Genomic DNA, 72,089 nt, shown 5'->3' on the forward strand with positions numbered 1-72,089 from the left:
GTGTACACAGCTAGTGTGGTGATACATGCAGACACACCCATAGACTTGCACATACAATTTAATTTTCTGGCACTGTTCTCTCATTGTACTGTGTATATTCCAATCTCTAAAGAGTCACATTTTCTCACTGGCTATATGCAGAGGATCAAGAAAAACTTTTGGGTCATTTCTGGGGTTTTTTGTCCATGCCATGGGGCATGCAGGATCTCAGTTCCCTGACCAGAGATTGAACCCATGTCCCCTGCAGTGGAAGCTCAGAGTCTTAACCACTGGACTGCCAGGGAAGTCCCTTTGGGTCATTTCTAAGTTCAGAGTTGGGAATGGGGAATGTAACATATAGAAATGCATGGTTTCTTAACTGGAGATTATCGCAAATTGGGGGTAGGTGAAAGATTGATAAAGAGCCAGGAAGAACAAAGAAGAGACACAAGTTGAAGGAGTCATGGCTGCCCCTGAGTGCATATTTGCAAGTCTTCCAAGAACTTGACCAGCTCCCAAAATAATGGACATCTTTTTCAATTAAAAAAAGTTAGCTTTATCTTTTTCTTTGTTATTATCAATGCCATTATAGTCAATTGCTCTTGAAATATGGTTTCAGGTAGACTCAGCAGGAAAAGTCAAAAGCATTACCTAAAAACAAAACAAAACAAAACAAAAAAACAAATCTTAAATGTCATGATTTCAAGACTTACTGTAAAGTTACAATAAAGACAATGTAGTCTTGGCTTAAGTCTAGATAAATACATTTAAGAAATATATGGAGAATCCAGACATATATGGTCAGTTGATTTGCAACAAAGATGCCAAGGTAATTAAATAATGACAGGATACATGATGCTAAATAATGTAATATGCATATGGGAACACTAAAACTTGACCCTTACCTCATAAAAATTAGAGATCATAAACCTTAATAAAAAAGCAAAAACTATAAAACTTATAGGAGAATACATAGTAGAATATCTTTGTAAACCTCTAACTGGCAAAAGAGTTCCTCAAGAAGAAACAATTACAAAGAAAAAAAAATAAATTGAACTTCATTGAAATGAAAACATCTGCTCTTCAAAAAAGACTGTTATGAAAATAAAAATGCACACCACAGAATGAGAAGAAATATTTGTAGTAAGTAAATCTGAAAATACTTATCCAGAAGTCAATAATAATATCAACAATATGATTTTAAAAGAGGCAAAATACATGAGCAAAAGATATACCTATCATCAACAAGCATGTGAAAAACATGTTCAAAATCATAAATCACCAGAGAATCCTAAAGATGCTACCAGGAAACTACTAGAGCTAAGCAATGAATTCGGTAAATTTGCAGGATACAAAATTAATGCACAGAAATCTCTTGCATTCCTATACACTAATGATGGAAAATCTGAAAGAGAAATTAAGGAAACACTCCCATTTACCATTGCAACAAAAAGAATAAAATACCTAGGAATAGATCTACCTAAGGAGAAAAAAGACCTGTATGCAGAAAACTATAAGACATGGATGAAAGAAATTAAAGATGATACAAAAAGATGGAGAGATATACCATGTTCTTGGATTGGAAGAATCAACATTGTGAAAATGATTCTACTACCCAAAGCAATCTACAGATTTAATGCAATCCCTATCAAACTACCACAGGCATTTTTCACAGAACTAGAACAAAAAATTTCACAATTTGTATGGAAACACAAAAGACCTCGAATAGCCAAAGCAATCTTGAGAAAGAAAAATGGAGCTGGAGGATTCAGGCTCCCTGACTTCAGACTATACTACAAAGCTACAATAATCAAGACAGTATGGTACTGGCACAAAAACAGAAATATAGATCAATGGAACAGGATAGAAAGCCCAGAGATAAACCCATGCACCTATGGTCACCTTATCTTTGATAAAGTAGGCAAGAATATACAGTGGAGAAAAGACAGCCTCTTCAATAAGTGGTGCTGGGAAAACTGGACAGCTGCATGTAAAAGAATGAAATTAGAACACTCCCTAACACCATACACAAAAATAAACTCAAAATGGATTAAAGACCTAAATGTAAGGCCAGACACTATAAAACTCTTAGAGGAAAACATAGGCAGAACACTCTCTGACATAAATCACAGCAAGATCCTTTTGGACCCACCTCATAGAGAAATGGAAATAAAAACAAAAATAAATAAATGGGACCTAATGAAACTTAAAAGCTTTTGCACAACAAAGGAAACCATAAACAAGACCAAAAGACAACCCTCAGAATGGGAGAAAATATTTTCAAATGAAGCAACTGACAAAGGATTATTCTCCAAAATATACAAGCAGCTAATGCAGCTCATTATCAAAAAAACACACAACCCAATCCAAAAATGGGCTGAAGACCTAAATAGACATTTCTCCAAAGAAGATATACAGGTGGCCAACAAACACATGAAAGGATGCTCAACATCACTAATCATTAGAGAAATGCAAATCAGAACTACAACGAGGTATCACCTCACACAAGTCAGAATGGCCATCATCAAAAAATCTACAAACAATAAATGCTGGAAAGCGTGTGGAGAAAAGTGAACCCTCTTGCACTGTTGGTTGGAATGTAAGTTGATACAGCCACTATGGAGAACAGTATGGAGGTTTCTTAAGAAACTAAAAATGGAACTACCATACAAGCCAGCAATCCCGCCACTGGGCACATGCCCTGAGAAAACTGTAATTCAAAAAGAGTCATGTACCACAATGTTCACTGCAGCTCTGTTTACAATAGACTGGACATGGAAGCAATCTAAGTGTCCATCGACAATTGAATGGATAAAGAAGATGTGGCACATATATACAATAAACTATAACTGAACCATAAAACGGAACAAAACTGAGTTACTTGTAGTGAGGCAGATGGACCTGGAATCTGTCATACAGAGTGAAGTAAGTCAGAAAGAGAAAAACAAATACCGTGTGCTAACACATATATATGGAATCTAAAAAAAAGAACAAAAAAATGGTTCTGAAGAACCTAGGGGCTGGACAGATGTGGGTTGCAGAACCCTGTGCGTATACTAAAAGCCAATTGTACACTTTAAATGGGTGAATTGTATGACATGTGAATAATATCTCAATAAAGCAGTTTTTTTTAAAGAAGGTAGTTGGATAGGTGGGTAGGGGTTGGTTGAATGTAGCAGAATGTCACTGGAATAGGTAGAAAGAGCAATCATTGGAAGGTGGGTAGGACTCCAATATGAGTACATAGAGGCAACAACAGTTCAGGTGTCAAGTGCTTGTAACATTAATTTTTAATACGTGAGCATTAGCAATGGTTGTAAGGTGATCACGTGAGCATTTTAATGGGGAAAGAGAGTACTTATAGGGATATTCTGGTCAGTTCTGCTACTAGAAATCCATTTTAGTCTTAATGAATATTGGCTATCAGGAAGGTTTACTTCCTCAAGGTTTACACCAAGGTTTCTCAACCTCAAAACTATTGACATTTGGGGCTGGAAAATTCTCTGTTATGTAGGGTTCTATTAAGATGTTTAGCAGCATCGCTGGCTTCTACCCACTAGGTGACAGTAGCAACTCTCCCCTCCTCCCACTTATGACAATCAAAAATGTCTCCAGACATTGCCAAATGTCACCTGTGGGCAAAAATCACTCCTGGGTGAGAACCACTGATTTATATGTAGTTTGTTATAGGGTCGGGATAAATGGTATACTGGTAACTATTCAACAGCCAGCTCTCTTGAGGGAAAAGCCTTAGTTTGTACTGTTTGCCAATTTTCATTGTGTAAATACTACCTCAGTGGCTTATTTCAAGCTACAAATGTCATCAATCTGCTTGCAAAATTTCTAAAGATCATCAGCTTTAGGGAGCTGATAGAAGCCAGCTTTAGTACTTTACGGATAAGGATCTATAGTGCTTAAGTGAACAGAGTATTCCATCTCTATGAGACGGATGATGTCAATGAGATCCCTGGGGCCAGGGTCCTAGCAACCAGGAATAGGCCCAGAACTCCAACTTTTGTGGTCGCCTCCCCTTTCAGTGTGGATCTTGCCACCTATTCTCAATCTTCTAATCTTGATTAGGATCAAATTCTAATGAGGTTTACTTTCCTTGGAGAAGCTGCCAGAGCTGAAGTTTGAGGTAGAAAAGCCTTCCTTATTCAGGCAAGACTGAACGGATGAGACTGCTTATTTTTTCCTGGCCAGTCAAGCAGACATTTGTTTCAAGACCTCTAGAGAAAGCTGTTAATAATGTAGACTCAAGGTCTTGGCAGATTTATTGCATTGCTATTAGGTAATAAGTCAACCGGGCTGACTTTCTATAGCCTGAAATGGTCCAAAGAATGCCTCTAGGGTAGGGTATGTGCAGTAGGCTTGAGGTGGCTGTGTAGAAATTTACACAAGGCTCAATCAAATTTCTCTGTAGGGATAGGAAATATAGTAATTGATGTGTGAAGTCAGAGAGCAGAGTTTTTTTTAGAAATAATCCTGAAGATCAGTTTGTGTGCTGGTTTTCCCAGGTGGTTCTTTGAGAATCAGGCTAGATCCAGGCAAATTCTCAATTCTGAGTATAATGCCTTAGCCTTTACAACTGTGAAGACTGTTCATATGTGACACTTTATACTATTATTAGCCTATTTAAATATCTTGAATGAAAGGTATTGGACAGCATACAAATATTTTTTGATAAAATAGTACTCTAACTTTATCATTGATGACAAAATATTCATGAAAATGGCCATTAGTTTTACACTAAAATATCCATTCAAGTAGGAGAAAAAAATCACCTATAAAATTATATGTTTCTGGGGCTTCCCTGGTGGCGCAGTGGTTGAGAGTCTGCCTGCCAATGCAGGGGACTCGGGTTCGTGCCCCGGTCCGGGAAGATCCCACACGCCGCGGAGCGGCTGGGCCCGTGAGCCAAGGCCGCTGGGCCTGCATGTCCGGAGCCTGTGCTCCGCAACGGGAGGAGCCACAACAGTGAGAGGTCTGCGTACTGCAAAAAAAAAAAAAAAAAAATTATATGTTTCTATGACATATCTAAGTCATATAATAATAGTAAGAAACCATGACCGTGTAACCACAAATGGTTATGACAACGCAAGCTGAGATCTGGATCCTCTTGATTTCATTCTGATTTCCTGTATTTACCTTTACCTTTTATTTGTGTATATCCCACACCACCATATTCAATTCATACATAAACTTCTTTAAGACTTAAGGTTTCAACTGATCCCTTTAATGCTGGCTTTTTTATTTAACTGTTTTGCCAAGGAAAATAGAAAATATGTTTTGAGATAAATGTAAACACATTGCAGTATATGCCAATTTTCACCTTTTAAACTTTTCCTTTCTTCTTCTGTTCAATCATTTGTTTACATGAATGTTTGAGTATCTACTCTGGTACCCAGTTCTATGCTTGGTATTAAGGAGACAGAGGGTATGAATAAGATTTCATCCCCAACTATGCAAGACCACAATCTCATGCAATAGACAGACTGTAAATAATATCCTATTATATATATATAAATATATATAATATGTAATAATCAAGAAATGAGAACTATTTTGCAACACAAGGAAGTGGCAACAAACCCTCAGAGAGAAATCTGGAAACTCTATGAAGAAAGAGATACTTAATAGTCTGGCAGTTCCTCAGAGACTTAAACACAGAGTTAGTTACCATATGACCCAGCAATCCTACACTTCCAGGTATATCTAAGAGAATTAAAAACATATTGTTCACACAAAAACTTGTACACAAATGTTCATAGCAGCTTTATTCATAGAAACAAAAAGTGAGAAAAACCCAAATATACATCAACTGATATATGGATAAACTGGGTTACATTCATATAATGGAATATTATTTGGCAATAAAAAGGAATGAAGTATTGACTCATACTTCAACATGGCTTTACCTTGAAAATATTATGTTAAGTGAAGAAAGCTGGTCACAAAAACCACATATTATATGATTCCATATACATGAGATGTTTAGAATAGGTAAATCTATGGAGACAGAAAGTAATCTAGGGCTGGCTCTGGGTGAGGGTGGGGAGGGGAGTGACACCTAATGGGTACAGAGCTTCTTTGAGCATGATTAAAATGTTCTAAAATTGATTATGTTTACACAACTCTGAACATACTAAACACAATATAATTGTACAGCTTAAATGGATGTATTATATATGTGACATATCTTAAAAAAGCTACTGTAATATATTTGTAATATATGATATTAACTATTATACACAGCAAGTGCTATATGAGAGTTAGCTGATATTATTATTTTTTTATTTTATTTTTTATTTTTGGGCGTGCAGCATGGCTTGTGGGATCTGGGATGGAACCCATGCCCCCTGCAGTGGAAGTGAAATCTTAATCACTGGACTGCCAGGGAATTCCCGATTATTACTTTAAATGACAATTAAAACAAGACACCATTTTCCACTTTGTGGTTGGTAGAGATTAAATAGTTCAATAATGCACAGCAATGGCCAGAATGTCCCCAATCACCCAACTCTCCTACACTGTAGGTAGGAATGTAAATTTGTGCAATTTCATTAGAGAACAAGTATCTTTACTTATTAAAATAATAAATAGCCATACTTTTTGACTCAATATTTTCAAAGAATTTGTCTTTGTTCATTACAACCTGGTTTATATTTCCAAAAGACCTAAATAACTATTAATAGATGTCTGGTTTAATAAATGATGGTACAACTTACACAGCCATAAAAAGAAAAAAAAAAGGGGGGCCTTCATCTCTAAGTCACATTATTAGGTGAAAGAATAAATTGTAGAATAGTGCTTACAGTGTGTTGACATTACTGCAAAAAAGTAAGTTGTGCATGTGTGGATGAATATACACATACATGTACACACGTTTACAAACACATTTATGCAGGCAAACACATAGCCTTTTCTAGAAAGATACACATAAAAGGAAACTAGTTGCTCCTGGAGAGAGAGTAGAGGCTTGGAAGTCTGAGGTCAGAGAAAGACTTTTGTTTGACTGCACACACTTTCGTAGTGCTTGAAATTTTGTCTTTTGTGGTTTTACTTTGATCAAGAGTATATTACATTTTTAACTAAAGAGCTAATTAAAAGGAAGAAGAGAAATATATGAGGCCAGCAAAAAGTTCCAGTCAAATGAAGTTATCCTCCATTTCTCTAACCCAGATAGATTTGGCCTAACTAGATTATAGCAAGGAGGATGTGTGTGTGTGTGTGTGTGTGCGTGTGCGTGTGTGTGCACGTGCACAGTCAAGTTTCCTAATTACTAAATCTAGTGAAAATTCGAAATAAAAAAATATCCTGCTTTCTCCCCTATTTAGCACTAGATAATCTTTTACTCAGTGTTATTAATTCACCCAACAACTATTGACTAAGAGCTTCCTAACTTCACTGCACAGTTTGACGCTGTGGGAAGTACCACAGAGGTGAAAAGAGCAATAACTTCCTGCCCCTTACATATAATTTAACAAAAGAAACAAGAAAACCCCAAATAACAATATAAGAGCTTTAAGTTAACTCAAGTTAACTCAAGTCAATTCCAAGTCAAACCTCTTAAAATGGCTTTTCTGACACGTTACAGTATCACCAGGAAGTCAGCAGGGGGCACTTCAAACATGTCTACGCTAAGTCAAGCTCAGCTCATTTCCATCTAGGGCTTTGATGCTTTGTCTGAAGGTAAATGTGAAGCCCTCTGCATAAAACATTTGTGGTCTTCCATATTCAAGTCTCATAGAAAGTCTCCTTTGATTTCCTACATGGACTTAAGTTTTTAAGTTTTTTTTTTTTTTTTTTCGGAGAAGGGAAAAAAAAACTACTTATAAACAAATATGGATTATAAATCTGTGGGTTATGTATGTGACATTCTTTTTAGTTTTCATGAGCTGTCTTCTAGAAAAGGCCTATATCCTTCTCTGCACTCCCCTGACCTGTTGTAGTTCCTCTGTGACAGAATTTGTCTCTCTGTCATGTTCTGATGTGTCCCCCTCACTGTAAAGCCTTATTCTAGGACATGTCATTGCAATGCATTGTCTTTTTCTTTTTCATTTTAATCTCTCTTTTTAAAAAAATTGATGCTGTGGGAAGGACCACAGAGGTGAAAAGAGCAGTACCTTCCTTCACCTTATGTACAATTTACGTAATCTTTATTTTCTTTCTTATTCAATCTTTTATTTATCTTACGTATCTTTTATTTCTCTTATTAACTTTATTTAGACAAAACTTATTTTATTTATTTATTTTTAAAATAAATTTATATTTATTTATTTATTTTTGGCTGCATTGGGTCTTCATTGCTGCACATGGGCTTTCTCTAGTTGCAGCGAGCAGGGGCTACTCTGCATCGCGGTGCGTAGGCTTCTCATTGCAGTGGCTTCTCTTGTTGTGGAGCATGGGCTCTAGGCGATCAGGCTTCAGTAGTTGTAGCACACGGGCTCACTAGTTGTGGCTTGTGGGATCTAGAGCACAGGCTCAGTAGTTGTGGGGCACAGGCTTAGTTGCTCTGTAGCATGTGGAATCTTCCTGGACCAGGGCTAAAACCCATGTCCCCTGCATTGGCAGGCGGAATCTTAACCACTGAGCCACAGGGGAAGTCCCTAGACAAATCTTTTAATGTTGATATTATCACAAGATTTTTTAATTTCTCTTCATTTTTCTGGTTTGTTTTCTTGTGTGTTTGGAAGAGGGGAGGAGATGAATACCTCCAACTCAAGAAAACTAAAATCCTTAAAATGTATCTGGCTTATTTAACACCATAGTTTTTTCATCTGAAGGAGTTCCTCCCCCACCCCACAATTTCTTTGCCGCCGAAGCAAAGACCTGCTCCCTTTATTTAAACCTGGTGGAGGAAGGAGACAGTAGCAAATTGGCAAAATATAACATTTATTTGTACTTTAACTTTTTTAGAACGTAACACCTAACTTTACCAGTGGAGAACTATATTCTGTCTGAGTTTAATCTTCCCTTGAACTGCTACTTGGAATTTCTTCAACATAGCTTTGCTGGGTAATGAGTAAAAGAAGAGGTCTGCAAGACCAACATCTCCACTTATCAACTGCCTCAGTCCCCAGATTCCAGAGCTACAACCTCAACCTCATCCTCACCCTCACTGTCATATCATCTCTGTTCAGATTCAGATTGGGCTCCTCCCTCGTTTTAATGCTGGGATACAGGTGGGTAGCAGCAGAAAAGACTTCTGTGGCAATATTTAGTAAACATCTTGGTTTTTGCTTTTATTAAGGTCAATAGATTTAAATTTTTTATAATTATGATTTTGTATTTATAAATTTTATTTGTATTAGCCATGCTTTTTTCTACATTAAATATAATTTTTTCGATAGAGACCATATTCACTTCAGTACAGATGCTCTTTTAGAGCCCACTTAGACATTTCATCATACTAATTTAGCAAAACAGCCACAAAATAAAATCTGCACTAAACTATGCATATAGAAAAAATATCTGCTTCCCAGCCTTTTCTGGTTTGCAATTACAGCAACATTAAAATATCACACATAAAATACATTTTTTGTTCTTCCTTTGGATCTCCAAAAAAAAAAAAACACATATGATTTGTGGTTACCTTTGTTTAATCTTCCTTGAGTTTCATATTCCCTCATCTGTACAGTGGGAATATCGTTAAGTTTTGAAATGATTAAATGCAAAAAGGGATGGAAAGCGCCCAGCCTGTGCAAATAGCAGATGACAAAAGATAGACAAGAAAGAAAGAAAGGAAGGAAGGAAGGAAGGAAGGAAGAAACTTCCTTACATGTGGAGTTCTGGAGTTTCTGGTCGTTTCTTCAGGTATGCCCATTTAACTTTTTACTTACAGTTTTAAGCTTATAACAGGAGCAAATGTCCTACCATAAGAGTACTTGTTTGTTAAACGTTTATACAAAGCTTAGTATCTTTTAACCTGAAGCTTTTTAAGTCTGTTACAAGGGAAGTGTCAATCATGGAAAAAGTCAAGGCTCACACTATCCGTGATCAAATAACCTTGCTGAAGTTTGGGCGAGGCACTTCTCTAACGCACATGCAAGTCAGTACTTGGAGATCATGTGAGCCTCTGCAAGAGAACACAGGCATCTGATGCTCTCAGAGCAGCCAATCAAGAGAGTGCCTTGCCGCCACACCCACCTGCCCACTGCTTGTCCCCGGGATTGGAGCCAATCTGTCTGCTTTTCTACCACGCTGAGCTGCTATAAGTGAATTCTTCCTGGAAATCTCTACAACTCTGATGGACATGCAGTGTAACAGTACAGACCACTGCAAAATCTGTTTCATATTTAAAATAAAAATTACTCTAACTCTTGACTGCTCTGATAACTGTTAACCCGGAAAATCATTTTAAACATATAAGCATCACACTTCCCTTTAGCAATTACGTAAAATCTTCTTGCAGTTCTCTGAAAGGCACAGCTGTGCAGATTGGTTTGGTTCTCTTAACAAATGATATTTATGTGTGAAAATAGACTGCTTGTGTATTCTATATAAGATAGTAGACATTTTTGCACTTTTGTTTATGTGTTATTTATACCTTGAGCACAGGCAATGCAAATGTACTCATCTTGTGTCATTTTTTAAAATTAGAATTTACTATAGAATTTTTGGAGGACTGCCACATCATAATTATTCATCTGCTGCTTGGTCTGTTCTGCTACTTCTGAAACTCTTCTGAGGGTTTAATTCTTGGCACATTTCAACATTCCTTTACATGTATTGTAGTATAGACTGCATGTGCGCGATGTATTGTTTAATATTTGCAATACAAGACAAATTGTGCTGTGACGTTTAACACAGTAGCTTAAAGATAGAACTCTATTCTGTAGAATAGCAAACTGAATTATTTGGGCATTATCAGGTATTTTGTTTTTGAGAAAAACTGAAAATATGAGCCTAGTTTAAATTGTATGGCCTTTCATCTTTCTAACATACAAATGTAGATTGTGTGTGTGTCTGTGAGGGAGGAGAGGCAGAGAGAGAGGGAAGGAAGGAGGGATGAGTAGAAGGAAGCATTAAAGGTATTCAGAGAAATAATCCAATATAGACAGTGAATTGGAGGTTTTGGTTTATGAGCCCATTACTCAGATGTAAAGTGGAGAGTATAGAGTTAATTATCCCTCCTGGCTAATTCTAATTCTTTACATTTAAAAAGATATTTGAAAGTATTCTCAGCATTTTGGCAAAAAAATGCAATATCCAAAGTGATTTTATTATTCTTAGCATTTTACTTGCATACCTCAATACATCTTTTTAATAGCTTTATTAAGATATAATTTACATACCATAAAGTTTGCCCATTTAAAATGTCCAAGTCAGGCTTCCCTGGTGGCGCAGTGGTTGGGAGTCCGCCTGCTGATGCAGGGGATATGGGTTCGTGCCCCGGGAAGATCCCACATGCCGCGGAGCGGCTGGGCCCGTGAGCCGTGGCCGCTGAGCCTGCGCGTCCAGAGCCTGTGCTCCGCAATGGGAGAGGCCACAGCAGTGAGAGGCCCGCATACCGCAAAAAATAAATAAATAAAGTGTACAAGTCAATTTTCTTCGTTTATCTACCCAGTTGTATAAACATCACCATAATGTAATTTTAGACATTTTCGTCACCATCTCCCCGAAAACATCTCCATTCTCCTCCCTCCCCTATTCCCCTGCACTAGGCAACCACTAATCTACTCTCTAAGATTTGCCTACTGGTGGATATTTTATATCAATGGAATCATAGGATATGTGTCTTTTGTGACTGGCTTCTTCCATTTAGCATAACAATATAGTTTTAGACTATGTGGCCTCAATATTCTGCCTCTGAGGATAAAATGTAATCTTTGCATTCCTTGATGAGTTTGAGGACTGGGTATAATTTTCGTGAGGCAGAAATTAGAAACTAGTTAGGGCAAGAGGACTTTCCACAGCCACTTGCCATTTTGCCGATGTTAAAATACCAGACTGTGCAAGTTCAAGCTGCAGAACAACGTGCGTTCATGGGTCCTTAGACTGACATTGTCCAGGAGAATTTGGGGGGTGGGGAGATAAACCAAAAACAAAACAAACAAACAAAAAACACTGCAAGTTACAAAAAGGATCCATCAAAAGAGGAGTGGGATTCAGTGTTGACCGAAGGTAGTTTAACAACTTAACTTCCTTTCCTTGGAAAACTGGTGATTCCAGATTATTTCACATAAACCTGTGTTTGGTGCTTGTGCCAGGCACCCAGGAGAGCCAGACCCCTTAGGAAAAGCAAATAGGCCTCATAGAGAAAGTAAAATTTCCTTTCTGCCCTTTCCCCCTCTTCTTGCTGGCAGGGTTGATCCTCATTACAATTTGCTCAACTATTTGGAAGTGAATTTAGGACCCTCCCCCCAGCTTATGATTTTATAGCCAATAGGTGATGAGGTTTATTTGCATATTTCCAATCACATAAGCAGCCGTGGAGTGGAAACAGTGTCAGACTCAATTTCTCCTCCTCCTCTTCCTCCTCCTTCTCCGAGGAAACCTGCCACTTCTAGCTGTCCTGCCTCCTCTTTAAAGGGTGACTTGCCCTGCGCCAGACCGCTCCTCCAGCCTGCTCCCGCCTCAGACTCAGCCGGTCCATCCGTCTGTCCCCGCTCCAGCCGGGTGCCCTGTAACTCCCACAGAGGGACGCGCCCCGAGATGGAGAGCAAAGCCCTGCTTCTGGTGGCTCTGAGCGTGTGGCTTCAGAGTCTGACCGTCTCCCGCGGAGGGGTGGCCACCGCTGACAGTAAGTTTTGCGCGCAGACTCCCCTCCACTTGCAGAATCTGCTCAGCGGCCACTTGCACACGTTGTGAAGATGGGAAGGAGGAAGTAGGAAGGAGTTGCGATGCGCGCCGGGGACTCTCCTAGCCCGAGCGCTTGCCCCAGAAAGGGTCACCGGGGTGGGATCTGGAAGGGCCACGGAGGGAATTTTTCCTCCGATCTCTCTGGGGCGGCTCCCACTTCTCCTTTCTCTCTTTCCCGCGTTCCCGCGCTGTCCCCTCCACTCTGGCTGAGGCTGAGTTCCCGGCCGCCTGGGCTCAGCAGGGAAGGGAGCGGGGGGAGAGTGTGAGGGACGGGACCAAGGGGGCGGGAGGAAGGGCTCAGATGGCGGTGACCTGCAGCAACCTTTTCGCTCGGGGTGGGGGGGGGCCTGGAATGAAAGGCAAGGGAGCCAAGGTGACCCTGGCTTGGCCTTGGCCGCGGCTCAGTCCCCGTCATTGAGAGCGCGGTTAGAAAGTGGCCCCTTCTCCTGGAGAAGCTGGCCCGTGGCCGCGGGTCGCGGGGGGAGGTGTTGGCCGCCACTTAGGAGTACAGGACATTCTTGCTCTGCACGTGGAGGTGGGAGGAGAGGACGCGGGACGCGGAGTCCTGGGGACGCAGCGTCCTGCAAGAGTTGGGGCGCCGGGGAAGCTGTTTAACTTCGACTCTTGCACGCTCGGCTTTTCTTAGCGGCCAGCAAACCTAGCGAAGGGTTGACCCTCCTGAAAAACGTGGCAGAGCGACCAGCAGTCTGTGGCCGCTGACTTGGGGGTTGCCAGGTTTGCACTTGGCTACCCTTACCGTCCTGCGAGCTGAGCTCGGCTCCGGGCGCCCTGCCCCGCGGTGCGGTCGCGAGCACTTGGGGTTTCTTGGGCGCCGCCGGGAGGCCACTGGCTGAACCCCAGTTACCTCTCACCAGGGTTGAGGCTTCGAGGCCGGATGTGCATTTCTTTATTGCAGGGAAGGTGAGCGCCCAGCCCGAGACCTGCCACAGTAGAGGCAGCCTGTGTAACTTGAACCTTGGTTCAGTTAACACACAGCAGCAACTGAAAAGGCAACTGAAGCAAGTCATGCAAGGAGGCAACATTTTCTTTTCTCTTCCTTGGTGGACTTGCAGTTAGGGCGGTGTCCTTTGGCTGTGCTTTCAGGCGGCGCGGTCTGCAGTGGTTCACGTTATGGCCGAGTTTGTCTCTGACTTTGGTTGCTGCTAAACGCTTGTTTTATTTCAGCACTAAGTTGTTCAATTAGAAAGTCTTAAACATCTCATGAAGTAGCATGTGCCGCTGGATAGTGTTTTACACGATCCAAGAAAAAGGTTGGAACAAACTCCAAATTCTTATTTCAGAAAGTACACTACAGAGTAATGTTACTTAGACTAAAAAACACACACAAATAAGTGTCATCCACAGATTGAGTTTTTTCTAGACTCCCTGAGAGATTCAGGACCCTAAATTTCCGGGCTAGTCAGTGGTCACCTGTCTGGGTTTTGCTTCCTCAACTCTAAAATGAGGAGTTTGGACCAGACTCAAAATTCTCTTAGACCCCTCCAGATGTAGAGAACAAACATGGATACCAAGGGGGGAAGTGGGGATGGGATGAATTGGGAGATTGGAATTGACATATATACACTACTATGTATAAAATAGATAACCGATGAGAACCTACTGTATAGCACAAGGAAGTCTGCTCAATGCTCTGTGGCAACCTAGATGGAAGAGAAATCTAAAAAAGGGGGTATATGTATACGTATAACTGATTGACTTTGCTGTACAGCAGAAACTAACACAACAGTGTAAAGCAATTATACTCAAATAAAAAATTCTAAAAAGCGTTCTCTTAGACCCCTCTAATTCTTTACTCTTTGATGTAAATGGATACAAGTGATTAATGAATTAAATTGGATTTTAATCAACACATGCTTTTCATGGCTGTAAATGCTTTGTAAGGGAGGAATCATTTTGAAGTGGACTTGAAATTAATCCTTCTCATCCTTCCCTCCCACTCTCACTCTACTGCCCCCTCCCCCCCCTCCCCTTTATATTGTGCCTCTCCCAACACAGCAAATTTCTGCCCCCTTTATCCTCCAAATGAATTTAGGTAGGAATGTAAGAAATTCAGAGTAGAAAGGTACAAGTGTGAGGGAATGGCAAGCAGCACCCCCTCTGGGCTCTGACTTTACTTATTCATTCTCGATTTCTAGGAAGAATATGAGGATACAGGCACTGCCCTCAGCTCTTTGCTCTTGGAGGCACCACAGTCTCTGCGTGGCCCCATTAGGAAATTTGAATAGTTCAGTAGCTGCAGTTCTATTTGACTGGCCATAGTGAATTTCTAGGCTAACATCTGAGTTAAACATGTTGGGTGATGACAGCAAAGTAGCAGGTACCACCTCAAGGGGAGCAGAGCTCAGCAAGAGAGTGATTGATGAATAGCTGTATGGAAAGGTGGGAGTCAGGCACTGGGGAAGACTGACAATGGGAAATTTTCACTTTCTTTCAGGCAGTGTATTTTTAGCTCAGCCCTCCTTTTTTGCTTTATTCTGGGAAGAGAAATTGGGCTGCACATTTTACGGCCACTATTTTAGCAAACACTTTTTTCTATAAAAATGAAAAGTAAATCAGCTTGTTAGGTAAGTCAGGCACATTGTTTACATTGGAATATCTGAAAACCTCAATTAATTCAGTCAGATAACATCACTGATTACCTCCCCACCCCACCCCCATTGGTTTTTTTTCACTTGTTTTTTGGCATTCTACAGAAGCTGCCAATGACTGTGACCATCAGCCTCAGAGAGGAGGTGAATTACTGATGAAGTTCTTTAGGAGTGTGTGTTTTTGTGTGTGAGAGAGAGAGGAAAGAAAAAGAAAGAAAGGAAGTAGAAACTTCTAAGAGAATTGCATTATAATTGAGCTCTTGTATCTCATGTCTTCATATAAATGTTAATCTTATTTACCTGATAACTGTGAACTGCCTTTAGAGTCTCTTTCCTGGGATGCTCAGTGTTCCTCCTATAATGTACCCTCTATAAATGTACCCTTAAAGTGCTTTGACTTCTCAGCCTAATTTCATTCCTGTGAGTTATTATCCATATTAAGATAACTCCTTGTCTTTGTTTATACACATAGATTTTTAGCTATCTATTTAGGAATTTAGGGATAAAGATAATATCAAGAAATGCGTTAACTTGTAACTTTCCTGGTGCCCCAAAATCTCTCCCCTTAGTGTTTGATAAGAACAGGTCTGATGGTGTGATGTTACTGATATGAGAAGCCAAATTCAGAATAGGGGCCCTTATAAACGATTAAACCTATGCACCTCTCCCCTGACACACACTATTCTAAGATGGCTTTAATTTCTAAGGGGATCTGGTGAAAGGTCCTTCTCCCCTTAAAGGGCTAAGGGCAGAGTCACTAATATCATTTCCATGTATGAAAAACAATAATTTTTTTAGCAGCAGTTGAGCCAAATCAGTTCATCTGCCAGCCAGGATCAATCCCAGTGTATATATTAGGTCAACTAAACATACTCATAATGACCCATAATGAATTGATGACCCATAAATCAGGGTCCATCCTTCTCCCTAACTCTTCCTGGCCTAAGTCAGTTGTGTGAGGGCTGGTGGATGTTTGGAAAGCACACTCATCTTTAGAATGCCAAGACATCCTTGAGGGGTTGGAAACACCAGTAGCGTGGAAATACCTGTCAGAACGCCAAAGAGAGGGAAAGACTGACTAAACACCAGTAACATTTATGATTTCATATAAAGAACAAACATAGAATTGAAAACATCACGTGGCATATAGAGTGGTATTATTTTCTTGTCAAAGGCTTCATTATGTTTTCTGTAACTTAAAATGAAAAAAAAAAATTCCATGAAAAGTGAAACAAAAGTTTCCAAATACAAATTTGCTTGAGAATGTATGAATTTCCTATCATTTTTCTTTACAAGTGACGTACCCAACAGAAAAGGTTGGTTGTGGGAAACTGGAATCCTGCCTTAATAATTTCAAAGAATATTCTTAGTGATTTCAAAACCACCAGCAATACCAGAGCCACAGTGTTGCACAATTCTAGGAAAAAATAGAATAAAAGTGACTGGTATCCTCTGGAGTTATGCAAGGCAATAATCTTAAATATCAGTTTGGCAAATAGGTAGTGGGCAAGATCTGTCTGCCAGATTGTTCAGAGTATTTCTGCTTTAAAAAGCTTGCTGATCGAACGTGTTAAAATAAGACTGTTATGAGAGGAAACATGAGTTATTTGATATAGAGCAAATATATAGAGGGTAAAGTTAATTTAGTTTTCAATTTTCTAAAGCACTTTCTAACAGTAAAAGAACTTCTTGGGCAGAATCTGAAAGTGGAATCAGATTAAAAATCTATAATTGTTTTCGACCATCAGATAAATTATTAGGCCACCAGAGTGCTTTCTGGTTAGGAAGGAAAAGGAAAACCCACATCTTCAAATGAGTTGAGAGGCAGAGAATATTCTTGATTAATGAATGGATTTCAAGTGAAATTTTACTATATGGAAATGAAAAAAAAGCTTTAAATATCAATAGTCTATCACAGTCTTTTATTTGAATAAATCTTCTTAGTATGTTTAGGTGCTAGAGGTGTGTGTGTGTGTGTGTGTGTGTGTGTGTGTGTGAGAGAGAGAGAGAGAGAGAGAGAGGCAGAGATCAATTTGTTACATATAATGAATCACTTGCAAACAACCACACTATTGTTTAAGGAATTTGGGGAAATAATTAAAAAGGAGAATGCTGGTCAGTCCTCAGAAAGTTATATGATAAGTTTGATTCAAATGCCTGTACTTTCACTGTATTATATCATTCTTATTTTAATTTTTGGTCTGACTTTTGCAAGGTTATTTGAAATTATGGATTTTCAACTTTTGTGAAAAGGAAGAAGGTTTAGATTAAGAAATTAGAAGTATTTCTAAGCAACCTTAGTTATTTACCTTTTGAAACTTTTAAATAGCCAAATCTAAAATGTATAAGTTACTACCTTCTTGTAGTGAATGGATAGGTTTTTTGACTTCTTTTTTACTTGACCAGAAATTAGATAACTTCTTAATATAACTTCCCTTTGGTGTGCTTGTTTTATAAAAGAGTTTGATTTTATTTGCAATACAATTTACTTAAAGTGTTCACTGTGATATTATATGTACTACCTACAAATACCCTGTGAACATTTATCAACATTCAGAAGTATTGTCCAGAGAGTCAAAAAATAGGCCAAAGTTCTCTTTCTCTCCTGACTCACTTTGAGATTAACCATGAAGAACGAAAGTGGATTCTTTCCAAAACCACCTTTGCTACAGTGCTTTAGGCAAGGACTTTGTGTGGAAGACTGTAGAGACAAAATTGAGAAAAGAAATACTGGGGGGAAGAATTAACCATAACTCACACATAGCACAGATATTTCTGAACAACCCGCTAAAGGATTTTTAAAAACATTTTAAAGTGATGCATCTTGCCATGCTGGTGGGAATGATTCCATACAAAAACTTCCCCATGTTTCCAACTTTTCTTCTTTCTAAAATTAAAAAAAATAATGCTAGTGAAAAGGAAACAACCTTCCTTCAAACAAACCTTATTGTATCGTATTTTGCAGGAAGACAATCTTTTGATGTAATCAGAGATTTAAAGAGGGTGAAATCATATATGAAGTAAGTGGAGCTACACAACACAAGCGCCCTGAGCCAGTGTTCTCTAGAAGAACTACAACCAAGAGACCTGGGTTCTGGTCCCTACTCTCTCTCCCACTATTGGCAGCATAACCTCAGCTAACTCACTTAAATTCATATTTTGAGAGAAGATTAATTAAGGAATTCCCAAATAGAAGTTGTCTTACTTGAAACTGTATACACCACACACACACACCCCTTGACTGAAAAAGAGCTGAAGAAAAGGATGGAAGACACAGGAGAGGTCAATATTACTTAACTCAGTTATTTTAAGGCTGTCTCTGTCAACTTTGAGCACCGCTGGAGGATCAGTCATTCTCTTTCAATCCACATTCAGTTTTTTTTTTTTTTTAACTTTAGAAACAAAAATAGCATTGGTGGTGTTTTGCTTGTGAATCTAAAACATATCAGTCCAGCAAGTAAAACAACCGTCTAATTAAGCTCTTATCCAATTTTTCCTTTTCAGGAATTACAGGAGGAAAAGATTTTATAGACATCGAAAGTAAATTTGCTCTCAGGACCCCCGAAGACACAGCTGAGGACACTTGCCACCTCATTCCTGGAGTGACAGAATCTGTGGCTAACTGTCAATTTAACCACAGCAGCAAAACCTTTATGGTGCTCCACGGCTGGACGGTAAGAAAGGCTCCTTAGGAAGGAGCTGAGTGGCATGAACCAAGCATTCTGATTGTCTTGCCCCAGTTGTTGGGAGCCCAGTGATGGGAACCCAGTGATGGCTTTGCTTTAAAACTTGAGTAAAGACAATTCTGGCTCGGGGTGGGGACTGAGGAATCTAAAGCCAAAGGTTCATGGGTACTTCCTCTGGACTGTGCCAGCCTTCATTTTACCACGGTACCTAGCTGTGACCTTGAACCAGCCATTCCCCTGGGCCTTTGCTCAAGTACAGAGAAGAATATAGGTTACCATTTAGAGGAGACAATGGAAAACTGGCATGATCCTGATTCATCCAGCACTTCGCCAAAGTCCTTTCCTAAGGAAGATAACCTGTAAGGGGGAGGAGAGAGCTGGAGTGGAGGGAGGAGGTGCTGGTTCTGGTTCTGCTTTGCCATTCTCCAGCTCTGTGATGTGGATCCAGATACCTCTCATCCCTGGGCCTCAGTTTACTAATCTGTAAAACAATGAGATTAGACTAGACGTCCCTCCACTTTCAACATTCTCCAGTTGTAAACTTTTGGGAGCTTTACTTGAGATTAAAGAGGGCTAGCCAGGGAACTGTCAGAGACATGATAAGAATATGAATAGATATGCTAATTAGTCACTTTATATGGTATAGTTCTTACTTTACTTTAGCTTGTTTTCAATATTTTCATTCCTTAGTGAGCATATTTTACTGTTTATTAAAAAGGACTTATATAAAATTGATGGTTAAAGAGATAATATCTTTCCATTGTGTCAGAGCTTGTGAATAAGGTAATAGACACTAAATTCTAATGAGATGAATTAGCTAACAATTGATACTTCCAGTCCTGATTTCTTTTCCTACATAAGTGCCTTTGTTATTGACAGTGTAGGACAATTGCTATAACTTTTATAGAGATGAAGGCAACTAGTAACAGAATTCACAGGGATGTTTATTTTAATAAAATACATCTATTTACTAGAGGTAACAGTAAATTACATATCTTATGATAAAATTACATATTCAAGTTCCTAACGTAGATCTTTTTATATTTTAAGAGGTTTAAATAGGAAAACATAATCTTTGGTGATTTTAGAGACATTTTAGTTGTATGTAGTCTTGGCTGTTAATACTTTTCAAAAAAGTTTAAGCTTAATAAACATTTATATGACAGAAATAAATTGAATATCTCAGGCATCTCAATCTTATCCCTGAGAGAATTTTATAATTTAAGAATATTTGAAAAACATTTCCTTCTCACATTAAGATGACACGACTCACCTAGTATCAGTAGATAGCACCGATTTCTATCATTAGCCCTACTGCCCAATAAGTCCACTTATATTCTTCACATCATATGTCCTGACTTTTTTGAGTGCCTGGGCTCAGAGGCTGGGCCACTGGCTGTGGGACTGAGTTTCATCGTACAGAGCTGGTCGGTATGTGCTATAACTCATCCAGCCGTGCTGGATAACCCATCTCAGCCATTTCAGTCAACTCCCTGGCTGGTTCAGTGGGACCACCTGGGGCAGGTGGCAAGGAGAGCTTCAAGTTCAGCTGTATGCCTGAGAATCAAAGCCTTTAAAAATTGGTACTGATTTAAGGAAGCACAGAAGAAAAAATTAGGAAATAATACCTTTTCAGAATTGAAGAAGTTGGGTCCTTGTTTTCCACCCCTTTGTTGGGGTTACTTATAGCAGTGTCTTATGTTAAATTAAAAAAAGAAAGAATTAGATTGGTTGTTAGGCAGTTACTAAAAGTATCATTCACTGTAGGAGTATGTTGGGTTCCTTGCCCTTTGACAGATTACCTAATTTAGAAACACTGATAGTACAGAAAAACTTAAAACAGGGGCTGAGAGCAAATGAGATTTTCCTGCCGTGTCTGAGGTAGGCTGCTCAGCGACTCAAGGGCGTAGGACTAGGGGAAGTGAGGAGGTTCTGCAGCTTTGTTCTGCAGCTCTGACGAACCTGAAAGAATGCTTAGCATGCAGTGTGCACAGGACACCTGCCAGAAGGCAGTCAGACACAGCTGTCCTGGAGCTTGGCCACCTGCTTGTGTTTAAGTCCAGGGTTCTCATTGTGGTGTTGGATATCCTCACCCCTGGCTGAGAGGAGTGATTAACATTGCATTCTGAAGAAATGACATCATCCTCTCTCAAAAGGCAGCTGCAAAGGGTGGCCAGCCTTCAACCTCTAAGAGAGGAGAAAGGGAGGCAGGACCAATTCCTTAGGGTTTTTTTGCTGGGTGGGCATTCCAGCTGGTTCCTCCAAAGACCCAGGCTGTACCCAGGCTTGAAGCAGCCTCACTGAGACATGTTCAAAGAAGACTTAAACATGTTCCTAATGGGCTCACATCACCTATGTGCTTTTTCTTTTTTGTTTTCTCCTCATGCTGGAAATAGATTATAGAGCTGGCATTTGATCACTGCAAGTAGATTGGGAACCAAAATGGTCACAAGAAGAAATTTTGGAGGTGGAGAGTAACTTCCGGGTCATCTGATTCTGACCGCTTTGTTTTATAGGTAGCCTAGTAAGGTTAACACAGTGCCTGTGTTCATAGAAGTAATCAGTGGAAGAGCTGGGATTGGAACCAAGATCTCCTGAGTCCCAGGCTTGCTTTTTCCTTCCACAGAGCACAACAATTTGGTTAAAAATTGTGCAGTTAGTGTCAGGAGTGAAGAGAGAGCTCATGTTTTAATGTTTTAGCCTAGAAAATAGACTAAACAAAATGGAAGCATAGATTTAAAAGATCAAAGTTTTAAATGAAGTCCCTTGGTTTGGGAATTCAAGAGTCTTATTTTCATCTATTGGCATTACTCTAAGAAGAATATAGGTTTTACGAGCTTCCCCTTAAAAGCTGCCTTAAACATGGATTTCAGAATCTTTTCCTGTTGAGTACATAGTTGAGTAACCTTTACTGTGGCTACAGTATGATCTGCTCTCAGGTAATATTAGGAGTGGATAGATTTGCGGATTTAAAGTAGGTTGTTGCTGTGTACAGGCTCCTGGCAGGAAGGCATGGAATTTTATCATCTGCAGTTTTTTGGTGTGTTTCGATTATTTTAAAGTAAACATCTTTGCAAAGATGTCCAATGTCTCTTCTTTGACAGCATAAGTCTTTTGACTTTGAATTTGGGGGCTTTTATCAACAAGAAGCAAAGAATTACAGTTGGCAGTGTGCTTATCTCCAAAACAGGACCAATCTAATAATTTGGGAAATGCAATTATTAAGCCTCATTAATTTGCACTGTGATAATCAAGAATTTGAGAGAATTGTGAAAAAGTCTGAACTGAAACTAATAATTTTCTTATGTATGAAGAGATTGCTAAACAAAGTTACCTTCTGTTGGAATAGATTAGTATGTTTAAAACTATTTTTTTCATTATCACATCAAATGTACGTAAATGACCCTTTATAAGAATAAAGGGCATTCACATCTCCCAATTAACTTATTAGCCTAATTGAAATTATTTAAACTAAATTTCTTTTTTTTAAACTAAATTTCTTTTAAAATCGTCTGTAATTCTGCTGCAAATTTTTAACTTATTCAGATTGATTTTTCCTTTTAATACTATAAATTATTGAAGTTTTACTGAATTTATAAAATATGCTTTTAAAATTGAAACCTCAGTCTGCCATTCCTGAGCTCAACACAGTCCTTCTTTGGGGTACACAAATTTGCCTCAGAAGGGTCAGGCAGAAGACTCTGAATACTCTTGTGGTTTGAGTTTTGTGTCTGAGCCAATGGGCTTCCCGTGGGTTTGTTTCTTTTTTCCATTTAATGTAGGTGTATTGGGCTGACATATCTATAACAAGTTGTAGGTGGATATTTTAAGAATGCTGGTATCATCCTCTTCAGGTGACAGGAATGTATGAGAGTTGGGTGCCAAAACTCGTGGCTGCCCTGTACAAGAGGGAACCGGACTCTAACGTTATTGTGGTGGACTGGCTGTCACGGGCCCAGCAGCATTATCCTGTGTCTGCGGGGTACACCAAACTGGTGGGACAGGATGTGGCCAAGTTTATCAACTGGATGGCGGTAAGACTGGGGGAAGCAGCCTTGTATGTCCAAAACAGATCTCTTGGCTACAGCTGAATTAATGACTGGTTGTTGCTCTTTTTCACTTAGATATAGATATTTTCTGGGTCAACTCATATCTTTAGAATAAGCCTGGACATTATTTTCTGACTAAAAGCATCATTATGATAAGAATGATAAAGCTATAAAGCCCATAAGGCGTAGTCCTGCCCTGCCCTGTCCTTTGATATTTTCATGGTGAATGGATTTGCTGAGACCAAGAACTAAGTGGGCAGGAGGGACAAAAGCTTGTTATTTCAGGGCAGAGGGGAGATGTCATGTTCACCCAAATCCTTCCCTCCCAGTTGGCTGGCACATGGAAATTTTATCCAGGGTTTGACCTGTTAGAATATCAATCTCTTTGACAAAAATATTAATAGTACTTATTCCTTAGTGTGGATTAAGGATCCAGATTTTTGTTGAGGGTTAAGGGAGTGATGGAGATGAACTAGGGAAAAATGGCAGGAAAAGTCTGTAGGATATGAGGTGCTGAGAGTCAGGAGTTTTACTCCCTCTGGCTCTCTGAGGCCATTCTCCGAAAATTACCTTTGGAAAGTATCTCGGGGTTGAAAGGAAGCTAATACTCTCACAGGACCAAATTATTTAAGTCAGATGCTTGGAGGTAAAAAATAAGCTGTTTATTGGCTGCTCATTAAAAGATAAAAGTTCTTTTCTTGACTCTTTTGCTAACCAGGAGAGTGAATTTGGACAAATCAGATCACCTTCCTGGACCTCAGACTTCTCATCTGTTGAATGAGGAGACTGGACTCAACGTGTCTGTGGTCCTTTCCCCTGTAATATTTTCTGATTTTAAGTCATTGCTTGGCTAACCTTAAAGAATAAAGTGATGCAGGGTATTTAGAGTAGAGAATAATGAGTTAAATATATATTTGTATATGTATGTATCTATTCAATATATATACAAATATCTAAATATAAATATACACATATACATATATTTTCAGATGTATGGAAATTCATGTTTCCATACATTTCTATTTCAGATGTATGGGAAAACTTTCTAATTTAAATATGTTATTAAGGAAAGAGAAAATCTCAATACTATAGTATATGTTCCTCTCATCTGTAACAAGAAATTAAAATAAGTAGAATTAATTTTCAGTATTGCCTATATTTTCAAAACAATGTATTTTATTTATTTATTTATTTGGTGGGAATACTATTAAACTTTTATTTCTTTTAGCAGTGATATTTTGCAAAGAACTGTAAAATATCAAATACCTTTTTCTTTTCTTCTTCCAAAGGATGAATTTAATTATCCTCTGGACAATGTGCATCTCTTGGGATATAGCCTTGGAGCCCATGTTGCTGGCATTGCAGGAAGTCTGACCAATAAGAAGGTCAACAGAATTACCGGTAAGAAAGCAATGCCAGTTTTCTTATAACAAAAGACTTGAGATGCCTGTCATTTTCTGAAAGAGAATCAGACTGTTTGTCAAACAACCATATGTGAGTGGTAGTCTTCTGGGTACACCTGGCCATTTGGTTATCTCATGGGAGGGCTCTTTTTCTGGAGTAAGATAAAATACAGACGCTTGCTCTCATGAGCTTACCATATAATGGCAGTAGAAGAGAAATGGTGCAGAGTTAAGCACAGAGAGCCCAGTGGTGTCTCTGAGAAACCCATTTCCCTCCTCCCTCTGCTCTGTGCTTTGATGGTTTATTGCACACACATATGTCACCTCTCACATCAATACTGGGAAAAATGAAAAAGGACCAACACCAGAGGCCATTTGGAAAAAGGAGTCTTGTCATCTGGGCCAATAGCAATTGGTTGTTTGGCCTGTGTAGAGAGGAAGAAAGAGCCCAGCACTATATAAACGCCTTCTAACCAGGCTCAGAAATAATTTATTGATACAAAAGGGAATCAAGTCATACTGAGTGAAAATTGTTATTTAATGGCTAGTTTGAGAAACTCAAATTTTATTTGAGAAGGAGTTAAGCTGCTTTTATGAATCTCAGTAATTTAAAAATCCAGTCACTATAGAATAGGAGGTGCTAATAAGAATCTATGTGGCTGCCATTTACATTCAAATGATGAACAATGGAATGATAAGGTGATACTGGAGGAGACTAAAACTAATGGGAATTAAAAAAAGCTCTGAGGACTTTTTGTTTTCCCACTAAGGCCTAGATCCAGCTGGACCCAACTTTGAGTATGCAGAAGCCCCAGGTCGCCTTTCTCCAGATGATGCGGATTTTGTAGATGTCTTACACACCTTCACCAGAGGGTCACCTGGCCGAAGTATTGGAATTCAGAAACCAGTAGGGCATGTTGACATTTATCCTAACGGAGGCACTTTCCAACCAGGATGTAACATTGCAGAAGCTATCCGTGTGATTGCAGAGAGAGGCCTTGGAGGTAAATATAATTTAGAAGTTAATTAAATGTAAGTTTTCACCTTAACTCTTACTGACCAAGTGTCCTACCCATTCTCCACAAGTACGTAGTTTGAATACACACATTTAGCAAAGATATGTTTTTGAAGAAGTCTGTCACATTTAGCTTGACCACCTCAGAGGTTCAGTACTTCCTGTGGTCAGAGAGACATTTCATCTTATATTGTAAACTACACTTATATTGTAAACTACTGCACTTGCAGTAATAAAAGGAAAAAAAAATGGTGAGATTTAGACAAGAGAACTGCACTGCCTTTGAAAGTGTTATCTGGCCACATGCTAAACTTTGAATACAGCTGCAAAACAAGTAGAGTTATTTTGAATTTTACTAAAAGTAAAGGACATGTTAATTAGTCCAATTTCTTTTGTCAGCCTTTTAAAGAGATGTACAAATCAGAAAAAAATCGCCATTCCCTAAGAATAAATATTCCAAATTTTTAAGAAGAAAATACAATTTAATATTAGTTTTTAATATTTACTTTAATAATCATGTTAGCTGTGTTAATTTTATGATTTGTTTTAAGGGACCTTTGCATACCTTGTGGACAATGGGACCTACCTGTAGTCAATATGCTCAGGTGTTTTGGGCATACATTATAGAATTTACAGCATAATGTTACTAACTTCAATTGTTATAAAGCTTATGGTAATAGCTGCATGTTTATGATATTCCTGATTATTTCTATAATTCATTTAATGTAAAAATCATTAGCAGTGACACACCCCTCAATTATACATAGTATCAATATCTATGATAAAATACTATTAATTTAACAATTATGCCTGCCCTTTATGATGTGGTTTCTAGAGTTATGTTTCTAGAAGCATTTAGAAGTATTATATGCTTTCAATATAAGAGAAAGTTGTGATAAACTGGGGGAAATCAACTTCTATCTTGGATGTCTCTTATTATAGCTTCATAAACATACTCACAAATGGAGACAGCAAAAACATCAAAAGTTCCCTATAAATTTGCAACTTTGGCTCTCTTGGGGGTAGGTGAGAAGCTGCCGCCAAGAGTACCTCCTTAAATAGGACCTACAATCAAGGGGGTCATTTTATTCTAACACCACACTTCAACTATTTTAGACATGCAAGACGAAACACTCATTGTGGACTGTCACAGAGTTGAAATGTTCTTTGTGTCTCTTTTGCCCCAGATGTGGACCAGCTAGTGAAGTGCTCCCATGAGCGTTCCATTCATCTCTTCATTGACTCTCTGTTGAATGAAGAAAATCCAAGTAAGGCCTACCGGTGCAATTCCAGGGAGGCCTTTGAAAAAGGGCTCTGCCTGAGTTGCAGAAAGAACCGTTGCAACAACTTGGGCTATGAGGTCAATAAAGTCAGAGCCAAAAGAAGCAGCAAAATGTACCTGAAGACTCGTTCTCAGATGCCCTACAAAGGTAGGCTGGAGACTGTTGTAAATAGGAAAATTGATTTGATCCTATTTTTCTTATCATGCTTGTTGCATCACGTGTACTGATTCTGTCCATTGCAACAGAGATGATAAAACGATGTTGCTAAACTCCGATCCCTCACTTGTGTTTCTGTTGGTAGAGAAGGAGTTGTACTAATCCATTTTACTGAAGCTCCTAATTCTCATTGCCAGTAAGACCCAGGGCACAACTGCACTGCTCTATGCAGCAGCCCTGCTTGCCACCATCCTTTGTACTTGTGACCATTAGCATGGACCACTGCATTAGCACCAGGCTCCAAGTTAATCTGAAACCATTCATCCAGGGTCAGCAAACTATGGCCCATGGGCCAAATCCAACCCACCACCTGCTTTTGTAAATAAAGTTTTATTAGAATATAGCCACACTAATTCATTTCTGTACTGACTAAGGCTGCTTTCATGCCTCCACAGCAGAGCTGAGTAGTTGGGATAGAGACTATTTGGTCCCACAAAGCCTAAATTATTTACTATCTGGCCCTTTATAGAAAAAGTTTGCAAACTCCTAAAGTCTGCTTTCAGTGAACCACCTGTATTTGAAAATATAACTACTCTTGGGAGGGAAGTCTATACCAAACTTTCTAAGATATTCTCATTTTGTCATGAATTTGTTCACAGTTGAATTTCAAACTTGGCAGCTTGTTCAGAGCAAGACCTGCAGGAATTGAAGGGAGACAGGAAGAGGAGATAATCAGATAAATCTAGAGAGAGGGACTAATATCAGAAAGGCTAGTTTATGTGGAGTCCAGGTGGAAGTATGAGGGAAGAGATGGCATTGAAGAACAGTTTTCCAGGGTAAAATATATCTGATAGAGGCACCCATTTTTAAGGTGGTTTGTTAGAATCTAGGGGTGCATTTGGTGGTCCAGAGGTTTGGAGCATCTATAATTCAAGGAAACATTTTAAGCAATGAGGGAATCCTTAGTTTCCTTGACTTTTCAGAGTAGGGAAGTGTGTGTCAGGTATAGAGGAGACCATAATCTTCTGAAGAATTGGGCAGGGCTCACTCATCCCCAGCATCCTGCCTCAGTGTTCTCCGGGGACACTTCGGCAGTCAGACTTCCCTTGCTCTGGTCTGTGGCGATGCCTGCAAGGGCTCCATTTAACCCAAACTCTTTCTCTTCATCCTTTACAGCTGTGTTGCAAGCCTGCTGCCTTTCCTATCCCTTAACGTCTCCCGCATCCCATCTACTCAGGTTTTTTAGTTGAGATGGGGAGAGTAGGAGGAGAGGTGTGGAAGTTTAAGTACCTGCTTCTGGAGGCTCTCTCTAATACAGAACACTTTAGGAACTGGCTCTCTTTACAGCCTCACTGGTGACTTAATGAAATAATGTTATTGTGGGCCTATTATTTACTGACTGTGTGCTAGACAGTGGAGAATAGAAGGTACACGTGACCCTCTGAACTGAAGGAGCCTACATACAGGGTAGGGAGGTCAGACATACCCAAGAAACATGAAGAAACGTGGTCACATACAGTGACAGTAAAAAATACCAAATATGCTTGTTCCAGATGCTAAGGGACAAAACAGCCAAGGAAAGGTGGAGTTCATAGTGAAAGCTTCATGGGAATTTTGGCCTCTTGGTTTGATCTTCCTAGTACCCCATCAAAGTTGACTACTTTCTGGGTTGGCTTTAGCAATTCAGATACACCTGGATTCTTCCTATCCACTACAATCACACTTTAATGCAAGGGAGTAGAATTCAAATTCTGAATTTTCTAGTAGTGAGCACTGTACAGACATGAAGAAATCTTTCCAAGCCACACATAATTATAGTCATGTATGAGCACTTCCTGTTGATCATTAGTAAGATACTGTCTGTCGTTCAGAATTGCCTGCTTATTTGGGATGTCGTGTTCCATAAAGACTGATCAGAGGTGGTTCTGCTTTTCTCTCTACAGTCTTCCATTACCAAGTAAAGATACATTTTTCTGGGACTGAGAGTGATACACACAACAACCAGGCCTTCGAGATCTCTCTGTATGGCACGGTGGCCGAGAGTGAAAACATCCCTTTCACCCTGTGAGTAGCCACGGAACATGACCTCCAGCATGTGGGTTTATCATGGCACTGCTTCCTGTTCTAATCATTGGTCTGAGGAACAGAAGAGGCATAGGACACCTAGAAAAACACATATTTAACAGAAAAAGTTTTAAAAAGCTATGTGGCAAAAGATGTTCATTGCAGTGGTACATATAGTAGCATAAATTAGAAGCAAAGCAAGTGTCCAAAACTGAGGCAATGGCTAAGTGAATTGTGGTTTAACAAATCAAGAAAATCAATCTAGCCTCTATAAAATGTGATTATAGAAAACTAGGTAAAACATGGCAAAAAGCGAAAGATAAAATATGAAGTGAACAAAGAAAGAAAAGAGAATCGTATTATGTACACTATGACTGTAACAAAGGACACGTTCACATATCAATACAAATTGAAAGGGAATATATGAAAATGAAAATAATATCTCTAAATGGTAGACTTATGAACTTTTTTCTCTTAAGAATTATATTACATAGTTCATATTGTTAGGATAAAAGTTGAAATACATTAAAGGTACACATTAGTGTAGATATCGTTTAAAATACACTAAATGCCATTGACATGCATCTTGCATATTTTGTTGGACATTTTTTGCATTTGAAAAATATTCCCCGAACAGTAAAGCTATTTATATCTTAGGAGGAAGTAAAAGGAAAAAAAAAACCCTGCTTTCCAGAACTAACCAAATATGTTGATTTTTTATTCAGGCCTGAAGTTTCCACAAATAAAACATACTCCTTTCTAATTTACACTGAGGTGGATATTGGAGAATTGCTAATGTTGAAACTCAAATGGATCAGTGATTCATACTTCAGCTGGTCCAACTGGTGGAGCAGCCCCGGCTTTGCTATTGAGAAGATCAGAGTAAAGGCAGGAGAGACTCAAAAAAAGTAATTAAATTTATTTTTCTCCATTCATTTTTTAAAAAAGTGGTTATTTTGCCTTAATCTCTAGCCTACAAAGGTAGCTCACATGTTTTTTTTCTTCTTTTTTCCTTTAACATCTTTATTGGAGTATAATTGCTTTACAATATTGTGTTAGTTTCTTCTGTATAACTAAGGGAATCAGCTATATGCATACTATATCCCCATATCCCCTCCCTCTTGTGTCTCCCTCCCACCCTCCTTATCCTACCCCTCTAGGTGGTCGCAAAGCACCAAGCTGATCTCCCTGTGCTATGCTGATCTCCCTGTGCTATGCGGCTGCTTCCCACTAGCTATTTTACATTTGATAGTATATATATGTTAATGTTATTCTCTCACTTTCTCCCAACTTACCGTTCCCCCTGCGCATGTCGTCAAGTCCATTCTCTACGTCTGTGTATTTATTCCTGTCCTGCCCCTAGGTTCTTCAGAACCATTTTTTTTCTTTTTTTTTAGATTCCATATATATGTGCTAGCATATGGTATTTGTTTTTCTCTTTCTGACATACTTCACTCTGTATGACAGACTCTAGGTCCATTCACTTCACTACAAATAACTCAATTTCGTTTCCGTTTATGGCTGAGTAATATTCCATTGTATATATGTACCACATCTTCTTTATCCATTCATCTGTCAATGGACACTTAGATTGCTTTCATGCCCTGGCTATTGTAAATAGTGCAGCAATGAACATTGTGGTACATGACTCTTTTTGAATTATGGTTTTCTCAGGGTATATGCCCAGTAGTGGGACTGCTGGGTCATATAATACTTCTAGTTTTAGTTTTTTAAGGAAACTTCGTACTGCTCTCCATAATGGCTGTATCAACTTATATTCTCACCAACAGTAGAAGAGGGTTCCCGTTTCTCCACACCTTCTCCAGCATTTACTGTTTATAGACTTTTTGATGATGGCCATTCTGACTGGTGTGAGGTGAACCTCACTGTAGTTTTGATTTGCATTTCTCTAATGATTAGTGATGTTGAGCATCTTTTCATGTGTTTGTTGGCAATCTGTATAACTTCTTTGGAGAAATGTCTATTTAGGTCCCCTGCCCACTTTTGGCTTGGGTTGTGTGTTTTTCTGATATTGAGCTGCATGAGCTCCTTATACATTTTGGAGATTAATCCTTTGTCAGTTGCTTCATTTGCAAATATCTCCCATTCTGAGGGTTGTCTTTTGGTCTTGTTTATGGTTTCCTTTGCTGTGCAAAAGCTTTTAAGTTTCATTAGGTCCCAATTGTTTATTTTTGTTTTTATTTCCATTTCTCTAGGAGGTGGGTCAAAAAGGATCTTTCTGTGATTTATGTCATGGAGTGTTCTGCCTATGTTTTCCTCTAAGAGTTCTATAGTGTGTGGCCTTACATGTAGGTCTCTAATCCATTTTGAGTTTATTTTTGTGTATGGTGTTAGGGAGTGTTCTAATTTCATTCTTTTACATGTAGCTGTCCAGTTTTCCCAGCACCACTTACTGAAGAGGTAGTCTTTCCTCCATTGTATACTCTTGCCTCCTTTATCAAAGATAAGGTGACCATTTGTGCACGGGTTTATCTCTGGGCTTTCTATCCTGTTCCATTGATCTATATTTCTGTTTTTGTGCCAGTACCATACTGTCTTGATTACTATAGCTTTGTAGCATAGTCTGAAGTCAGGGAGCCTGATTCCTCCAGCTCCAATTTTCTTTCTCAAGATAGCTTTGGCTATTCAGGGTCTTTTATGTTTCCATACAAATTGTAAAATTTCTTGTTCTAGTTCTGTGAAAAATGCCATTGGCAATTTGATAGGCATTGCACTGAATCTGTAGATTGCTTTGGGTAGTATAATCATTTTCATAATGTTGATTCTTCCAATCCAAGAACATGGTATATCTCTCCATCTGTTTGTATTATCTTTAATTTCTTTCATCAGTGTCTTATAGTTTTCTGCAGACAGGTCTTTTGTCTCCTTAGGCCGGTTTATTCCTAGGTATTTTATTCTTTTTGTTGCAATGGTAAATGGGAGTGTTTCCTTAATTTCTCTTTCTGATCTTTCATCATTAGTGTATAGGAATGCAAGAGATTTCTGTGCATTAATTTTGTATCCTGCTACTCTACCAAATTCATTGATTAGCTCTAGTAGTACTCTGGTAGCATCTTTAGAATTCTCTAGGTATAGTATCATGTCATCTGCAAACAGTGACAGTTTCACGTCTTCTTTTCTGATTTAGATTCCTTTTATTTCTTTTTCTTCTCTGATTGCTGTGGCTAAAACTTCCAAAACTAGGTTGAATAATAGTGGTGAGAGTGGGCAACCTTGTCTTGTTCCTGATCTTAGAGGAGATGGTTTCATTTTTTCACCATTGAGAACGATGTTGGCTGTGGTTTGTCATATATGGCCTTTATTATGTTGAGGTAAGTTCCCTCTAAGCCTACTTTCTGGAGGGTTTTTATCATAAATGAGTGTTGAATTTTGTCAAAAGCTTTTTCTGCATCTATTGAGTTGATCATATGGTTTTTGTTCTTCAGTTTGTTAATATGGTGTATCACATTGATTCATATGCATGTATTGAAGAATCCTTGCATTCCTGGGAAAAATCCCAGCTGGTCATGGTGTTTGATCCTTTTAATGTGCTATTGGATTTTGTTTGTTAGTATTTTGTTGAGGATTTTTGCATCTATGTTGATCAGAGATATAGGCCTGTAGTTTTCTTTTTTTGTGACATCTTTGTGTGGTTTTGGTATCAGGGCGATGGTGGCCTCATAGGATGAGTTTGGGAGTCTTCCTCCCTCAGCTATATTTCGGAAGAATTTGCGAAGGATAGGTGTTAGGTCTTCTCTAAGTGTTTGATAGAATTCACCTGTGAAGCCATCTGGTCCTAGGGTTTTGATTGTTGGTAGATTTTTAATCACAGTTTCAATTTCAGTGCTTGTGATTGGTCTGTTTATATTTTCTATTTCTTCCTGGTTCACTCTCGGTAGGTTGTGCCTTTCTAAGAAATTTTCAATTTCTTTCTGGTTGTCCATTTTATTGGTGTATCATTGCTTGTAGTAATCTCTCATGATCCTTTGTATTTCTGCAGTGTCAGTTGTTACTTCTCCCTTTTCATTTCTAATTCTGTTGGTTTGAGTCTTCTCCCTTTTTTTCTTCATAGGTCTGGCTAATGGTTTAACAATTTTGTTTATCTTCTCAAAGAACTGGCTTTTAGTTTTATTGATCTTTGCTAGTGTTTCCTTCATTTCTTTTTCATGTATTTCTGATCTGATCTTTATGATTTCTTTCCTTCTGCTAACGTTGGGTTTTTTTTTGTTTGTTTGTTTTTCTTTCTCTAAGTGCTTTAGGTGTAAGGTTAGGTTGCTTATTTGAGATGTTTCTTGTCTCTTGAGGTAGGATTGTATTGCTATAAACTTCCCTCTTAGAACTGCTTTTGCTGCATCCCATTGGTTTTGGGTCATCTTGTTTTCATTGTCATTTTTTTCTAGGTATTTTTTAATTTCCTCTTTGATTTCTTCAGTGATCTCTTGGTTATTTAGTAGCATATTGTTTAGCCTCCACATGTTTGTAATTTTTAGTTTTTTTCCTGTAATTGATATCTAGTCTCATAGCGTTGTGGTCAGAAAAGATACCTGATATGGTTTCAATTTTCTTAAATTTACCAAGGCTTGATTTTTGACCCAAAATGTGGTCTATCTTGCAGAATGTTCCATGAGCACTTGAGAAGAAAGTGCATTCTGTTGCTTTTGGATGGAATGTCCTATATATATCAATTAAGAATGTCTTGCTTAATGTGTCATTTAAATCTTGTGTTTCCTTATTTATTTTCATTTTGGATGATCTGCCCATTGGTGAAAGTGGGGTGTTAAAAGTCTCCTACTATTATCGTGTTACTGTCGATTTCTCCTTTCATGGTTTTTAGCATTTGCCTTATGTATTAAGGTGCTCCTATGTTGGGTGCATAAATGTTTATAATTGTTATATCTTCCTCTTGGATTAATCCCTTGATCATTATGTAGTGTACTTCTTTGTCTCTTGTAATAGTGTTTGTTATAAAGTCTATTTTGTCTGATATGAGAATTGCTACTCCAGCTTTCTTTTGATCTCCATTTGCATGGAATATCTTTTTCCATCCTTTCACTTTCAGTCTGTATGTGTCCCTAGGTCTGAAGTGGGTGTCTTGTAAACAGCATGTATATGGGTTTTGTTTTTGTATCCAGTCAGCCAATCTTTGCCTTTTAGTTGTAACATTTAATCCATTTACGTGTAAGGTAATTATCGATATGTATGTTCCTATTACCATTTTCTTAATTGTTTTGGGTTTGTTTTTGTAGGTCTTTTCCTTCTCTTCTGTTTCCTGCCTAGAGAAGTTCCTTTAGCATTTGTCGTATAGCTGGTTTGGTGGTGCTGAATTCTCTTAACTTGTGCTTGTCTGTAAAAGTTTTAATTTCTCCGTCAAATCTGAATGATATCTTTGCTGGATAGAGTAATCTTGGTTGTAGGTTTTTCCCTTTCATCACTTTAAATATGTCCTGCCACTCCCTTCTGGCTTGCAGAGTTTCTGCTGAAAAATCAGTTGTTAACCTTATATGGATTGCCTTGTATGTTAACACAAACCCTTGCTGCTTTTAATATTTTTTCTTTGTATTTAATTTTTGATGGTTTCATTAATATGTGTCTCATTGTGTTTCTCTTTGGGTTTATTCTGTATGGTACTCTCTGTGCTTCCTGGACTTGATTGACTATTTCCTTTCCCATGTTAAGGAAGTTTTCAAGTATAATCTCTTCAAATATTTTCTCAGCCCCTTTCTTTTTCTCTTCTTCTTCTGGGACCTCTATAATTCAAATGTTGGTGCATTTAATGTTGCCCCAGAGGTCTCTGAGACTGTCCTCAATTCTTTTCATTGTTTTTTCTTTATTCTGCTCTGTGGCAGTTATTTCCCCCATTTTATCTTCCAGCTCACTTATCCGTTCTTCTGCCTCAGTTATTCTGCTATTGATTCCTTCTAGAGTATTTTTAGTTTCAGTAATTGTGTGGTTCATCACTCTTTGCTCTTTAGTTCTTCTAGATCCTTGTTAAATGTTTCTTGTATTTTTTCCGTTCTGTTTCCAAGATTTTGGATCATCTTTACTATCATTACTCTGAATTCTTTTTCAGGTAGATTGCCTATTTCATCTTCATTTATTTGGTCTTATAGGTTTTTACCTTGCTCCTTTGTCTGTAACATATTTTTTTGTCATTTCTTTTTTTTTTTTTTTTCCTCTTTTTGATGGGTGGTGCTGTATTCCTGTCTTATTGGTTGTTTGGCCTGAGACGTCCAGCACTTGAGTTTGCAGGCAGTTGGATAGAGCCGGGTCTTGTTGCTGAGATGAGGACATCTGGGAGGCCTCACTCCAATCAATATTCCCTGGGGTCTGGGGTTCTCTGTTAGTCCAGCGGTTTGGACTCAGAGCTCCCACCATAGGAGCTCAGGCCTGACCTCCAGCCTGGGAACCAAGATCTCACAAGCTTTGTGGCATGGTTAAAAACAAAAAAAGAAATCAGAAAGAAAGGAAGGAGCAGTACCATATCAAAGGATAAAAAAAAATAAAATTAGAAAGATAAAAAATATATTAGGAAAAATAAAACTATAATTGAAACAACTGCAACAAGGTAAAATAAAACCACACAGAAAAAAAAAAAAGCCTTAGCTATGGGGGTGGAATTTAGGCAGGGGGTGGAACTTAGGCAGGGGCGGGGTTTTGGGTAGGGCGGTACCTAGGCTGGTGGGGGACTGACGCTTGAGCGTGGGGCGGAACCTAGGCGGGGTGACGTTCAAGCATGGGGCGGGGCCTCTGCCTAGGAAGTGCACAGAAGGGGAGAGGCAGCAGGTTGGAAGGAGGGCGTCTGGAGTGTGGGGCTCTGGAGTTTGGAGGTAAGGCCCTGAGTGAGCGTGTGTGGGTGGAGTTTAGGCTGAGCACGTTGGAGGGGCCCTCAGAGTGCAGAGGTGGGGCCCTGGTTGGGGGTGTAGGGGTGGGGCTCAAGGGCAGAGGATTAGGCCCGCAAGCCCAACAGGCTTCCCATTTTCTAAGTGGACAGGGAAAGCACTGGCTGCGTTCCCTTCCATTCCTTCACGTCCCACGACCACCGTCTCCCCCAGGGTCTCCCCCACCCCACTGGACCCCCTAACCGTGGGTGGGTCCTATGGTGTAGGAACTTCTCCCCTCCGCCAGCCGCCCCTCAGGGGTGCCGGAGGTCTGGCCTTTGTTTTTGCTCCCCCTTCTCACCCTCCCACTCCCTCAGGGCCAGTATGGCTGGAGGGGGCCTCGGTGGGTAGAGGATCAGGCCCAGGATCTCAGCAGGTTCCTTGGGGTCCAAGTGGGCAGAGGAAACCTGGCCACGCTTCCTTTTGATCCTCTGCCCCCCAGTGGTTCCCTAATTTACCCCTTCCAGCGTGGGATCCCTTCCCCTCCCCCAGCCGCCCCTCAGGGGCGCCAGTCCCATCCTGCCTCCACTTCTCATCCCCCTTCACTCCCCCCATTCTCCGTGTTTCTACCTGGTTGCTGGGGGTTCCTCCAGTCCCCTTACGTGTCCGTGGTCCCCCATCAGTGCCTGGTAGGTGTCCTAGTTGTGGGGAATTCCGGGTTCTCCTAGTACGCCATCTTGACTCCGCCCCTCTCGACTCCGCCCCTCTCCATTCATTTTCATTCACTCTAATGTTATTACCTAGAAATAGTATTTATGGAGCCTCCAATGTTCAGGTGAAACTTTAGTAAGCTTTGTCTTTAAAACTACATTACCTAGATAATTACACCTATCATTTTTTAGGTGTGCTATTTTATTGTCATACTAGGGAAGTAATGGTATCTCTGCATTTTATGGAAAGAAAACCTAAACTCTGAATTGCCACAGTCATTGAGTGAGAGTTGAGATTAGAAGTCAAGAATCTCAGCTTCTCATTTAGCGCTGATTCTTGCAAGCACAAAACGGTTATGCAGAGAACCTCAGAGATGCCACTTGGGCATTCAAAGATTAAAACTAACCTCTTCAAGAAGGACAAGATTCCAAGATAATCTCATCCTCTCTTCCCAACCCCACTCCACATAGATAAAATGAATTGCATAGAGAGCCCCATAAGATTTAAAATTTTATACTAAATGTACAGGGATTTTGCAAACTGTAGTATACTATTATTGTAAATAAAATGACTCTTTAAATTAGGATTGATAAGGAATTATCTGGTGGTCCAGTGGTTAGGACTCAGTGCTTTCACTGTGGAGGGCCTGGGTTCAATCCCTGGCTGGGGAACTAAGATCCCCTAAGCCACGAGGCATGACCAATGAATGAATGAATGAATGAATAACTAAATAAGTGTTGATAATGTATTTCTCTTTTGTCATTTTCTTTTATAATCAAAAGGGGGGAAAAGAGGTTGTGAATGGAGAGGCTATACAGAGTATTTGTTTTTCCAGCAGGGCCAGTTGAAGGCTAGTTTGTGAATTCCCTAATGCAGACACTAAGAAGTGGTAAAATTGATCTGTATCATTTTTTGGTGAAAATATTGTGATTTTAAGCCTGTTCCAGGCTGTCTGTGCTGTCTGTGTGCCTGTCTGCACTGATGAACTAGCTTTACTGCTGGACAGTGGGTTAAGCCCTCAGATAACCCTCTGATTCGGATGTGTTGCTGACCTGAATGGCCTGAGTATAAACAGGTAATTATTGGAAATATCAAAACAATCAGAACGATTACGTAGGATTCAAACAGCCCTGACTGAACCATTTATTTTTGAACATTTTTATTGTTCCAATATGGTGTGCTCACGTCCATTTTCTTCCACAGGGTGATCTTCTGTTCCAGGGAGAAGATGTCTCATCTGCAGAAAGGAAAGTCACCTGTGATATTTGTGAAATGCCATGACAAGTCTCTGAATAGAAAGTCTGGCTGGTGAGCATCGTGGGCTAAGGCTGTCTGGGTATCTTGAACTTGCTCTCTGAGGGATGCTGCTTCATGCATTACCCTTCAGCCCTGAACTAAAGGCTTGGACTGAGTCTTGTGGTCAGAGCCTTCGGGTGGCCTTTCTCAGGCCTCCTGCATACACATTAGACCAGTGCATTTGCTTTTGGCAGTACTTCCTCTATTTTCTTTTTCTTTCTGTTCTTTCTGCCAGCTCTGACCTTCACCCCAGGTGCACTTTTTAGATTTTATTTTACATCTTGAACTACCACAAAATCTTCACTTCTGCTTTTTCCTGTACTGCCCCATTTACAGACCCTATGTGCAGTGGATACAACACAAGTTAGTAGCCATGATTGCGGCTGTGGGTGCAGCTCCTCCCAGGATGTACCCGGGGGAGCAAAACATCAGCTGCAGCCCGAGTCCTCCTTGATTCTCCAAGTGCCAGCAGATTCCAGGACAGAGAGCCAAAGGGGCAGCCACCAAGCCTCCATCTCAAAACCCCCGAAGACGGAAAGCTAGTGGACTTAGAGTTTAGGAGATGGTTCTCTTTTCCATCTCAAAACAACTGCCTGGCTCTTTTCTACCTGACCTTTAAGGCTAATCCACATGGCAGCTGTCAGCTGAATCATTCCAGAGTGTCAGTACTAAGTAGAGACTGAACATGTGACCTTCCCCATCCCCTCCTGAATTCCCAAAGTGTGCCACTTTCATTCCTCCACTCATTCCACTGCCAGAAGCCAAGTGCTGATGGCTTATAGGTATAAAGGGGGAAAGCTTAGATCATATCATATCATATCATAGAAGCCAGTGACATAAGAAACAATGGGAAAAGTTGGTCACAACATCATCTGGAAATAGAAAAGCCAATTGCTTTCGGTTTTTCTTCTCCCAGTTACATTTATAGACGAAAGTACAGAATAAGAATTTTCTAATCAAACAAAGTATATTAAAGACCCTAATGTGGAATATCTCTATTATTTTTAATTTCCATTTTATAAGATAGTTTATCCATGGATAATTATGGATTTTGAATAGATTAGAGAAAACAGGCAAAAAGATAATAAAATCATTGTAACTATCACCCAGGGACAACCCCCAACTAGCATTTTAATTTATATCCTTTCAGACTTTCTCTATGCACATGTAATATTTATATTTTTTTACATAATGGCATTATGACATATGTACTTTGAGTGACAAGATGAAGCCATCTGGATTGAAAACATTAATATAAGAGCACTCAAGATAAACTTGAAATAGAGAATACCTACTGGTATTGAGCCAGGGAGAATAACTGAATATTTATCGAAGTGGAGACTTCTACTAAGAGCTTCATTGCTTTGTTTTTCCTCATCACAAATCTGAGGCAATTTCACACTTGCTTTAACTCTTTGAAAGGAACTCCTGTATGAAGTTTTATACATTGCTTTTACGTTACCTATAAACATACACAAACACACCTCTGCATACATTCTCTCCAAATCATCCACAACTCTAAACATATAATGTGAATTTAAAAACAAAACTCGAAAGATTAGGAAATAACTCCAGCTGTTTATAAAGTATTTCTGGTCATATTGGTCATATTATTTATATAAGTTATAAGACTTTATCTGAGATAGTTATGATACATTCCTCATCTGATTATAAGACTACTGGAACAACATATATTTAGAGAGCTTTTTTTTGTTTTACATCTGATCTTTATCCAGGAGGTAATTATGAATCAGACTAATAACCCTCTGCAGTTTGTCGCCTCTGTGACTAAATTAATCAATCAAATAAAAGCTTCTCTTTCTCTCACTTTCTGATATAACTTGTTAGAATGCTCAAGAAAAGAAAAAATAGGTATTTTATTTAACAAGTTTTAGAAGGAAGCAATCTTCCTAAATTTTGAAATCATTTGGTTCAGTCTTCTGAAAATGATACTGCTTATCAGGACATGGCTAAGTATATATTAGAGTGTCTTTTATTGCTATGAGCCTGCCACTTCCTCTGATTCAGTTTATTCTCACAACCTTTGTTCTGAACTTCCAGGTGACTACTTTTTCACCATGAAGGTAGTGGGGGGAGGGGGGAAGGGTTATAAAACACTAAGCAGGTAATAAATTGCCGTTCTTCCTCTGTTTTCTCTCAGAAACTGGGAAAATCTACAGAAGAAAGAACAGCCTATGAATTCTATGAAGAATGAAGTAACTTTTACAAAAGACGCCCAGTGCTTTGGGTGGTTAAAGGTGGACTTTCCTGAGTATTAACCCTAGCTCTATAGCCTTGTTAGTTATTTTAGGAGACAGTCTCAAATACTGAAAAGCGGCTAATTCAGTTTGAGGAGCAGAGTGGCCAAATAGCACATCTTTCAACATTAAAAAATAGCAGATATGAAAAGCACTGCCTTCTGTCCTTTGAGAAAGAAATAAGAATTGTTTGGGCTCATGGTAAAATAATCAGACCTCTTCATATAGTAAGTTTAGCCATAGCCTAAAATTGATTAGAACCTCGCATTTTAATTGGAATTCTGCATTTTCTAGACTGATAACCTTTTCAAAGTTTTCTCCAGGTCTAAATATAGAAAGTGATTTTTTGTGGCATGAGTCGGACCCATTTACTTATCAGTCAAAATACCTACTTTCTTGGAATGATCCTCTTGCCATTGGGGTGTAGCCCAGGAGGTTAACCAGGAACTAGTGACTTGGAGAGAGGAAAGGAGAATAGAGTTGATAAAGCACTAAAGCTTTAAATACTCCCTGCGGTTGGTTGCATCATAAAAAAGTTACAAATTAAAGGATATATAATATTGAGATCAATTAAATCTTAACAGGCTTTACTGTTTATGGCTTAGTCTTTCCCCTTCCTTTTCTTGCTTTGTCTCAAGATTATATTTTAACAAATTTCCCTGGATAGGCGTTTAAAATGAGCCTGTTATCATCAGCTTACACATAATTTTAACTACAGAGAAAGAAAATGAAACAATAATTTTATTATCAGATTTTCAAAATTATATTCATTGATTTGAAGTCCTGTAATATATGATGGTTACTATTTAACTGTAGGCTTATTTCAGCCATGCTTCAGTCAGACTTTGAGCATGTCTCTTTCTTCCCTAATTTTGATAAGAAAATATGTGTTCAAGGTCAAATTTTGCATCATGCAAACTCTTACAAATTTTAGACAAGGATTGTTTTTACTAAGTAAAGAAATAGAAGAGTTCCAGGATATATTCATAGGCAGTGCTTAAAACCATCGTGGGCAGTTAAAAGGATCCTCCATTGTTATAATCACATGGAATATCATGAGAGTTGTTGTTGTTTTTAACAACTAGTCAAGAGTGAGTGAACAATTATTTATAAACTAGATCTCATATTTTCAGAATGCTTTTCTATATATTATTATAAAATGATAAAGAAGTCAAATATCTCAGAGGCTATTGCTGGGAATCCAAACTGTGAATGTGTGTGGGTGTCTGAACACATATTCACATATGAAGCCCCACAGGTATGATTATTCCTCAGCGTGGCTTGGAAGGTAAATGATCAAGAGATGTATTGGAACATATTGGAGTAGAAATTGTTCCAGTGGTGCCAGAACTTACGCCCTTCATCTGAGAAATATGGTTTTGCCTGTACAAAATAGGATGAATGTTGTGATTGACATCAGCCAGCTTGGAATGAATTCTCTCTAAAAATAAAATGTTGTGCGACATGTTGTTGGCATCACCCTTTATTGTTAATTCATTAATTCTCTGGATTTGGGTTTTGAGCAAGGGTGCATCAACTTTAGAAAATATGAATCAAATCAGTGTATGCCCCTGGGAACTCTGGCTTCTACAGACTTCACTATATATATCAGCAATGCTTTCGCTTTAAATGTTATTTATTAGCTGTAAATATATGTGTGTATGTGTAAAGGGAGTTTGTACATATTGGAAAGGTCGTTGTGGCTATCTGCATTTATAGCTGTTTGGTGCTAACTTTGTACATGTCTTTATCAGTGACAGTCTCACTGAGCAAACTTACTCTTATGAAGTAATACAATAAAATGGGCTTAAAAAAACACAAAACTTACTTAACTATGTGAAGAAATGGAATCTGCTTTTAATAAAATTTATGAAATTTTATTACAATACTAAGTCATTACTTTGTATCATTTAAACCCCTCCAAAAAGAAATTTATTCTTAGGGCAGATTCATTAAGCAAATTTTTACTGAGTAATCCTATGTTTAGTAAAAAATATAGCTTCTAAAAATTACAGTGCATATTATATTTTATTTTTTTATATTTACATGTGTACAAAGTCTTAGAGATCCTTTAAATTATAGAGAAAAATGATACAGAATTTTTCCTAAAAAAATACACAGAACTTTCCTTGCCTGCCAGATACTTTTTCACAAGTAAAATGTTAGATTAATATAAAAATATCTTTCACCATTTTCTGGAATAGTGTTTCTATTTCTGAGGTCTGACCATTAGCTACAAAGTCAGTGGCATTTGTGCAATAAAATGAATTATTTGGGATGAGAGGGTGCATTTTTAGACCTTTTCTTTGAATTGTCTTGATAATGAGAAAGAACAACATACAGGGTCTTCCCTGGTAGTCCAGTGGTTAAGACTTCACCTTCCAATGCGGGGAATGTGGATTTGATCCCTGGTCAGGGAGCTAAGATCCCACATGCCTCACAGCCAAAAAACCAAAACATAAAACAGAAGCAATATTGTAACAAAATTCAGTAAAGACTTAAAAAAGAAGGGGACTTCCCTGGTGGTTCAGTGCTTAAGAATCTGCCTGCCAATGCAGGGGACATTGGTTCGAACCCTGGTCTGGGAAAATCCCACGTGCCGTGGAGCAACTAAGCCCATGCACCACAACTACTGAGCCTGCGCTGTAGCGCCCACGAGCCACAACTACTGAGCCCGTGTACCTAGAGCCCTTGCTCCTCAACAAGAGAAGCCACCGCAGTACGAAGCCCGCACACTGCAAAAAAGAGTAGCCCCCGCTCGCTGCAACTAGAGAAAGCCCGTGTGCGGCAATGAAGACCCAACACAGCCAAAAATAAATAAATTAATTAATTAATTAAAAAGAAAAAGAACAACGTACAGCCCATCCATGTAACTAGGTAAGGATTGGTTCTTAGAACAATCAGTACTTCTTAGTACTCCTGCATCAATTTCTAGAGCAGGGATTGCCCTTCTGGGACTCAGAATAGCTTGCAATTAGTTTGACTTCCTGGCCCACACGTTCTTCATTTAAAGAGTTATGGATTGGGCTTCCCTGGTGGCACAGTGGTTGAGAGTCCACCTGCCGATGCAGGGGACACAGGTTCGTGCCCCGGTCTGGGAGGATCCCACATGCCGCGGAGCGGCTGGGCCCGTGAGCCATGGCCATTGAGCCTGTGCGTCCAGAGCCTGTGCTCTGCAATGGGAAAGGCCACAACAGTGAGAGGCTTGCGTACCGCAAAAAAAAAAAAAAAAGTGTTATGGATTATATATTTTGTTTTTCTAGTTAACTTAAACTAAAATAAGTATGGTTTTATAAAATCTGTAATGACCTCTTAAGAAATTTAGACAGTTAGTTACTAATGTTCTAGACACAGCCTCTGTTTTGTTCATTAGGGAAAGTCTTTTGGAACACAGAATTATTATATCTGAATGACACCATCCAATAAGGTATGCTTATCAGCTACTTCTGGGATAACCCAAGCTTCTAACCTACCTTATTAGCATTCAAACTGTGCCCACTTAACTTCAGAAATGCAGTATCTGTACCTGATTGTTCTCATTTCCACTCTTTAAGTGTCAAATGATTAAGGAATACAATCAATAATATTGTAGTAACTTTGTATGAGAACAGATGATTACTAGACTTATCATAGTTATCATTTCATAATGAACTCTGGAGTTCAGCTGAGGGTTCCCCTTGAGTCTTTGGCTGAGTACTGGTCACTGTGTATATATGTGTGTGTGGGAGTGGAGATAATGAACTACCAAAGGTTCAGGAAAGAACCATCCAAAAGGAATAGAGAAAAGAGTACCTATATAGTTCACACAGAAATAAAATAGTGCCTGTCTCCAATTTATAGACTAGAAAAACCTCATAATTAGTGAGTTATCAAGTAGAATACACAAAAGGACTTTGCCTTGGTAGTTCAACAAAAATAGCTCTAAAATAAACACTTCACTGGTCCTGTCAACACAGCTTAAAAGCAAGACCCAAAGGCTAAAATTGTTTCTAAGAACGTGCATCCCAGAACAAGGCTAAAGAATATTTATAAGAATTTTAAGCATCCACCAAGGCAAAATTCACAAATGTACCTGATCAAAATGATCAAGAATGCAAAAGGCAGAAAAACATGACCCGTAACTAAAAAGAAAAAAAAAATTAACTAATCAAAACCAACCCAGATGATAGAATCTGTAGTTTAGGACATTAAAACAGTTATAGGGCTTCCCTGGTGGCACAGTGGTTGAGAGTCCACCTGCCGATGCAGGGGACACGGGTTCGTGCCCCGGTCTAGGAAGATCCCACGTGCCGCGGAGCGGCTGGGCCCGTGAGCCATGGCCGCTGAGCCTGCACGTCCAGAGCCTGTGCTCCGCAACGGGAGAGGCCACAACAGTGAGAGGCACGCATACCGCAAAAAAATAAAAAACAACAAAACAAACAAAAAAACAGTTATAATGACTACATTTTATGTGTTCAAAGAGCTACAGGTAAGGTTGAGTATGTTAAGTATAGAAACATGGAAGCTTCTTTTAAATAATCAAACGTCTAGGGATGAAAACTATAATGTTTGAGATGAAAAATAAACTGGATGGAATTAATGACAGCCTAAGCATTGCAGAAGAAGAGATTAAGGGATGGGAAGACATACTGTACAAAATGAAAAAGAGAGTAAAAAGTACCAAAAATTAAAGCAGAAGTGTCCTATTATATGTGTAATTGGTGACTTTGAATGAAAGCAGGGGTTCTTAAGGAACAGAAAAAAATATAAAATGAAAAAATGGTAGAACATTTTCAAATCTGATGAAAACTATAGATCCATAGATCCAAGAAATTTAATGGAACCCAGAACCCAGAAAAATGTAAAAGCAGCTAGAGAAAAAAGATTATATATGCACAGAGGGAGAAATATGAAGATGGAAGAATATTTCTTTTTGGAAAAAATGCATGAGAATACAAGTGAACAACGTCTTTAAGTACTCAAAGAAAAAAACCTGTTGCTTAGAATTCTATACCCAGTAAAAATGTCTTTCAAAAACAAAAGTGGAGAAAAAAGAGTTTTTCAGACATACAAAAGTTAAAATAATTCATTAACAGCAGGTGCACACTACAAGAAATGTTAAAGAAATGTTAAATATTCCTTAGATGGAAAGAAAATAGTACCAAATGGAAATAAGGATCTACACAACATAATGAAGACCACTAGAAATTGTAACTGTTTGGGTAAATAAATAAGATTTTCTTTCCTGTTATTTAAATGTATTTAAACAATCATCTGGTTAAATCAAAAGTAACAATAAAGAATTGTGGGTTTATCACATATGTAGAAATAAATAGTTGACAATAGTCCAGAGGCTGGGAGGGGAGAAATGAAAATATTCAATTGTAAGGCTATAATGCTATAAGTAAAGTTGTATCATATAACATCATTAGAACAAAAACTGTCATAAGTTAAAGGTTTACACCATGAATAGTAAAGCAAGGAATAAAGTTACAAAACAGCTAATAAACCAGAAAAGGGAGATAAAATGTTGTAATAAACTTAATCCAAAAGAAGAGAGAAAATGAAGAAAAGGGATACAAATAACATATGGGACAAAGAGAAAACAATTAGCAAGAGAATACATTTTAACTACGTCAAGAAAAACATTAACTGTAAATGTCATAATCACACCCCCCAATAAAAAGCAGACATCATCAGAGAGAATAATAACAATACTGAGCATCTAGAACACTCATACTTTACTAGTGGGAATGTAAATAGTATACTCACTTTGGAAAACAGTTTGGCAGATTCTTAAAATGTTAAACAAACATCTACCATATGATTCAGCCTATACATTCCTGGGTACTGACCAAAAATAAATGAGAGCATATGTCCATACAGACTTGTACATGAATGTTCATAACAGATATATTTGTAATCACTATAATCTGGAAACCACCCACATAACTATCAACGTGTGAATATATAAACGTAGTGTGGACTACTGATACACCTAAGAACATGGATGAATCTCAAACTAATGATGCTGTGTGAAAGGACACACAAAATAAGAGTGCATAGTGTATTACTTCATTTACATAAAATTCTTGTAATTTAAAATTAATCTGGAATGACAGAAAGCAGATTAGTGACCGCCTGAAGAATGAAGGGAGGGAGGACTAGAGAGAGAGATTATAAAGGGACCTGAGTAAATATCTGGGGTTGTGGATATGTTCATTATCTTGACTTTGGTGATGGTCACACTATCACAACCCTTATTAAATTGTACACTTTAGAACTGTAGTTTATTAACGTCATTTATACTTCAATACTCTTGTCAAAAACAAAAGAGAAAAGAAGCTATATAATATTTACCCATGGACATATTAAAAGTCATTTTATTTCTTATAGAGATCCCCATACTCCTGGGGCCAAAGTGGTCTTTAACTGAAGAAGTCTTACAATGCTCTCTTTGCTCCAAGGATACTGTCCCCAATTCTTGCAACTTTAATGTAACAACTTGTCTTAGAGAGACCATCATGCCTTAATTCCATCATGCTCAGTAATTTTGTTTTCCTTGCTCACCAATGAATCTCAAGATTCTTAGGTTATTTATCATCTCCTGACTCTCATTCCCTTGTGACTCTGTATACACCCTAACCTAACTCTGTCTCCCACCCTTCTCCAACCCCACACACCCTTCCACAATTTCCAGTTCCCTGACCAAGGATTGAACCCGTGCAGTGGAAGTGTGGAATCCTAACCACTGGGCCTCCAGGGAATTCCCCATCTTCTGGAATTCTTCATTCATCACTAGCAAAATCCATTGTATACACGTTCTTGTCTGAACATAATCTTTACCTTCTTTCTCTGAGATTGGCTGTCCCTTGAGAATACCTCTTTCCTGTAGCCTTCTTTAAGGGTAGATAGTTCTTTCCTCTTTTATCACTTGACCTGAGAGTGAGGTAGATATCCTTCTTGTTCCTCCTTGCCAATTTTATACCATTATCCCTTCCTTTTTCCTCAAACCCCAAGTTTGCTAAAGCTCATACCAACAAACTCATTATCTTCTATTTCTCTTTGTTGCAGATATCTACAACAAAATAGCTCTTTGTTCTTCCTAATCAGCATTTTAACACCTGGCTCACTCTCTCTCCCTCCAACACTAGTCCTATTATTATTCTTATTGATTTCAGTATCCACGCTATGGCAAATTTTATTTTCCAAAGATGGCTACAACAATATCTTCCATTCGACATGTTCTTCTGCAATGTTACCTTGCCACCACTTTCAAGAGTTAGAATCTATTCCCCACACCCCCTTGAATCTGTGTGGGCCCTGAGATTGCTTCTACTAACACAATATGGTAGAAATAACACTGTGCCAGTTTGGGTGTAACCCTTCACTGGCTTTGTAGTTTCTGCTTCCTGCCTCCTGGAACACTCACTCTTGGGACACTTGCCTTTGGAACACAACACATGTGATGTAAGAAGTCCAAGTTACATGGAGAGACCATATGTTGGCACTCTGGTCAACAGCCTAGCTGAGCTCCTGGCAAGCAGCCAGCGTCAACTGTCAGCCATGTGAATGAGCCATCTTGGATTTCCACACAGTTGGGTGTTTAGAAGACTGTAATCCCAGCTATTACCTGGAACTAACCACAGTACTGTGAGAGATAATACTTTGTTGGGACTTCCCTGCTGGCACAGTGGTTAAGAATCCACCACAGGTTCGAGCCCTGGTCCAGGAAGATCCCACATGCTGTGGAGCAACTAAGCCCGTGTGCCACAACTACTGAGCCCGTGTGCCACAACTACTGAAGCTGGTGTGCCTAGAGCCCCTGCTCCACAATAAAAGCCACCACAGATGAGAAGCCCGCACACCACAGCAAGGAGTAGCCCCCGCTCGCTGCAACTAGAGAAAGCCCATGCTCAGCAATGAAGACCCAACACAGCCAAAATAAAAAATAATAATACATTGTTTTATCTAAGTTTTGAGGAGATGTGTTATACAAAAATAGATAGCTGGGACATATACAGATGATGTTTCCAATATTATGGGCTCATAATTTCTTTACGTCCTCTCCTCCCATAATCTTGTCTCTCAATCTACTTTTACATAGACTTCCTGAGTTATATACTACATTATGTCATTACTAATAACTCATGAACTCCATTTCAATTTCTCTCCTCTTTGACCACTACTACTGCCACTACTACTGGTTAATTAATTTAATCCAACAATTCCTCAAATGGCCTAGAACCTCCAATTCATTGATTTATCCATCTCTTGCTTCCTTACATATCCTCACTTTGATCCTTACTCAGCTTAGATTTCAAAGCCCAAGGTCATTATTACTCCACTGCCAAAACTCCCAAGGTCCTTGCTCCTCTCTCCCTGAATTGAACTTTCCAGGGCAAAACACAAACCTTGAACAAATCCAAATCATCACTTTCTCAATGACTGCATCTGAACAACAGAATGTGACTGGAAACACATCAATGCGTACACATGCACACACACACATCCTGCTGACTCTCTCACTTTAAATCTGTCACCACCTCGTTCAGATGGTACCTTAGAACTGCCCAGCCATCCTCCTACATTTATAAACATTCTTTTACTCTCCCAGATGATTATTTCACCTCCAACTTCCGATAACTCCTTATCACTCCTTAGTCTCAGAGGATGGCTTAGCTTCTGATTTTACTGAGAATGTAGAGGCAATCATAAAGAGAATGTCTATGTGCTCCACTCCTAAAGGTACCAACTTCCCTGCTCCATATACTATGCTTTCCCTTCAGATAAAAAAATGTTTTCCCTGTTCCTATCTAAGGCCAATTCCTGCACAGATTGATTGTACAGGAAAAGAAATTCCTTCTTTCCTACTCAGACATTGTTCTAAAGTTGTCCCTGTTCAATCCTGCCTCTCAATTTTTACTTCTGTTGGGGCCCAGGGTAGACCACCCTAAAATGTGCCTCAGTAGCATATTGCTTATTTTGAATTAAGTTACTTAAGAAATGGCCAATGGAAGAGTGACACTCTGACACTCTTTTCTGTATCCTCAAAAGCAGGAAATAAGTCACTCATGCAAAAGGCACTCTCCCTGCATCTGGAGGTATTAGGATACTCTTCTCACCAGAAATAGGAAATTCAGGCCAAGAAGCCAGTATAAACATTTACTTCTTAAATTTACTAGCCTAAGCCTAAATTCTGTTTAGATTCTTCACTAACTGAGTACTCCAAACCTAAGTTTCTTTGTCCTGTCAATTTTTCACCCGTTTATTGTTTCTTTGTCTAAAAAGTATAAAAGCTGTGGCCACTTCTTAGGTCCTATTTCTATGAGACTTCCATTTGCATGCATTAACATTTGGTTCTTTTTCTCCTGTTAATCTGTCTTGTGTCAATTTTATTATTAGTCCTGCCACAAGAATTCAGGAGAGGTAGAGGGGGAAATTCCCCACTCCCCAACACTTTCTTAATGAATCACTCTATCAGCATGCAAGCATGCTGTAATAGTTTCTACTTAAAAACAAAGCAAAAGCCTCTTGATCCCACATTCATTTCCAACTACCATTCCATTTATATGTTCTTTACAGCAAAATTGCCTGATGTGTCTCTACTCACTGTTTCTACTTTCCCTCTCCAATCTCAAAGTCTAATGAAGGTGTCACTTTCACTCTACCAAACTTACTTTTGTTAAGGTTATTGGCAACGACCATGATGCTAAACCCAATAGTCAATTCTCCTTTCTCCTCTTACTTGACTTCCTGGCATAATTTGATCCAGCTGGTTGCTCTTTCTTCATAACACTCCCATTGATGTCCAAAACTCCACCATTTGCTATCCTTCCCTCTGATTAGCTATTCCTTCTCAATTTCCTTTGTTAGTTCCTATTCATCTTCTTGACCTGTAAAAGTTTAATTGCCCCAGTGCTTATTCTTTGACCCTGTCTTCAAGATGATTCTATTTAGTTCCATGGCTTTAAACACCATTTACCTGAATCAAAAATTTACATCTTCAGTCTGAACCTCTCTTCTAAATTCCAGACTTTTATATATCTAATTGCCTATTAAATAACTTCATGCAGAAATTCTCAGTTATAAAAAGAAGTTCTAGAGATCTTCAAGATGGCAGAGGAGTAAGACATGGAGATCACCTTCCTCCCCACAAATACATCAGAAATACATCTACATGGGGAACAACTCCTACAGAACACCTACTGAACGCTGACAGAAGACCTCAGACTTCCTAAAAGGCAAGAAACTCCCCATGTACCTGGGTAGCACAAAAGAAAAAAGAAAACACAGAGACAAAAGAATAGGGACAGGACCTGAACCTCTGGGAGGGAACTGTGAAGGAGGAAAAGTTTCCACACACTAGGAAGCCCCTTCACTGGTGGGGACAGGTGGGGTGGGAGCTTCGGAGCCACGGAGGAGAGCACAGCAATAGGGGTGCAGAGGGAAAAGCGGAGAGATTCCCGCACAGTGGATCGGTGACGACCAGCTCTCACCAGCCTGAGAGGCTTGTCTGCTCATCCGCCGGGGCAGGCGGGGGCTGGGAGCTGAGGCTCGGGCTTTGGAGGTCAGATCCCAGTGAAAGGACTGGGGTTGGCTACGTGAACACAGCCTGAAGGGGGCTAGTACGCCATAGCTAGCAAGGAAAGAGTCCGGGAAAAAGTCTGCAACTGCCTAAGAGGCAAGAGACCATTGTTTCAGGGTGCGTGAGGAGAGGAGATTCAGAGCACCGCCTAAACAAGCTCCAGAGACGTCCATGAGCCGCGGCAATCAGCGCGGACCCCAGAGACAGGCATGAGACGCTAAGGCTGCTGCCACCACCAAGAAGCCTGTGTGCGAGCACAGGTGACTATCCACACCTCCCCTCCCGGGAGCCTGTGCAGCCCGCCACTGCCAGGGTCCCAGGATCCAGGGACAACTTCCCCAAGAGAACACTCTTCACGCCTCAAGCTGTTGCAACGTCACACCGGCCTCTGCCGCTGCAGGATCGTCCCGCATCCTGTACCCCTCCCTCCCCCTGGCCTGAGTGAGCCAGAGCTCCCTCATTAGCTGTTACTTTAACCCCATCCTGTCCGAACGAAGAAAAGACGCCCTCAGGCGACCTACGCCCAGAGGTGGGCTGAATCCAAAGCTGAACCCCAGGAGCTGTGCAAACAAAGAAGAGAAAGGGAAATTTCTTCCAGCAGCCTCAGAAGCAGCGGATTAAATCCCCACAATCAACTTGATGTACCCTGGCTCTCTGGAATACATGAATAGACAATGAATCATCCCCAGATGGGGAGCAACTGTACACTCGGGGTTTGCTTTCTGCATCTAATTTGTTTCTGGTTTTATGTTTATCTTAGTTTAGGATTTAGAGCCTATTATCATTGGTAGATTTGTTTATTGATTTGGTGGCTCTCTTCCTTTTTTTATATATATAGATATATATATTTTTTTGTTTTTCTCTTTTTGTGAGTTTGTATGTGTATGCTTCTTTGTGTGATTTTGTCTGTATATCTTTGCTTTTACCATTTGTCCTAGGGTTATGTCTGTCCATTTTTTGTTTGTTTTTTTTTGTTTTTGTTTTTGCGGTGCACGGGTCTCTCACTGTTGTGGCCTCTCCCGTTGCAGAGCACAGGCTCCGGAAGCGCAGACTCAATGGCCATGGATCACGGGCCTAGCACTTCGCGGCATGTAGGACCTTCCCAGACTGGGGCACGAACCCGTGTCCCCTGCATCGGCAGGAGGACTCTCAACCACTGCGCCACCAGGGAAGCCCTGTGTTTTTTTTTTTAAGTATAGTTTTTAGTGCTTGTTATCATTGGTGGATTTAGTTTTTGGTTTGGCTGCTTTCTTCTCTCCTTCTTTAGTTTTTCTTAATTACTTTTTTATTTTTTAATAACTTTTAATTTTTATTTTAATGACTTTCATTTCTTTCTTTCTTTCTTTCTTTCTTTCTTTCTTTCTTTCTTTCTCTCTTTCTTTCTTTCTCCCTTTTCTTCTGAGCTGTGTGGTGGACTGGGTCTTCGTGCTGCAGCCGGTGTCAGGCCTTTGCCTCTGAAGCGGGGGAGCTGAGTTCAGGACATTGGACACCAGAGTCCTCCAGGTTCCACGTAATATCAAACAGCAAAAGCTCTCCTAGAGAGCTCCATGTCAACCCTAAGACCCAGCTCCACTCAACGACCAGCAAGCTACAGTGCTAGAAACCCTATGCCAAACAACTAGCAAGACAGGAACACAACCCCACCCATTAGCAGAGAGGCTGCCTAAAATCATAATAAGTCCACAAACACCCCAAAACACACCACCAGACATGGTCCTGCCCACCAGAAAGACAAGATCCAGCCTCATCCACCAGAACACAGGCACTAGTCCCCTCCACCAGGAAGCCTACACAACCCATTGAACCAACCTTAGCCACTGTGGGCAGACAACAAAAACAATGGGAACTATGAACGTGCAGCCTGTGAAAAGGAGACCCCAAACACAGTAAGTTAAGCAAAATGAAAAGACAGAGAAACACACAGCAGATGAAGGAGCAAGGTAAAAACCCACCAGAACAAAGAGATGAAGAGGAAATAGGCAGTTACCCTGAAAAAGAATTCAGTGATGATAATAAGGATGATCCAAAATTTTGGAAATAGATGGAGAAAATACAAGAAACATTTAACAAGGACCTAGAAGAACTAAAGAGCAAACAAACAATGATGAACAACAGAATAAATGAAATTAAAAATTCTCTAGAAGGAATCAATAGCTGAATAACAGAGGCAGCAGAAGGGATAAGTGAGCTGGAAGATAAAGTAGTGGAAATAACTTCCACAGAGCAGAATAAAGACAAAAGAATGAAAAGAATTGAGGACAGTCTCAGAGACCTCTGGGACAACATTAAACACACCAACACTTGAATTATAGGGGTCCCAGAGAAGAAGAGAAAAAGAAAGGGACTGAGAAAATATCTGAAGAGATTATAGTTGAAAACTTCCCTAATATGGGAAAGGAGAGAGTCAATCAAGTCCAGGAAGCACAGAAAGTCCCATACAGGATAAAAGCAAGGAGAAACATGCCAAGACACAAACTAATCAAACTATCAAAAATTAAATACAAGGAAAAAATATCAAAAGCAGCAAGGGAAAAACAACAAATAACATACAAGGGAATACCCATAAGGTTAACATCTGATCTTTCAGCAGAAACTCTGCAAGCCAGAAGGGAGTGGCAGAACATATTTAAAGTGATGAACAGGAAAATTCTACAACCGAGATTACTCTACGCAGCAAGGATCTCATTCAGATTTGATGGAGAAATTAAAAGCTTTACAGACAAGCAAAAGCTAAGAGAATTCAGCACCACCAAACCAGCTTTACCACAAATGCTAAAGGAACTCCTCTAGGCAGGAAACACAAGAGAAGGAAAAGACCTACAATAACAAACTCAAAACAATTAAGAAAATGGTAATAGGAACATACATATCAATAACTACCTTAAATGTAAATGGATTAAATGCTCCAACCAAAGGACCTAGACTGCTGAATGCATGCAAAAACAAGACCCATCTATATGCTGTCTACAAGACACCAACTTCAGACCTAGGGACACATACAGACTGAAAGTGAGAGGATAGGAAAAGATATTCCATGCATATGTAAATCAAAAGAAAGCTGGAGTAGCAATTCTCATATCAGACAAAATAAACTTTATAAAATAAAGACTACTACAAGAGACAAAGAAGGATACTACATAATGATCAAGGGATCAATCCAAGGAGAAGATACAACAATTGAAAATATTTATGCACCCAACATAGGAGCACCTCAATATATAAGGCAAATGCTAACAGCCATTAAAGGGGAAATCAACAGTAACATAATCACAATAGGGCACTTTAACACCCCACTTTTACCAATGGACAGATCATCCAAAATGAAAATAAATAAGGAAACATAAACTTTAAATGATACATTAAACAAGATGGACTTAATTGATATTTATAGGACATTCCATCCAAAAACAACACAATACACATTCTTCTCAAGTGCTCATGAAACATTTTCCAGGATAGATCATATCTTGGCTCACAGATCAAGCCTTGGTAAATTTAAGAAAATTGAAATCATATCAAGTATCTTTTCTGACCACAATGCTATGAGACTAGATATCAATTACCGGAAAATATCTGTAAAAAATACAAATACATGGAGGCTAAACAATACACAACTTAATAGCCAAGAGGTCACTGAGGAAATCAAGGAGGAAATCAAAAAATACCTAGAAATAAATGACAGTGAAAACATGACGACCCAAAACCTATGGAATGCAGCAAAAGCAGTTCTAAGAGGGAAGCTTATAGCATTACAGTCCTACTTCAAGAAACAAGAAACATCTCAAATAAACAACCTAAACTTACACCTAAAGCAATTAGAGAAAGAAGAACAAACAAACAAACAAAAAACCCAGTTAGCAGAAGGAAAGAAAGCATAAAGATAGATCAGAAATAACTGAAAAAGAAATGAAGGAAACAATAGCAAAGGTCAATAAAACTAAAAGTTGGTTCTTTGAGAAGATAAACAAAATTGATGAACCATTAGCCAGACTTCTCAAGAAAAGAAGGGAGAAGATTCAAATCCATAGAATTAGAAATGAAAAGGGAGAAGTAACAACTGACACTGCAGAAATACAAAGGCTCATGAGAAATTACTACAAGCAACTATATGCCAATAAAATGGACAACCTGGAATAAATGGACAAAGTCTTAGAAAAGCACAATATTCCAAGACTGAACCTGGAAGAAATAGAAAACATAAACAGAACAATCACAAGCACTGAAATTGAAACTGTGATTAAAAATCTGCCAACAAAGAAAATCCTAGGACCAGATGGCTTCACAGGTGAATTCTATCAAACATTTAGAGAAGAGCTGACATCTATCCTTCTCAAACTCTTACAAAGTATAGCAGAGGGAGGAACATTCCCAAACACATTCTACGAGGCCACCATCACCCTGATACCAAAACCAGACAAAGATGTGACAACAAAAGAAAACTACAGTCTAATATTGCTGATCAACATTGATGCAAAAATCCTCAACAAAATACTAGCAAACAGAATCCAACAGTACATTAAAAAGATCATACACCATGATCAAGTAGGGTTTATCCCAGGAATGCAAGGATTCTTCAATACATGCAAACCAATCAATGTGATACACAATATTAAAAAAATTGAAGGTGAAAGACTATATGACCATGTCAACAGATGCAGAAAAAGTTTCAACAAAATTCAACACCGATTTATGATGAAAATCCTCCAGAAAGTAGGCACAGAGAGAACTTACCTCAACATAATAAATGCCATATATGACAAACCCATAGCCAACATCATTCTCAATGGTGAATAACTGAAACCATTTCGTCTAAGATCAGGAACAAGACAAGGTTGCCCACTTTCACCACTATTATTCAACCTAGTTTCGGAAGTATTAGCCACAGGAATCAGAGAAGAAAAAGAAATAAAAGGAATCCAAATCAGAAAAGAAGTAAAACTGTAACTGTTTGCACATGACATGATAGTATACATAGATAATCCTAAATATGTCACCAGAAAACTACTAGAGCTAATCAATGAATTTGGTAGAGTAGCAGGATAGAAAATTAATGCACAGAAATCTCTTGCATTCCTATACACTAATGATGAAAAATCTGAAAGAGAAATTAAGGAAACAGTCCCATTTACCAATGCAACAAATAGAACAAAATACCTAGGAATATACCTACCTATGGAGACAAAAGACCTGTCTGCAGAAAACTATAAGACACTGATGAAAGAAATTAAACATGATACACACAAATGGAGAGATATACCATGTTCTTGGATTGGAAGAATCAACATTGTGAAAATGACTCTACTACCCAAAGCAATCTATAGATTCAATGTAATGCCTATCAAAGTACCAATGGCATTTTTCACAGAACTAGAGCAAAAAATTTCACAATTTGTATGGAAACACAAAAGACCCTGAATAGCCAAAGCAATCCTGAGAGAGAAAAACGGAGCTGGAGGAATCAGGCTCCAAGACTTCAGACTATACTACAAATCTACAGTAATCAAGGCAGTACGGTACTGGTACAAAAACAGAAATATAGATCAATGGAACAGTATAGGAAGCCCAGAGATAAACCCACACACAAATGGTCACTTTATCTTTGATAAAGGAGGTAAGAGTATACAATGGAGGAAAGACAGCCTCTTAAATAAGTGGTGCTGAGAAAACTGGACAGCTACATGTAAAAGACGAAATTAGAACACTCCCTAATACCATATACAAAAATAAACTCAAAATGGATTAAAGACCTAAATGTAAGTCCAGACACTATAAAACTCTTAGAGGAAAACATAGGCAGAACACTGTATGACATGAATCACATCACAGTCCTTTTTGACCCATCTCCTAAAGAAATGGAAACAAAAACAAAAATTAACAAATGGGATCTAATGAAACTTAAAAGCTTTTGCACAGCAATGGAAACCATAAACAAGACAAAAAGACACCCCTCAGAATGGGAGAAAATATTTGCAAATGAAGCAACTGACAAAGGATTAATCTCCAAAATATACAAGCAGCTCATGAAGCTCAATATCAAAAAAAACACAACCCAATCCAAAAACGGGCAGAAGACCTAATTAGACATTTCTCCAAAGAAGATATTGCCAACAAACACATGAAAGGACATTCAACATCACTAATCATTAGAATAATGCAAACCAAAACTGCAATGAGGTATCACCTCACACCAGTCAGAATAGTCATCATCAAAAAATCTACAAACAATAAATGCTGGAGAGGGTGTGGAGAAATGGGAACCCTCTTCTACTGTTGGTGGGAATGTAAATTGATACAGCCACTATGGAGAACAGTATGGAGGTTCCTTAAAAAACTAAAAATAGAACTACCATAGGACCCAGCAATCCCACTTCTTGGCATATACCCTGAGAAAACCGTAACTCAAAAACAGTCATGTATCACAATGTTCATTGCAGCTCTGTTTACAATAGCCAGGATATGGAAGCAACCTAAGTGTCCATCGACAGATGAATGGATAAAGAACATGTGGCACATATATATAATGGAATATGACTCAGCCATAAAAGGAAACGAAATTGAGTTATTTGTAGTGAGGTGGATGGACCTAGAGTCTGTCATATAGAGTGAAGTAAGTCAGAAAGAGAAAAACAAATACTGTATGCTAACACATATATATGGAATCTAAAAACAAGAGAAAAATGGTTCTGAACAACCTAGGGGCAGGACAGGAATAAAGACACAGACCTAGAGAATGGACTTGAGGACACGGGGAGTGGGAAGGGTAAGATTGGATGAAGTGAGAGAGTGGCATAGACATATATACACTACCAAGTGTAAAATAGATAGCTAGTGGGAAGCAGCCACATAGCACAGGGAGATCAGCTCGGTGCTTTGTGACTACCTAGAGGGGTGGGATAAGGAGGGTGGGAGGGAGGGAGACTCAAGAGGGAAGAGATATGGGGATATATGTATATGTATAGCTGATTCAATTTGTTATAAAGCAGAAACTAACACACCATTGTTAAGCAATTATACTCCAATAAAGATGTTTAAAAAAAAGAAGTTCTAGGGAATTCCCTGGTGGTCCAGTGGTTAGGACTCAGCTCTTTCACCTCTGGGGCCCGTGTTCAATCCCTTATCAGGGAACTAGATCCCGCAAGCAGCCTGGTGTGCCCTCCCGCAAAAAAAAAAACATTCTAAAGATCTAATATACAGCATGTTGACCATAGTTAATAACATGGTATTTTATAATTGAAAGTTGCTGAGAGTAGATCTTAGGCAGTCTCAAAACATGCACACACATGCGCACACACACACTAGTTAACTATGTTGCCTGTGTGTGGTGATGGATGTGTTAATTATCTTGATCTTGGTAATCATTCTACAATGTATATGTATATCAAATCATCATATTGTACACTTTAAATACATACAATTTGTCAATTATTTCTCAATAAAGTTAAAAAATAAATAAATATCTCCACTTGGCTTTCTAATAGGCATTTAGAATCTAACATGTAAAAAACAACTATTGATCTTAAAACCTAGTATTTCCCCAATTTTCTCCATCCAGTTGATGTCAACTTTTTCCATTTTCTCTGGAATTTATCTTTCGATCCTTCCTTTCTTTCACCAGGCATAGTCAATCAATCAAGAAATCCTAAAAGCTCTGCTTCAAAATATATGCAGAATCCGACCATTTTTTTTACTCTCTTTGATGCTACCATCATCAAGTCTTACATGGATTATTACAATAATCTTCCCTTCCTCTCTCTATTTCCCTTTTTACCCATTAGTCTACTAATAATATAACAGCCAGGTAAAATTTCTAAGGTACAACATAACATCCCATTCCTCTACTCAAAACTTAATCTCTCTGGCTAACAACAAAACTGTAAGTTACTACTTTCATATGTAAGCTTGTGTGTGTGTGAGTATATGCATGCAGGTGTGTATACGAATGTGTATGCACATTGGGGTTGTCCACTCTGTCTTGCATTTAGTCCATTTCTAGTTAATTTTTATATATAGTGCAAGCTAGGGATAGAGCTGTTTTTTCTTGTTGATATGGTGGTGGTGGTGGTGGTGATAACAATTGTTTGCTTCTTTTTACCATAGTCAAATTGTTTCAGCACTATTTGTTAAAAAGACTATCCCTTTTCTGGGACTTCCCTGGTGGTCCATTGGTTAAGACTCTGTGCTTCCACTGCAGTGGGCACGGGTCCCTGTTCAGGGATCTATCCCGCAATGACCCACAGCACAGCCACAAAACAAACAAACAAACAAACAAAAAAACTATCGTTTTTCCATTGAATCACATTGGCAACTCTATTCTCTGATCCTCATAGATCAGTTACTCATAATGATTGACTTTTCAGCAAATTTGGTCTCTGAACAGACTTAACTCAGAAAGCCTGCTCTAAAGTTCTAGTAAGGGGAGCTCCCTATTTTATCCTGGCTCAAATCCTTTACCTTCTCATCCAGGCTTCCAGACCTAAAATGGAAATCTACATGAGAAACGAGATTAAAGAAATACTTAGACTAAGTTCCTGCTCTGACTCCCTCATTCCTCTGACAGGGTCCCAACATGTCTAGAGTGCTTTTCAGTCTTAGAAATCTCTCAGTTGCTAACCTGAGACAATTCCTCTTTATCCAGAGGTGAAACACAAAGATTTCACAATCCAAATGAAACTCACTCTTAGGACACAACAGGAGAAATTTCTAAAGGGGAAAGATCAATAATAAGATCTGCAAAATTTGGCCATATAAGCCAAAGATGGTGAAACTTTCCTTAAAGTCTTTGTGTTCCCAGAAGGGACGACCATAGCAGCAGAGATTATGTCATGGATGAGTCACTGAGGGTTGACACCTGAGATCGAGGCTGTGGTTCCAGGCCCTCACATGCATCTTCTTTTCTAATCCTTGTAATAATTCTATGGGTTTGGCATCATTGTTTCATTATAGATGAACAAAAGTTATGTGCAAAGTCCAGGCTTATATCACCAGAATGTGACTGCCTGGAGATGCAATCCCAAGACCATCTCCTGAGTCAGACTGAGCTAAATTAAAACTGAGAGTCCTTTAAGCCCATTGATGGTGATCTAGTGATCTAAATTGCAAGTCAATGGGAGTGGGATAAGTAGAGCAACAATAAATCATCATACTCCCTATACTTCTCCAATTCAACCAATTTATTCTTCATTCATCTAAAATGGAAGCTCTGCCTCAGACAGCATGGCCTCTACTCTTTCCCCAAATAAAGATTTTTACTCTGACCTCTACATTTTTGCTCATGTGGTCTTCCCTGCCTAGAATAACCACCCTATCTTCTCTATACCTTTAATGACTATATTCACTGTTCTGAACTCCCTTCCTCCACCCCTCTTCTTTCACTGCTGTATGACCAGTAGGATATGTCAGCACAGTAGTAGCATGTATTTGCTCAGATGTTGCTTTAATAAATAATAGCTGTCATTTTCTCTGCATCAACTCTGTGCCAGGCACTGTGTTAGGCATTTGTTTATATTTACATTTGCTATATTCTCCCCACAGCCCACTAGGAATGGTATTTTTATCTTCTCTTTATTGATGAATGAATTGAGGTGCAGAGAAATTAAGTAGCTTGGAAATTAAAGACTCATAGCTAGTAAGTAGAAGAGTGGGCATTCAAACCCATATCTAACTTCAAAGTCATTTTTCCTCTAAGTTTTAAGCCTGTACATATCAGGAGCACTTGTAGATGGCTCACCAGAAATTTGTTGGCAGGAAAATATTCTTCTAAATCTTCTTCTAAGTACAAAAGAACAATCCGCGCACAAGGGGCCAGGATGGAGAAGAGAGAAAACTTTGAGTTCTCCCCTGTGCCTGTTTCTCTTATTGTCACAGCGTCTATGGAGAAATGCCTGAGACTTAGGGAGAAGGGACCAATCTGTGGATGGCTAGATTTAACATCCATGGCCTGGGGTCTGGTGGCAGCTTTGATCCTGGTGGCAGCTTTGATCCATCATTTTCCCAGCAATGTATTAATGCATTGGGTCTCTTGTGGTTTTTGTAAGCTGCTCTGGCTTCACTGGGGACTCAGTCAGAAAACCTTGACATCTCTGGCACTTAATGCATTGGCAGTAGGTTGTGACAAGTAATATAATTAACAGCTGGAGGGACAGAGGAAGAAAAGTATAGGGTCAATTCAAATCAACAAGTTTTATTAGGCATCTACTACATGCAGGCATTTTGTAATATGCTAGGGTCAAGGTACTTATGGCCCGTTTGAGCAGGCATATGGGAGTAGATAGGAAAATCTCTGCGTGACGTGGATCTTTATATGTTTTACGTACTCAGAAGTGAATGCCTTTTTGTAATTTATTTACCAAAGTGGGCATCTTTGGGTAATTCATGCAAGACACTATACATGCAAACACTGACTTTACTTATTGCCCTGCTCCTCACTAAAATTAGTTAGAAAAGGTTTAAAGATGCTGTAAGCACCTAAATATGAAGTAGGGGGCTGGAAAAATACTGCTATAGTATATTGTGCTTTGGCTCTGTATTGCCTCCACCATTCTATTTTTCCAGAAATTGATTTACATTATTGTTTGTCTTGCCTTCTTAGATGTACACCAGTTGTCTTTGATGATAATGATTATATCAACCATCTACTTTTTTAAAAACTAGGAGTATGAAAATAATTTTGCATGCATTTATTTTAACAATTCTTTGTTAAATAGAAACATCAATAAATGAATGATGACTATTATGATTAAGTACTTTTAAAACTTTGACAAAAAACATAAATGAATAAAATTCTTCACTTTACTCTCCGTATCTCCACCTCTGTAGATTTCCTCAAGCAGTGGGTGTAATTGAAATTGACCAGTATACTCATTCTTCCTGGGATGTTCTAAAAATATATTTTTTGATGTATTAAAATAAATTTCTCAATAGCGTAACAAACATGAACATAATTAGCTCTAGGAAGAGATTTTCCTGTATGTCCTAAGAAGAAGAAAAAAGGAACTGAGACACTGATCCAAAAAAAACTAAGGAAAAAGTGGGTCAGTTGAGTTGAGGTTAAAAAAAGCTATAGAAAACGGAAGTTAGAGAGAAGGAAGGAAGATATTAATGTCATAACACTATATCTTTACTATTAATTTTAAAAGAAAAAATAACTTTTGTTTCCATTGTATGTGCCAGCATCATATGAGATAGTGTCATACATTGAAGGCAATGACAATACAAGTTAAATAAAGAGTTGGTTGAGTTCATCACTGTGAACTCAGCACTTTGATATCCAAGTAAGGGCTAAAATATTAGGCTCTCAGAAATCCCCAAGTTGGAGAGTCTGGGTTGTAAAATGAGGCCCTGGGACTCTCCTACTACCACATGTGATTTGGGCTAAGATACCAATGATGAGTATACCCTCAGAAGTATGGAACATTCTATTTGAAACCAAGCCACTAATCATTTCAAGGTGACCATGAGTCCAAGGGGACATCATAACTCCATATGCATCAAATAGTGTGACTCTGTTTCTTCACCTTTACTGCTCCTCTAATACTAAAGGTATGATGTGAGTGAGTGAGGATTGTACCTTCTATCCACACCAATGAAAGAAGAAACAAGTTATATTGAGTACTTTCTGTGAAAAAAAAATTAGCAGGAATCAGCACACTATTATTGTAAGATTTACTACTGTGGACATCTTTCCACAAGATGATTTGTCAAAAGAATTGATAAAATTACAGTGTTTCCCAGATTTTCTCATAAGGCCCATTTCTAAAGGCTCATCAGAAAAAAATAATGGAAATAATGTGACTCACTTAAGCTAAAATATAGCCTTTACACACATACCAAAAGCAAAGTCAAAAGAGAATAAATTGGCTAAAAAACATTGGTACATAATAAACAATTTCCTAAAAATCAATAAGAAAATCATAAACACACACACACAGAGTAAAAAAAGAAAAGGGCAAAAGGTGGGAAGAGTAAATATAAAAAGGCCCTTAAATAGAAGATAGTTACTGTCATTCATAAGAAGAGATGCAATTTATAAATTTACTGAAAAGCCACTTTTTACCAATTTAGATTGGGAAAATCCTAAAGTTTAAAATTACCCTCTGTTGGGACTTCCCTGGTGCCAGTGGTAAAGAATCTGCCTTACAATGCAGGGGATGTGGATTCAATCCCTGGTCAGGTAACTAAGATCCCACATGCCGCAGGGCAACTAAGCCTGTGTGCCACAACTACTGAGCCTCAACTAGAGCCTGCGTGCCGCAAACTACAGAGCCCACGCGCTCTGAAACCCGCGTGCCACAACTACAGTGCCCATGTGTCCTTGAGCCTGTGCAACACAACTAGAGAAGAGAAAACCCACACACCACAACTGGAGAGAAGCCGCATACCACAATGAAGAGCCCGCGCACCACAACGAAAGTTCCCACATGCCTCAATGAAGATCCCGCGTGCCGCAACTAAGACCTGACGCAGCCAAAAATAAATTAAATAAATAAATCTTAAAAAATAAATAAATTAAAAATAAAATTACCCTCTATTAAAGCCACCGCAATGAGAAGCCCGCACACCACAACGGAGAGTAGCCGCCGCTTGCGGCAACTAGAGAAAGCCCGCAAGCAGCAAAAAAGACCCAGTGAGGCCAAAAATGAAATATAATAAAATAAATAAAAATAGGGGCTTCCCTGGTGGCGCAGTGATTGAGAGTCCGCCTGCCGATGCAGGGGACGCGGGTTCGTGCCCCAGTCCAGGAGGATCCCACGTGCCGCGGAGCGGCTGGGCCCGTGGGCCAGGGCCACTGAGCCCGCACATCCGGAGCCTGTGCTCCGCAGCGGGAGAGGCCACAGTGGTGAGAGGCCCGCATACTGCAAAATAAATAAATAAATAAATAAATAAATGAAATAAAATTACCCTCTGTTAGCAACCCTGAAAGGAAATGAGAACTCTTTTACATTGGTGGAGGGAATGCACATTTGTACAATCCCTATGAAGGGCAATTGTTTATACTTATCAAAATTATAAATAAACACCCTTTCCATATTCCTGCTCCTGGAAATTTATCTTAAAGATATTGATATGGTGCTGCTTACCACAATTTTTTTTGTAACAGCAAATTTGTGAACAACGTATATGTCCATTAATTAGGATTATTTTGTAACTATAAAAAACTGAGGATGAAAAAACATTTGTCAAAATTTGAAATCCATTCATGACAAAAACAACTCTCAGAAAATTAGGAGTATAAGGGTACATCCTCAATTTGATGAAGGGCATTGGCTTAGAGTTCTCTGAGAAAAAAAGAACCAATAGTATATAGATAGATTAGATATAGATATAGATAGATATAGAAGAGATTTATTCATAGGAATTGGCTCAGAAAATTATGGAGGCTAAGAAGTTCCACAATCTGCTATCTGCAAGCTTATGAACCCAGAAAATGGTGTAATTCTTTCCAAGTTCAAAGTCCTGAAAATTGGGAGCCAATGGTGTAAATAAGTTCTGGTCTGAATCCAAAAGCCCACAAACCAGGAGTGACAATATATGAGGGCAGAAGATGCATGTCTCAGGTCAAGTAAGCAGGCCGCCTTTTTGTTCAATTCACACACTCAACAGATTGGATGAAATATTAAAGTTTTTCCCTAAGATCAGGAACAAAGCAAGAATGGTCACCTCATCACTCCTACTCAACATTGTACTGAAGGTCCCATTCGGTGCAATAAGGCAAGAAAAAAGAAAGTAAAAGGCATCCAGATAGGAAAGGAAGAGGTAAAACTGACAATGTTTAGTAATAACCAAGAATAAGTTCAATTATAAAGTGTTATAGAAATATAGGTATAAATTCAGAAAACTTTGATTTTTGAAGGGAGATAGATAGGAGAGGGGTTTTTACACGATGCAAAATAATTGACTTTACCAAAAATTTCAACTTTTCAGTAAAGTTTGTCAGCCGGGCTGTTGGAATAAGAGTGTGTGTATTGCCTACAAACCCTGCCTTTGGAGTATGCACAGAAATATATAATATAATATGACATATAATAGTATAAACATATATCATCTCACATCTACTTAGTCTTTACTGTCTGCAAGTACTCTGCTAAGTCTTTAATGCACATTGACTACTGATTTAATCTTTACAAGAAACATATGGATTAAGTACCCTTACTCTCTGTATTTGATGAATGAGGAAATCAAGACAAAGAGAAATTAAATAATTAGGCTGAGGTGACATGTTTGGTAAATTGTGAGTTGGGATTCTGTAAAACAATAAGCAATATCAAAGCTACAAAGAACAAAGAGTTTTATGTGGGGTATTAGGAATTGTAATTTGGGAGACACAGATTTGGGTAAAACCGAAAGAGTATTCAGGGAAGAAATAGAGTCAGGGGCTTATAGGGCAAAAGCTATACAGCTGTTAAAGTTACAAGAATTATGACTGATACAAAAAGGACATATTTTATCTTTAAGGGGTAGGCTGTCACAAGTTATTTAGGGTAAAGGTCCAATGAGTTCCTGGAACATTGGGCAGATGCTCTGGATGCCTATGTTGAGACAGTAAGTGGTGAAAGTTCAGATTCCATCTGGGCTGAGACATGCATAAACTGCACTTCCTCATTGGCCTCTCAGCTCCATTTTAGAGAGCTCTCTTAGCAATACCCGCTCCACTTTGATCTTCCTTCACAATCCCAAGCTCACTCTTGTGCCCTCCACACAGGTGAAGCCCATGGATGGAGGCAATAGGGTCATTACTGAAGGTGTGGGTGGACTCTAACATGGAAGAGAGAGATGGGCTGGGAAAGGTGTCAGCAGCTGAAGGAACTTAGAGAATTGTGGCAAAAAGTAAGAAGGTGGAATGAGAAATAGCCAATGAGGGTAAGGTTGGGAAGTCTATGAAACCCTTACTTAGCGTATCAAAGGGAGCAAGAAAAAAATAGTCTTGGGGTTGAACACAAAGGCCCAGCAGAGGGAGACAGAACTTAATTCAGGGGATTACCACTGGAAAATTTCTTCTGAGAAGGACATACCCCCTTTTCTGGAGAAATAATTTAGCATAACAATGCTACTGATGCTGGGTAGTTGTCATAAAGGGTTAAACAGCTGGAGAGCTGCAGTAAAGGTTTAAAAGGAGACTATTGCCTGAACTTAAACACAAATTACACAAATAAGTCTCAATCTCTTATTCAGTTCTCCCTCTTCCAAGAGGTCACTCTTTCCAACAATAATTAAAATGGGAAATAATGGTTTGTTCACCGGTGTACCACCCTTCATTGTGATAAGCATGAACAGATCCTATTTTTATTCTACAAATACTTATTTTGAGATACTTGTCCCCCCAACACGTATATCTTAACAATTTAAAATACATTTAAAGTGCCATTAAAAACTGACAGGGACTCAGTACAATCCCTTTATTTTACAATTGAGAAAGCTGAGACTTCCAGGAGTCAAATAACTTGCTGAGGATCACCCAGTAAATTAACAGGGAGATTCCAGATGAAAGTGAAGTTACCTTGGACCCAACCCTGCCAAAACACACCCTCGAGCTCACATTCTCCTCTGGATGTTCCTCATCGTGTTGATATGAATGTACATGTGCGCGCGCACACACACACACGCACACACACAACCCTCCAACTACCCATGCATTTTCAAGACAGAATTTAGGAGCTAGAGAGGAGAATTTATTATGAAACCAAGTGAATTTAGGCAGAGGAATTTCCAAAGACCTGTACCTTATTTGAATTTGTATTTTGTGTTCTATTTTCTTAAAATATTCCCCCAAATTATATAAAGTTCAGGTCTATATAGGCCCACACAGAGTATTCTCAATCTGGCCTTAGGTAGCAGGTCAATGGGAAAAGCATAAATTATACTTGCCAGAAACACAGTGAAATTTAATTATAAAGTGATTAGCAGAAAGTGGGGGAAAAAGACTGAAGAACATGGAGAATTTAACCCTCCCAAGGACATCATAGGTGGAGAGAAGTGGCTCAACAATATTGCCTTTCTTTTTAGTTTGGTAATTTTGATAGCAAAAAAAGAAAAATGTAGGCTTGAAAATTGCAGGAGGAGGCTTCCAAGTCCTAAGGAAGCTAAGCAAGTCACGATAAGCAGAGTAGATAGGAGGCAAAATAGTACAGTACCGTGGGTTCTCACCAGTTGTGTGCAAGCTCACACCTGGCATGAAAGAGCCCATTGTTATATTGTCAGGAATTTTATAAGCAAGTTGTCAAATGCAGCCATAATTAAAAGTTATATTAACTTATTAAATAAATTATATTTTAAAACAAAGGTAATAAACACAAAAACCTCTCAATTTCTAATTACTATTTTTTAACAATATCTGTTCTTGAATTTATGTCTATTGTATATAATACTATATAATATATTGTATATAAATTCTATATAATAACGTGCTACTACACATATCATCCCAACTCCGTATTCAATACATTGGTAGCTTGAAATCTGCCCTGGTGGGAGTATTTGTACCACAGAAATTGGCAAGTGCTACAAATCAGGTCTTTATTGTTTTGTTGATTGTCTGGACTCAAGACAGTGAAGGAGAAGCGTTAATAATGCAGATTAAACTTAAAAGTAAGTTGTGACTGTTGCCATTACATTGTGAATAGCACAAAGAATTGAGAAATATTTTTCCAGTATTTGAAAACTGTTATCTGATTTGGCAAAAAGGTCCTTATGTCATTAGAAAAACAATACATTATTATTTCACTTTCATCTTACTCGTTAGAATAAATGAAAATATCAACAAATATTTATGGCAGAAGTACATGAGGAGAGTAGATTGCTATTTACAAGCATGATACTATTGCTAACCTAGGCTCTACAACCTCTTCCTAGACCTTTGCCCATGGATGAATTTCAGAATGCCCATTATATTTAACACTCAGCAAGCACATAGTATACTTTTCTGGGAGGTGGTCCACAGCATTCATCAGATTCTGAAAGAATATAATAAACCCAAAAATGAGCAAATCAGTGGTGTAACATATGGTGCACCACACTGGCAGGAAAAGTGTTTTAAACAACCTGTATTCTAAAATCCAACTCTACCCTTTATGCCTTAGGCCTAATCATTTAACTTCTCTGAATCCCATTTTCACATCTAAGCAGATATAGGACCTACTTCTTAGGTTATGGGGATCAAATAGAGAGGACACACATTAGATATCCAGCCTCAGGAGATCTAGGTTCTCATCTATTTACTGTGTGACCTTGAGCAAGTCATTTAAGCTGGCTGGGTCTGACCTTGGGTGACCTTGACCTGCAACGGCTTGAAGCAGGATTTCGGTTCCCCGGCCAGAGACTGAAGTCAGGCCGTGGCAGTGAGAGCACTGAATCCTAGCCACTAGACCACCAGGGACCAGTGGCCAGTGACAAGAACTTGGCCTGTTGAATTTGTAGAAATGAATTTCCACAAAGAGAGGGAAAGTAGTAAAACAACTAAGGTGTTTATTAGGAGGAAAAAGAGTACGTGTGAATAGACTCACACAGGTGAGCTCAGAGAGAGAGTTGTGCCCTCATGGTAGCTTGAATCTCTTATATGCGGCATTTCTTCTGGGTTTCCTCTTCCCAATCATCTTGCTTTGCCTGGTTTATCTTAGGGTCCTCCCCTGTGTGCGCACGCATCTCTTAGGCAAGATGGATTCTAGTGAAGAGGCCCATGTGTAGGTTGATATCACCTACTATAGGGTGGCACCCCATCTCCTTTTGACCCCCGAGGAGCCCTTCTCTTCATGTGTAGTCAGTAAGGTCTCCTTGACCTCAAGAATGAGAAATATGTGGTCTCTTTACCTTTTATCTGGATGGGGCTCAGCTCCTCCTCTCTCCCGTCCCCCCACAGGGGACAAACTCCAGCTGCTCAGCCTGGGGCCCATCTATCTCTTGCCTCAATTCCACTGTGGTGGTGGGGAGGGCATTGTTTCCCCACATCCAAGCAATTCTCCAGCACCAGCTGGGTGTCCTACAATTCAGCTCAATCCTGACACTATCTACCTGGCAATAGAGTCAGATCCCACGAGTTAAGCGTTCAGTCCTATAAGACTGCCCTCAGCTTCAGATGCCAATCACAAGGCCAGGTTGTTACCTGTGCTTCTGACTGACTGGCTACGGATAGGAAGTTTCCATGACATCCTCCTTGTGTTCAACTAACTTGCTAGAGTGCTCACAGAACTCAGAGAGACATTTTACTGACTAGATTACTGGTTTACTATAAAAGGATATAACTCAGGTATAGGTAGATGGAAGAAATGCATAGGGCAAAGTGTGGAGAAAGGGCTTGGAGCTTCCATGCCTTCTCTGAGCACACCACTCTCCCCAGATCTCTACCTGTTCACAATCCCAAAAGCTCTTGAACCTCGTCCTTTTGGGATTGTATGGAAGCTTCATTACTTAGATATGATTGATTAAATTATTGGCCATTGGCAATTGAATTCAATCTCTAGTCCCTCTCTCCCCTCAAGAGGTTGGGGGGCTTTGGGGGAGGATTCAACATTTCAACACTCAAGCCACCTGGTTAGCTTCACTGGAAACCAGCCCTCATCCTCTGGGGCTTTCCAACAGTCACCTGATTAACATAACAAAAACATCTCCCCTACCTTCACTTAAGAAATTCCAAGGGTTTTAGGAGCTCTATGCCAGGAACAGGATCAAAGATCAAATATATATTTCCTAGTATAAGTCACAATATCACAGCATTTTTGAAAATTTTAGCTTTAGCAGGACTCTTTCTTCAAATGAAATCACACATGTAGAATTGTTATAAGAAAGATATGAATTATTATAAGAAATATAAGCTTATATTATATGCCATCCCAAAATATGCCTATTTGGCATATGGATTATTTTGAGCTGGTTAATTTTAAGGAACAGCAGACACAGGAAAAGCTCTGAAAACTGAGTAGAAATTACCCTTTTGTAAGGGAAATTTACATTTATAAGGGAAATATATTTGTAAGGGTGTTTCCCTCTCTGTACCCTGAAGAGAAGGATGACAAAATTTCTAGAAACTCTTATCAATGAAGAGGACCATTTAAGCACCAACTTAAATCTGCATTGCAACCATACCCTCCTTTACTATGCTTTGTCTGATAACCTCCCATAACTAGCTACTCCTCTCACCCCACTCCCCACCCCAACTTCTTCTTTTGTCTTGTGGACAGGGAATGTTCCCTGCCTTTCCAGTAAACAAAGAATGTTGCCCTCAATTCCAGTTCTACAAAAAGATCAAGCCATCAGTCTGTAGCTACCCCTTGATGGTGCACTGAGAGAAATTCATGATGGATTAAAACAGGAAGCATTTTGTACTTTGAATACTGGTCCTTAGATAGTTAAGATGCACATCTAAGGAATAATTTCAATGAGCCCAAACTGATTTAGTGCTTTAGGAAAGCACTAAAATCATTAACTTGAGATGCTTGTTCTTTGTGATTAGCAATAATCTTTTGATGCTCTGCTAAGTTTTTTTTTCCCAGCAAAAACTCCTGTATATCCTGGCTCCCCCTTTACCTGTCTGGAGCACTTTCTCAGAGGTATCTGAGAGGTTGTCTCCCAGGTTATAGTCAGTAAGATTCCTGAAGAAAACTTAACTCACAACTTTTAGGTTGTGCATTTTTCTTCAGTTGACAGTTTTGACAACCATGAAGGGATCCAGAGCAGACTTCTTTCCTTCATCTGAACTCTATGAGGATCCAGAACCTTGGTACCAGCAAGGGTCTCTTGTGTCCATTCACCTCCTTGGTGAAGGCAGAAAAATTTGGGTAAATCTCTCCTGGTTCTCAGATATCCTGATTATTGGTTGATGATCCTGAGTTTTATTTGGTGGTGTATAACAGGTACGTGGTCCCCCAGTTGGAATATACTGAAGAATCCCACCCCCCAGTTGAAAGGTACTAGGGGAGTCCAGTTGAAAAACGCTGGGAAGATTTTCCTCAGTTTAAAGACACTTGAGTATGTTATCCCAGTTGAGAGACACTGGGAAGATTTTACTATGTATGTACAGTGTTTATACTTACAAGTACTTACTTAATTGGAAATTAAAGGAAATCTTGCCCTAAAAGTGGTCAAATTGTTGTTGTTGTTGTTGTTTTGACATTCCAAAATTACTTTTTAAATTGTGTGCACAGCTAAAAAACAAACCAACAAACAGAAAACCTGGCTTGATAAAACATCTTTTCAGAATTCTGACCTTAAACCTAAAGAAACAAAAGCCCTTCTAAGAGGAACTTGTATTTCTCTCCCTGCGTCTTTGAGATGCAAATTTTCTATCTGATCTTTTTAGGCATTTTGTTCTGTGTTTTGAGAGCTTGATCTCTGCCATCCTGAAAGTATGAACATGGTGTACATTTTGCAGGCACTCAAATAGAATGGGATTCCAAGCAGTCTTTTTGTCTGGCTATGCCAGCTCTCAGGGAAATTTGTCATAAGTGGTCCCAGCCCTTAAGGAGCATTTGTTATCTTAACCTTAGTTGTGTGCCCCTGTACAATGAAAGTCTTTACTTTCTTAAACTATTTTTGGGACTAAACTTGCTAGATCTTGTGAAGGTAACATTCTTTGCACTTTCTTGTGGGTATGCTTCTTGCATTTTATTGGTTTGAATCACTATTAAGATACTACTGGTCAATGGCCAGATGATGGATCCTTTAAGTTGGAGAAACTTCTAAACTGGTAAATTTTTAGAGAGCTCTCATTATAAACTGTTTTATCGGTACCTATGAAAAGATCAAATTAGAAGGTGGGTACAAAAAATATAATGACTAACCTTAAGAACTCTCTTAGTTTAAAACAAGCAAAAACAATGGCTTGGGAAGCCTTATTTGTGGTCTTGGCTTCCCCTCAATGGGTCTTATAGATGCTGACAAAAACATTAGATTAATTAATATTAATTAGCTTCACAGGGGAATAAGAAGAAGCTGAGGTGAAAGTCTAGAGACATCTTCCTAATAAGGTGAAAATGTTAAAGAGACTTGTCCCAACAGGATGGAAATCTTTAGAGTGTAATTAAGAAATGAGGATAAATAAAGCATACATTTGTGAGATTAAAACAAAGGTTTTGACACAACACTACCTAAGGTTGAATGAGCCGAAGGGATCTCCTATTGGTGCCCCCGCCCAGCATTAAAGGGCCCCAAACAAGTCTGCTCTATTTGCCACAGTTTAAAAAAAATTAAGGCTGGAAGAAAATTACACTGAGATACCTGAACAATTGCTTGGGGCAACAGTTAGGCCAATTAATCAATTAAAAGATTGATGGATAAAAGGACCTGAGTGCCTTGTCTCAACTCCTCATTGGGAGCTCCAAAGCCTTTTATACAAAAATAGATAAAATGGCCAGGGGACAAAAAGGAAAGTTTCTGGGACTCCTTGTATGACCAAGACTTGTTGATG

At 39.0% G+C, this 72,089-nt stretch overlaps 1 protein-coding gene across 1 annotated transcript; it reads left to right on the top strand.

Moving 5' to 3' along the window:
* The first annotated feature begins 12,240 nt into the window (after positions 1-12,240).
* Positions 12,241-42,017, top strand: LPL (lipoprotein lipase). Its single transcript, XM_027091965.1, has 10 exons — positions 12,241-12,724; positions 18,897-19,066; positions 22,933-23,112; positions 24,417-24,528; positions 25,301-25,534; positions 26,733-26,975; positions 28,928-29,048; positions 29,774-29,956; positions 37,781-37,885; positions 40,035-42,017. Coding segments are annotated over exons 1-10 (1,437 nt in total). The 5' UTR covers positions 12,241-12,636; the 3' UTR covers positions 40,036-42,017.
* Positions 42,018-72,089: the final 30,072 nt, after the last annotated feature.

This window comes from Aethalodelphis obliquidens, unplaced genomic scaffold (assembly GCF_003676395.1).
Source record: "Aethalodelphis obliquidens isolate GAN/ISIS:26980383/991018 unplaced genomic scaffold, ASM367639v1 scaffold74, whole genome shotgun sequence".
In the NCBI taxonomy this organism is placed as follows: Eukaryota; Metazoa; Chordata; class Mammalia; order Artiodactyla; family Delphinidae; genus Aethalodelphis; species Aethalodelphis obliquidens.

Bases quoted from the DNA above. Each gene is read 5' to 3' on its own strand.
- LPL (XM_027091965.1), top strand. From the start codon at position 12,637: ATGGAGAGCAAAGCCCTGCTTCTGGTGGCTCTGAGCGTGTGGCTTCAG. The intron at 29,049-29,773 runs GTGAGTAGCCAC...TTTTTTATTCAG, and splicing joins GAAAACATCCCTTTCACCCT to GCCTGAAGTTTCCACAAATA. The intron at 29,957-37,780 runs GTAATTAAATTT...TTTCTTCCACAG, and splicing joins GCAGGAGAGACTCAAAAAAA to GGTGATCTTCTGTTCCAGGG.